Genomic DNA, 72,089 nt, shown 5'->3' with positions numbered 1-72,089 from the left:
AGACAGTAGACGACCGTCACGATGGAAACGCGGCCGATGTTAGTCGATTACTTTTATGAACAAGCGACACACTGCCATGATAATACACAATGGTGCCGTCATTTACTTTTTTCACCTGTGTATCGTATTTCATAAAGCTAGCTTTTTTACAGTACCTTAGTGTAAGATGTAACCCAGTGAAACGGGGCCAATGTCGTATGTCAAAATTATAATGCCAGCAAAAGCGATGTTCAAGAGCACCGACAGATATAGGGAAGATCCAATGCAATCATTGGTTGACCCGAGTGTGCATTTTAGAACAAAGCTCACTGTGTGGTTAGAATTGGAAATCAAGAGACATCCCTATCTCCAATTACAGAAAGAAAAACCAACAACATAAAGACTGAGACCGAAAATAAAATCACTCAGAAGAAGTTAGTCTACAGCATAAAAGGACTGAAGGATTGACCTACATTGAACTCAATTGATCGCCAACAGTGGTAATATTCAATGGAAGGGAAGTATGGAGACCAAATAAGATGACGACATTCTGTACGCAGAAGTGAAAGTAAAGTGAATTTATGAGTGCATAAACAAAAGTCATGCTGTTCATGTGATATTTTTAAATGTAGAATCGTTTTGATCAGTAGGTATTTCCGCTGACAGTCATTTCATCAATTGCAATTGCAAACATGTTTGATGATACAACATTCGTATTTTTGACAAATCTCATTTTAGTAGACTGTTAGTATTGTTAGTACAATTGATATAATTGTTAGTACGTTTTACCAATAACGACCATATACATTTGTTTCCATTCAAAAGAGCTACGTTTAAACGGTTTGCGTTAAATTTATCAACAGAATTGCAAATTCACTTTGGAACTTCAATTTGCACAGAACTGATGGGTGGTTTACTGACGCTTCGGAACGTAATAATGTTTTTAAAGCATTGTTTAGGCCAGACAGAAAAAATAAATTGTTCATCGGAATCGCCGCTTCTTCTTTGCCCGATTTGGTAATTTTTTTTTATGACGGCAAATTCATACTTCTGCATTACAAATACTTTAGTACCTCCGCTGGCCTGGTAACGTTTTCCTCTAGTACTAAATTTTGCATATAGTATAACACTATTTCCAGCAGACAAGTGTTGGGCTCAAAAAACGACCGTATACAAGTAAATTGAACTAAAACATGTAAAACAAACGTTGTAGTGTTCAAGTGAACATTTCTAACAGAAACCAACTGTGGAATACATTGCATTTAACCTTCAAATCCTCATTATTATGGATATTTTCTAAACCTCATCTATTTCGTCGGGTTTTCGAGGGCATGTGGGATTCTGAATGAGACTTCCGACGTGTCTGCACTGAGCTCTGTCAACACGTGGTTCCGACATCTGAATTTTGCAAATCACGACACAAACTGGGTCAATTTTAGGCTGAAATTTCTCCGTTTTTCAAAGTTAGTACACCATGACTATTAATTTGATCGCCAGCATTCGACATGATGGCCAACAGTTAGTTCAAAATACGCTGTTCAGTGTTTGTCCTGATAACACGTTTGGCGATCTGTTTACAAAGATCGTGACAGCAGACCATGGGAGGTGCATCGGATGGAATGAAAATTGTATCGAAAGTTTAAAAATTTATGACGATGAAAAAACAATGTTATTGTTGAGAAACATAGTCACTGTGTTGAATTCAATAACCAGTATCAGTGTATCTTGTCTGAGATATATCTGGGTAGCCTAAAAGGGGAAAAGATTATTTTGCCTTGTCTACATCCTGGCAAAAAAGTCCGAGGGACCGCGGTTGCCTTTGGCCTAAAAAAAAATTAAAAATTCGCTCGCCGCTTTTAGACCGTGGGTCAGTACAGTTGAAACCTCTTTCTTCGGGCAATTTTCGAAAGAACATATTTTTAGAAACTCGTCATATACCAAGTAAAGTTTGTTTGCTATAGGCATTTGGCATCAGAGGTTCCGGCAGTAAAAGTAAAATGTGTTAGTTACATAGTAAAAGCAGTAGGGATGCATCCATTGATATAGTTGAAATGTTATCTCGCGAAAAAACAGTGTATGTGCACTTTGATGATTTGCCTGATGTATTCGATACCAATTGCATAATTGTGATCCGCTTAACTTCACGGTGACGTCACTTCATTGACATGTGCAAAAATGTAATTTTCAGTTGTAGAACTGAGAATACGCGTTACCGGTAGGAAAGTGTGGTAAACATTAAATATTATTCATTATTGTGACTGTAGCGCGTTAGTTATTACTTTGATTGTTTTAAGTTGGTTCAAAAATAAAACAACCCACAAATTTTAATTGTTATGACGTTTAACATGTGAACTATCAACGTGGTTTGAAAGACAAACCAAACTAGTCTTGAAACTCATAGTATATAGTTGTATGTTAAAATATATTGGGTGTAAGGAGATTAATATAAATGTAAGCATGGTATCTCTTTTGGTGTATGGGGCAAGAAGACGAAACATAAAGTATCCAGCACATTTATCAAAGGACAAATTAATGCATGTTTTAAAATAACAACCAGATATGAACTGAATATGCTCACGTGTTTTACAACAGATTCATTAATAGTAGTATGCTTCACAGAATGTTGGATATCTAGTAAACAGACTAGAAAATTTTAGCGTTTACTCAACACAACAACTTGACCTGCTAATGTGACCTCTGAATGGAAGGAATGACTTGTACAGATTTTGAGTTTGACAAAACTACAAACTTAGTTATCAAGCATTGAAATGTACTGCTGATGACTCGACATGTATTGACATTATCAGACACTACTGGACGCATGAAATAATACAGTATGACATGAATTACTGCATACTTTTGACTGTTATGAAGTTGTGTAAAACAATTGTACCTTTGACCTGTCTCATTTTAAAACAACGAGCAAGGAGATGTTACGCAACATTTGCTGACCTCAGGATAATCACTAACCAAAACACAAGAACAAAGACAGACATTGTATATTCTGACAGCAGTTCAATTGAGCACTGACGCGGAGTGGCAGACAGACTACTGATAGTTAAGACTAGCCGTGTATACGGTCTACTGCCAGAGTAACTATCTCTGACGAAGATTTATTGTATTATGTTTTTCAATATTCCTGTCAATAAACCCAATTCATACCAATATAATCGACATCCGTGTGAGGCGTGTAATAAGAACAATCAGATATCTGTTATATCATTATATGTAGCAGGTTTCATGAACTTTCGCACAGTACTCTCAGAGTTAATCACTAATTACAAAATTTTATTTAATATGTAAATGAGCTAATAATTAACTTGACACAGTGTCTCAGTACAATTGAATATTTATCAGATCAAGATCTGTATCAAGTTTCATCAAATGTAAGGCTGTAATTTTGGAGTAATATCACTAATTACAAGTTCATTACATATGCAAATGAACCCTTAATTAAGGTTCCAAGACAAGAAATTGACCATTTAAACTAACAATTCTGTAGTGTTTAATAAGCTGAGAACCCCTGTAAATTGTTTATTTTCGGAAAGCTTAGATATAGGGGAACATTTGGTTACCATAGTGTCACCACTGTTTACATAACTATCACGTGACAGGTAATTAGCATAACCTTTCAAAAATCGGTTTTCCCTATGTTTTGTTTCAATGCTTTAAGATATGCGGCTGAAATTTATGTGAGTGCAAGCTGTCTTATGGGTCTTCAAAAGAGTGTCAGATTTTTTTAAACCTTCTTAAACAGTTTTTATGCCGGAAAAACTTCCAGGGCAGTGAATTTTACCACAGTTGATTTCTTTAAAATTGTTTTCCAAAAAAACTAAGCAAGATATAAAAAATCTGAGACACACTTTGGAAGAGCATTGTGACAGCTTGCATTCCAGCAAGTTTGAGTAAGATATTTTGAGGTATTGAGACAAAACATAGGGAAAACCGATTTTTGAAAGGTTATGCAAATTACCTTGTCACGTGATAGTTATGTAAACAATGGTGACACTGTGGTTATCAAAATGTTCCTGTATATCTAGGCTTTCAGAAAATGTATACTTTATGGGGGTTTTGAGCTTATTTACTGTTAGAGAATTGTTAGATTAAAAAGGTCAAATTTCTTGTCTTGGAACCTTAACTCCACATAACTGAATGCTCTACACCACAATTAGATATCTGTCAGATCAGTATCTGCAGCAGATTTCATCATATTTGGTGCAGTTATTTCGGAGTTATATGACTAATTACAAAACTTCATAAAATATGCAAATGAGCATCTTGTTAACTTGACACTGCCGAATGCTTATCAGTACAATTAGACATTTATCAGATCAATATCTGTACCACATTTCACTGACTTGGGTGCCGTTATTTCAGATTTATGTACCTAATTACAAAGTTCATTGAAAATGCAAATGAACCCTTAATTTAATTCACACCACCTAAATTCTTTACAACACAGTCAGATGTCTGTCGGATCAGTATATGCATCAGTTTTCACAACCTTTGATGCAGTTATTTCGGAGTTATATGACTCATTATAAAACTTCATAAAATATGCAAATGAGCAATTTGTTAACTTGACACTGCCAGATGCTTCTCTGTACAATTAGATATTTATCAGATCAATATCTGTACCAGATTTCACTGACTTGGGTGCCGTAATTTCAGAGTTATATACCTAATTACAAAGTTCATTAAACATGCAAATAAACCCTTAATTAACTTTACACTACAAAATGCTTTACACCACAGTGAGCGTTTTTGAGTTATCGTGTAAACAGACAGACAGACACACACACACACACTAACACACACATACACACACGGACAGACAGACAGACATCGCTATGACATTAGCCAACGTGTGAACCCTTGAGCTAAAAATGAGTGAAAATATTGGAAATGCCATGAAGCAATTATAGAGGGATATAACTTTTGAATGTAGTTCCCAGTGTCTTCTTCAAAAGGTAATTTCCATCTCTTTTCAATGGCATGATGCAACTGATATACGTTTTGCTGGCATTTAAAAGACAAACCATTTCGTCAACTGTGCCCTGGTAAACATGTCCATGGAAATATAAAATTATTCTTTACTTGTCAAATCCAAAAGTAGGTGCCTCTTTATCAACTAGCAAAAACAAATATAGTCTATAAACTTTATTACACAGGACATTGAGCAGTAATTAAATGGTGAAGGGACGGATATTTGCACTAATCGATAAGCAGCGAGTTGTGAAAAGCGGGGTGACCTTATCACTGTCTGATATCACCCTTTAGTCTCATAATTTTGACATAAAACAATAGCACAACAAAATGTAGAGTTGCACTCGGTTTATGGTTTGTCAGTGTCTAAACTTTATTACACAGGACATTGAGCAGTAATTAAATGGTGAAGGGACGGATATTTGCACTAATCGATAAGCAGCGAGTTGTGAAAAGCGGGGTGAACTTATCACTGTCTGATATCACAATGTAGCCTTATACTTTTGACTTAAAACAATTTATAGCACAACAAAATGTAGAGTTGCATTCGGCTCATTGTATAGCTGTCCCTATCTTTTTGACCTGGAGAACAGCCGACACAGGAGACTCTATGCGAAAGACATTCTCCACATAAAAAAATTGTGCTAGCTATTCTAATAAAAGCGATAGCACTGTTAAAGCAGGTAAAACTACGTAATCATGAAAGCACTGTCGGAACTAGGTCACTTGCCGCTATTGAATGAAAGCGATTGTAGTTCGGTATCAGATAATCGAAAGTTTGCACGTGGTTATCATAAATTTCGAAAGATGTCATCTTTAAATCTTGATGTGAGAAGATTATTAATCTATGCCATAACACAATTGTTCATTACGATATCGCACAAACAAAACAACAACAACAACATCAACAACAACAAAACAAAATAAAACCAGTCCGATCCATTCCTTTATCCCTACCCACTTATGATTAAATTTGTTTAGTACTTTTAATTATGTCTTTTTTTAAACTGCTTGTTCAAGCACGCCTGAATACCTTCGCTGTGAAAACGTCACTGGAGTACCCGGATCTTGGGTGTCTATTTAAGTGTAAGGTATTGCTCTATAAATTCAGAGCTGCGTGGAAGAGTACTAGTGTCGGGAGAATGGCGTTACACCGAAATTCACCTCTAATTCTTCAAATTTTGATGTTATGCGTTGGGTACTTTTGTCTTGAAGCCACAGAAACTTTTTTCTTTATTGAACCATATCGTGTGAAACAGGTATTTTCTTATGAAGACCGTTTCTCAGTAAACTCAACGCTCTCATGCGGTGTCGAACATTTGCAGGGAGGTAGTGTGGCGTGGTATAAAAACGGGAGTCAAATTAGTAACAACGACAGTGTGTACGCCGTGGATAGGGGACGATACACGGTGGATGTCTTTTCAAACATGACGGCAACGTGGGCGACATTCAATCTGAAAATAAGAACGTCTGTAGCCAGTGCCGACACGGACTCTGGTAACTACCATTGCAGGGTGATGACAACGCCTCCCCTAGTATCCCGCGAAGCTCGTCTTGATGTCATCGTCACCCCACAATCCGGTTATTTACGATGTTCAATTGGTTTGGATCTAGACGGTGACGACTTTGACGTAAGTGAGGGAATAGAAATCAGATTATCGTGCCGTTCAGATCTCACAGGTGTTCCTGAGATGACAACATATTGGACTGGACAAGGACCACAAGGTGACACTATCGACACCGTGACGACTACAAGTACTGATATCAGAGATGGTTCGCGTATCCTCTTATTCTCATGGCACCAACAAATCAACAAAACAAGGCAACATTTACATGTACCGGGTTTCATCCCGGGTATAACACAAATAGAACATGTCAGTTAGGTCCATTCAACGTACAGTATAGACCAATCGTCCAGCTTTCCGCATCATCTTTAACAGTAACGATGGAAACCAAAGTGGTGACTTTTACGTGTATTGCTGATGCAAATCCTCCAGCGACACGCTACATGTGGGAAAATACAGCGGGAGAGAAGTTTAATCTGCAGAGTGACAATGTCATCGTTGGTCCTCACGGAATATGGATACAAATGAAAAACTTTGGGATTCAGGATAATGGCGTATACTACGTCACTTGTTATGCCGAAAATGAGGTTGGACGGTCGTTGGTAAATGCTACAAGTACTTTGACTGTCAACATTCAATCCTTAACAACTATAAAAACTGGGAGTGAACATCTTAGTACAGCGACAAGCACACTAACTTTAACTAGTGGCAAAGGTAACGAACACACACCGAGTGATTGGCAGCATGATATGACCTCAGTAACGCTGTTCAGTGTCAGTACTTCATATAACAACGGACTCACCAAAGAAGCTGAAACTAGTCAGACAAAGACGATTGTCATCATTTGTAGCGCAGTCGGTGGTTTCATTTTCGCTGCAATTGTTTTAGTTTTGATAACAGTGTGTGTCTATAAATCACGCAACAAATCGCCACGGAAAGAATCGGCAGGTATACCCATGCAGCTTTAATGCCTACGGATGAGTGGTCGGATTAAACCAAAGACAACTTTGAAGGACATTGAAGGACGGCATTTCTAAATACAGAAAGGATCACAAATGTTACTATATCACTTGTTACGCCGAAAATGACGTGGGACGGTCGTTGGTAAATGCTGCAAGTACCTTGACAGTCAGCATTCAAGCCTGGACGATTGTGACTGATTATCATAGTATAGCGACAAACGCATTAACAGTAAGTAATAGCAAAGTGAATGAACACATACCAAGTGACAGGCAACGTGATGTGACCTCAGTAACGCAGCATGGTACCAGTATTCATATAGCTATGGAATCAACAAAATAGCTAAGACTAATCAGACAAAACAGGTGTCATAATTGGTGGTGCAATCGGTGGCTGTGGTTTTAATTTTGCCCTTATTGTTGTAGTTGTGATAACCATTTGTGCCTGTAAATCACGCAAGAACTCGCAAAGGAAAAAATCGGAAGATACACCCTTACATGCAGCTTTAACGCCTTACGAGGAGGTGTCGGACCAAAACCAAAGACAACTTTGAAGATCTATGAAGGACGGTATTTCTGAATACAGAAAGGATGAACACTATATTTCCAGTGTAGAACTGAGTGAAAGACAGCGTAGTCTTTTCAAAATATTGTGGAAGACGTTGATAGCAGTACAGAATATGCTAGGACAGTATTTTCAATGCATAATTGGGCGAAAGACAAGGCTATCAGTACAAAATGTGAAGGACAGTATTTGCACCGCGAAACAGGGAGAAGGATAATGTTGTTAGTTCAGAATATAGTGAAGGAAAGTAGTTTCATTACAGTGTCGCTTGAATAAGCATTTTCACTACAGAATAGGGTGAAGGACATCATTTTCCCGGCATAGGGGATGCCTATTCCTATGTGAAAAAACTGTCCTTCACCTAATTCTATGGTGACATTACTGTCCTTCACCATTAAAGTATGCTTTTTAATGACATAGTAGACCACAATGGAAATATGGCCAATGTCGGTCGATTCCATTACATTATAGACGCGACTAATTGCCACGATATGTTTACAATTATGCCATCATTTACCTACTTACGTATCATATTTCTTAAAGCTGGCTATACAACAGTACCTTAGTGTAACACGTAACACAGTGAAACATGACCAATGCCGTATGTCAAAATTGCAGTGTAAGCAAGTGTATTGTTCAAGAGCACTGATAGAAATAGAGAAGATACAATGCAACCCTTGGTTGAGCCGAGTGTGTATATTTGAAAAAAGCTCATGGGAAATCAGAAACTCCCTATCTCCAATTACAGGAAGACAACAAACAACATAAAGGCTGAGACCAGAAATGAAATTACTCAGGAGTAAGTCCACAATATAAAAGGAAAGGGGGATTGACACACAACGAACTCAATTTATCGGCAGCAATTGCGAGACTAAAGTCAGAGAAGAGTAAAGAGACCTAAACAATGACAACATTCTGTATGCAGTCTGATAAAGTGAAATCACAGTGAATTTATGAGTGTATAAACGAAAGTCGTGCTGTTCAATGTGATATTTTTAAATGTTGAATTGTTTTACCCCATACGTATTTTCAGCTGACAGTTACTTCATCAATTCAGATCTCTTCGCTGTCTCTGCGCCGACTTCTCTTATATCATCACACAACGACCATCCGATATAGAGTAAATGAAACTTTACAAACATGTAAGATGAAACGAAAACATTAGGTATAAAATATAAGCAAATAATTTTACATTGTATTTTTGAAAAAGGCCCACTTGTATTGAACATGAAGGAATGGTATACAGTTGCACATTGTATTATTGCCATTACCTCTTACCAATATCGACCACAAACATTTGTTTTAGGCCTAATTAAAAATACACAACACTTAAGGTAGTATGCGCCTCGAAAGTAAAAGACAAACTTTGATCAAACTTTCCTTATGTAATCTTTCAACCATTCTCTTTCAAAATCAGGAATAAAATTGGGGGTCACCGTGCACATTTTGGTATTAGAGAAAGAACCAAAGATATATTTGATATTCAAAATGGCCGCCATCCCTGTGTTAACTCTACGGAGAAGAAAATGAAATTTAGATTTTCGAAAAACTAAGTGGCTGAAAAGTTTTCTTACACCAAGAGCTCTTAAACGAACCCCCACAAGTGGTACAGCAGAAAAGAATTGTAAAAGTTTGAGAGTCCAAATATTGTCCCTGAGGCGCGTTCTACCTTAACACAAAACATTCAGTTTACCAGCAGAATGGCAAATTACGACAATTTGTTTTATAGCGATTTGAAAATGATTTTTGGAACTTAAATTGCACAGAACCTATAGGTGGTTCACATTTGCTTAGTTTGCCATATAATTGGACTGTGTCATCCCTTTTTCGACAAGATAGCTTTAATAGTTTTGTTTTCATTGTGCCATTACGATTGCATACAATTTACATAGAATATCAAACTATTTTGAAATTCTTCCTAACAAGATGTTCATGCGAAACAAAATATCAAAGACTGGTGCGTTTTGAGTACTTTGAGGTATTTTTATTGTGACATTGTATGCTGAAGAGTAGTGACACTTGAAACAACTACAGTCTTACATCATATCACGGCAATTTGTATAAAGTGTACTTATATCTAGACGTATATTTAGCATGGATTGAACGACCGCAAAATGTCACTCGTTGTGTCTGTAGTTAGAAGACCGATCTAATAATATGGGTCGAGAACATTATAAGTAACTGGAATGGGAGCCATTGTTGTGTAGCCTTACTGTTTTTTTACATGGAGATTTGGGCAAGTCACGAAGCATATAAGTAAAACACAATCAAGATAGCCCACGAACTTGCTCCTGTAAGGAGTACAGCTGTGTTATCCAGGTGTTTCTTTGGTTCACATGTACATCTGCCTTATACTAAAAAAACTGTAAAAAAACTTTATATACATGCTAAAGCCTCCATGAAGACCAGAGTATTGTGTGGTACAAGTGATACATTCCTTTCCACATTTACGTTTTTTATCATGCAACTTTTGATGTCTCAGGCAAGCATAGAAAATGCACAAGACATTAAGTCTTGAGAAGAAAGTTGTCTACAGCTAAAATGTAAAAGAGACTTCAAAATCGAATTAATGATAGTTTCGCGTATCAGATATTTTCTAAACAGATTCCTTTTTCCACTTGCGAAATTAACTTTATCATTGATATTTTCTTATTTGTTTTATTGTATTGATCTTTCTAACAGTTTATAGACCGTGACAAAAATTCTACCCTCAGGCAATTTTGGAAACGCTGTATTATTAAAAACTCGTCATTTACCTAGTAAAGTACATTTTGTTTGCCGTCTAGGCACTTGGACGTGTAAAATTTATTGTTATTGAAGAAATGTCTTAGTTATACAGGAAATTGCAGCAGGACTGTACCCGTTGACCTATGAATAAATTGATATCGTCGAGTGCCTTGTATGTGCACCACAGGGCACAGAAGTCAGTCCCCTGGGGTTGGGGAGGGGTGGGGAGGGATGGTTTTTTGTGCAACGGTTTACTTTATTTGATTTTATTAATTTTGACTGTGATATTTCAAATAAAGAGTTCAACTCCAAACTGTCTGACTGCTTTCTTTATTACTACAAGTCCATATCTCCCCTCAAACTTGTGTATTCCACTGTAATTGCTCCGCAAACATTGCCAACTTGCTAATTCGCTGTCCGTATCAGCGGATTAATTGATCGAGTCAACACCACAGCCGTCTCACACGCAGTAATTACCGTTATTAATTAAAAGCTAGGATAATGGTAGTCCGTGATTTACTAGAAACAATCTTCGAGGGACTGTGGAAATACATAGCAGATCAGAAACTAATTATGATTTGATACTTCAGAAGGGGCGTTTTGTTAAACTTTGCTTTGGCGAGGAATGGATTTATGATCAGAGAGACATTAACTGATATTATAGATATTTATTGAATCGGTGATGGATTTGGAGTTTATGATGATTAGGTACAGGAAGTGACTATGAATCTGAGTTGATACGTGCATCGATTGTTTTGGCCACTTGAATATTTGCCAATGGCATGAATCGCTAATCTTTGTGACATCGTTCGAATACATTATAAATCAAGATCAACACGCGAGCAAAATCACTACCTATAAACAGATGGTGATATGATACACACAAACGCAAAACAAAAAGCAATCGTAATGTACAGAATTTGCTCTTTATGTTGGATTTTGGAAACTTTGTATATTCATTGTGTGGCCAGGATGTGTTTTTGCGATAATTTTTTTGTTTCTGCTTTGTCTTCGTTGGTTACGCAATCATGCGCATTCGTGATTGTTATGTAGGTCATTTTTTTCCCCCATACATTGCCTGAGATTAATTAGTCTAGAACATTCTCAAGGTCACTGTCCTTCACGACCTCACTATCTCATTCAATCAGTCATGTTTTGAACCTTCTAGAAAGAATTAAAACTATGTGTATACACAGGATATTAGGAAGGATCTGACGAGATGACAATCTGTCTTCATTGTCAAGTAATTACTGTAAAAAGCAGCTATCTTTGTTTACATGTAATGTTTCTCAACAAGATGTTTCGACTTACATCTTGAATGGCAAAGCTGTCTTCGTCTGTTTGACCTCGAGATCTACCAAGACAGGAGATTGTGAAAATATGCGGAGACGAACAAACTGCTCGTGATTCTAATTTAAGTGAAAGCATCATAAAACAGGTGAAACTGTCATGATGAACGAGCTGCAGGTACCATGTTGTTATCAAACGAAAGCAACCGTAGTTTTGGGTCATTAAATGATTGAAAGTTTCCATGTGTTGATCATAAGTTTTGAAACATACCACACTGAAATCAATCGTAATTCTGTGACTACGCTGTACTATTATAAGCCATTATCATTGTTCGTGACGAGATCGGAAAAGAAAACTGTTTAACTGCTTATTATATATCTATCTACAGCACTTCCAATTATCTTTCTCCTTTACAACTGGTCAGTTAACACAGTGCAGAGGAAGTGTATGATGATACCTGCTATTTTGCTGTGCTGTCACTCTGAAAACGACACAGATGTACTAAGATCGAGGACACAACTTTAACTGCCCACTTATGTGGCAGGTATTGCCCTATAAAGTGTCACATGTTACGCTGAATGGTATTCGTGTTGAAATTATGGCGATGCATCGAAATTCATATCTAATTCTTCAACTGTTGATATTATGCGTTAAGTGCCTTGGCGTTGAAGCCACAGAGACGTTCTTCTATATTGAACCATATGATGTGAAGCAGGTATTTTCTTATGACAGCAGTTCCTCAGTAACCTTAACGCTTTCATGTGGTGTCGAACATTTTCCGGCAAATAGCAGTGTGGCATGGTATAAAAATGGGAGACAGATTAGTAACTATGCCAGAGTGTACAGCGACGTCGTGGATAGCAGCCGATACAAGTTAGATGTCTTTGCAGAGCCGATGTGGGAACGGGTGGGAGCCAATCTACATATAACAACATCTGTAGTCAGTGCCGATACGGACTCTGGTAATTACCATTGCAGGGTAATGACAACGCCTCCCCTAGTATCTCGCGAAGCTCGTCTCGATGTCTCTGTTACCCCACGATCCGGTAATTTACAATGTTCAATTGGTGATGATCCTGACGATGACGTTTTCGACGTCAGTGAGGGAATACAAATCAGATTATCGTGCCGTTCAGATCTCACAGGTGTTCCTAAGATGACAACATATTGGACTACAGAAGGACCACAAGGTGACACTTTCGATGCCAATACCACTAATACTACTGATATTACAGATGGTTCACGTGTCCTCTCATTCTCATGGACACCAACAAATCAACAAAACAATGCAACATTCGATGTACAGGGTTTCACCCTGGCTACAACACAAATAGAGCATGTCAGTTAGGTCCATTCAACGTGCTGTATAGACCAATCGTCCAGCTTTCTCCATCATCTGCCACAGTGACAATGGAAACCCGAATGGTGAATTTTAGGTGTATTGCTGATGCAAATCCTTCAGTGATAACAAGGTACGTATGGGGAAATACGGCGGGAGAGAAGTTTAATCTGCATGGTGACAGTGTGACCGTTGGTCCTGGCGGAATATGGATACAAATGAGAAACTTTGAGAGGGAGGATAATGGCGTGTACTATGTCACTTGTTATGCCGAAAATGAGGTTGGGCGGTCGTTAGTAAATGGTACGAGTATTTTGACTGTCAGCATTGACGCCTCAATGACTGTGAAAACTGTGAGTAAACATCTTAATACCGCGACAAGCACACTAACTGCAACTAGTGGCAAAGGTTATAAAAAATTACCGATTGATGAACAGAATGATATGATCTCAGCAACGCAGGTTGGTGCCAGTACTTCATATTACGACGGAATCAACAAAACAGCTAAAACTAGACAGATAAAGACTATTGTCATCATTGGTAGTGCAGTTGGTGGTTGCGGTTTTGCTGTTATTATTTTTGTTTTGATAACAGTGTGTTTCTGTAAATCACGCAAGAAATCGCAAAGGAACAAATTCATACGAACTCACTCAGTTTTTAACCCTGAAGAGGAAATTACGGTGAACACACGAATATTTTTCGAGAACTTCGATATAAATAGAGAAGACAGCATGCAATCATTGGATGAACCGAGTGTAGAGGTTACAGTAGGAAAACACGGGCCAACCATATCAGCAATCACAACACACAAAACCAACAACGTAAAGACTGATACCAGGAATGAAATTACTTTTATTAATAAAGACGTAGTTCAAAGATCAGAGACTGGAATGAAACGACCGATGATTCCTCTCAAACCAAAGGAACATATACAGTTGGGTGAGAGGTCTTTTAGTCAGACAAACGCGTCAATATACGACGAACCCATACCAAGGCAAAACAATACCGAGAAAACAGTGACTACTGAGCTAAAAGGACAGTTGCTTGACGAAAAGTTCAACTTAAAAGGGGCTGGTATCAGTGTCGAGTACGCCAGCGTCGATCGGTCAAGGAAAAGGAAACGAGAAACACATTCGCACATGGCAAATGTAAACTATGACGATGAATACCAAGAAGATATGATTAATCAACAGACCTGTGGGGAACAAGAAAGTCTACGTCAAACGGTTCAAGAATTGGCCGGGATGAACATAATTTATCGGGAACAATGGCGAGATTAGAGCCGAACAAAAACATGGAGATCAAACAGAGTGAGGACATTCTGTATGCAGAAGTGAAAGCATAGTTAATTTATGAGTGCATAAACAAAAGTCATGCTCTTCATTTCTTCATTGTGATTTTTTAAATATCGTATTATTTTACTCAGTGGGTATTTGTCCCTGACGGTCATTCATCAATTAAAGTGTCAGATCTGTTTCAGACGAATGCTTAGAAGATATCATTAGAAGACGATCATCAAATGTACAAAAATGAAACGTCACCAACATGTAAGATTACACGTCACCATTCGGCATTAAATATTAATCAAAAGATGTTTGCATAGTATTGTTGAAAAAAGCTCACTTTTAATGGACCATGAAAGGCTTAGTTTAAAGCTGAACCTTACATTATTGCCAGTACTCCCAGCAAAAATCGACCACAGTTGTTTTTAACACTCACAAAACTATAGTCTTTATGTGACAAATTACTTTACATGTTTTATATTGAAGGGAATATGAACTTTCGAACTTGCACAACTGCATAAACCTAGATGGTTCGCTGACTCTTCAGTGAGTAATTCTGTAACTATTTTAAAACCTTGTTTTTTGTCGCCATACGTTTATTATCCCCTTTTCGACATCGCTGCACTACCCCATTTGTGCAGAATTCACATAGTACATTCAGCTATTTTGAAATTACTTCTAAAATACTACAGGATTACTTCACTTCTTTTCAACTTGAAGTGTACTTGCATTCAAACATGTCTTATTTGTGTGGATTAAACGACTTGAAGACCTTGTAGTCTGGCGTGCCAGAATAATAATTATCTTTCCAACATTGAACATGTCTAGATGTTAATTATTATAAGTACTTTAGAAGTATGAAATCTCATTTACTTTCTTTGTTCACAATATTAGTATGTATTGGTGTGGTATGAACACGTGAAAAACATTGTCTATTACTATAGTAGATATGAAAGCAATTTGCTTGTAGCCGTGCATTCGGACAAGTTGTGAAGTATATAAATACATGTATTGATGAAAAAACCCATCAATTTTGCCTACAAACTTGTTCATGTGAGGAGTAGATCTGCGTTATCTAGGCATTTCATTGGTTCACACGCACCTTTGACTTTTCTGAAATGAATAAAAATCTTGAACATATGCTAAAGCCATCATGAAGACTAGACTAATGTATGTATTCTTCATGATGGCTAGATTAATGTATGTTCCGAAAGACATATTCTGTACAACTTTACTTTTTTATGCAATTTGTGGCAAACAACACAGCCTGTCGTAATGAGAAAACTTTTCGTAGGTTAATTTTAAAAAGTCTTTAGAAGACAAATTAATGAAATTGTTTTGTGTATCAGATATTTTCTAAACTCAGAATCATCATGGTATCTTTTGTTGCTAACAACGCTTATTCTGTCATTTGATTCCTAGTTTACTGCATCGTATTTACCCTTCTAAAAGCTTTTAGACCATTGGTCAATACAGATGAAACCTTTAATCATGAGCAATGTTAGAAAAGATGTAGTTTTTAAACCCATCATTAATCGAGTAAAATGCAAGTAGTTTTCCATGTACACATTCGGACGACGACGTGTAGAAGTTCTGCATAGGGGTAACCTGATCTAATCGAGTGCCCCTTATATATGTATACTTACTTTGACGATTTGTGTGGTGTACCAATGAAATGTTAGAAGTACTATTTTGTATGAAATGAAGTTATGATCAGTATAGTAACATTACAATAAAGAAACTTCAACGAAATCTGCCAAAACAGCTGTTTAAGCATATAGGCTATGTTTAGAATATATGTTACCGACAGGAAATCTTCGTAAGACAGCATTCACTAAGGCATTGGGGATCCAAGAAAAAAGTTAATTAATGTTTCTGTTGACACACACAACAAAAAGGGCGGAGCTGTTCAATGTGATCTGGGTTACTGGCAATGGGCGCTAGAAAGCACCTGTATGTCAGTGTGTGTGTTCTTAACAATAAATGCACTTAGAGACTCTTTTTCCATACAATTTAGCCTTTTCGACTTTTTATATAAGACATGTCCCAACACATGTTCTTTATCAGTCATTGACAGTTCCGTTTCGAGTACCCCTAAATGTCCCCAAATCTTTTGAAATTTCTCATTATACCCTTGATATTTTCAAATCATCACTCAATGCCCCCTCCAGTGGAGCTTGTGAAAATAGCCCAAACAGTAAATATTATTCATATATGGTAATTGTAACGTTTTATTTATTAATTTGACTGATATTTGGAATATGCAAAATCAGTTCAGAATCCGATTGATAATGAACGTGTAACAGATGTATGTTTTGGGAAACAACCCCGATTACATAAGAAACACATAGCATTCGCTTATTGGAGACAATAGTGAACGTGTTCCAAAGGGTAAAAGGAGTGGCCATAAATGGATATCATTTTGATATGTATTTTCGTATGCTGCTTAATGGGTTTAGAAGTAAGGTTAATGGTGGTTTGACTTAAACAAGCTTCGCGATTACTTTTGAAAGACATAGACGACTGGCATCTGAGCCATGAGATTTTATACAAAAGAAGTTGTTTTTTTCTCTGGTTTTGTTTAGTTTTTTTTTTTAAATATTACCTAATTTTATTTTCGCCTACTTTTAGCAATGCCAGCTTTGTAAGTGTTAATTGTCATGTCTTATTCTGGTGACCTTATCACTGTGTGGTTTCACATTGCCATGTCATAATTTTGCCGTAAAACAATTAATGTTAAAATAGATCAAAATATATCTAAAAATAGAATTTTGAGATATCTTCGGCTTATAGAGTGAGTGGTATATCTGTCTCAACCTTGCTTTACTGGAGCTAGAAGGAGACTGTGTGAAAAACATGCGGTATACGAACAAACTGAGTAATGATTCTAATAAACGTGATAACATAGTTAAAACAGGTGAAACTATGTACTCACGAAGGCGCTGTACGTGCCAGTTACTCTGCCGCTATCAGACGAAAGCCACTGTAGACTGAGGTCGTTAGATAATCGAAAGTCTGCATGTGTTTATCGTAAGTTTTGAAACTTGTTTTAATCGAATCTGAAATGATCTTTGAAATTCTATGACTGGACGGTATCAAGCGACCGTTTATTCTCCATAAACCAAAGTAACATAGGGAGAGGTCCTTTAGTCAGGCAAACACGTCAATATACGACGAACCAATATCAAGGGAAAACAATACCAAGAAAACAGCGACTACTGAGCTAAAAGGCCGGTCGCCAGACGATAAGTTCAACGCTAAAGAGGCTGATATCAGTGCCATGTACGCTAGTGTCGATCTGTCAAAGAAAGCGACGCAGAGAGAAACATTCGAACATGACAAATAGCAACAATGACAATGATTAACAAGAATGGTGAACATACCACTAGGTCATAAGAAAGTCCATAACATGATCGGGTCGAGCTACGGTGAACTTAATTTTAATGGGCAACAATGCCGAGGCTACACTCGAAGAAAAATATGGATGCCAAACAAAATGGCATGACATTGTATATGCAGAAGTGAGAGTGTAGTGAATTATAAGTGCATAAACCGCAGTCGCACTGTTCAATGTGATGTTTTTCATTGAATTGTCTTACTCTGTGGATAGTTGCAACTGTCACCATTTTACTACGTTTATCCAATATAGAAAAATGAAACTTGACAAACATGCTTGCAAGATGAAGCGATTAACATTCGGTATGAAATATTAATCAAAAGATGTTTGCATGGTATTTGAAAAAACTCACTTTTAGGTGACTATGAAAGGCTCAGTATACATTTCACCTTATATTGTTATCAGTACTCCTAACCAACATATACGTAAACTACGTTTTATCATATTATTCAACTTATCATTAAACATAGTCTTTACTTGACAAATTACACACATTATTGTATATTGATGGGAATATGAACTTTTGAACTTACATAACTGTGCAAACCTAGGTGGTTCACTGACACTTCCGCAAGTAATGCAGTGACTATTTTAAAGCATTGTTAAATGTCGCCATATTGTTTTACAGTATATTATTTATTTTTCGATATATATATGATAATTTTAGAAATTATCTTTTTCATTACGTCATCGAAATGGCGTAGAATCCACATAAAATCTAAAATATCAATAAACTTCGTAAACCTCCTAAAAAGCTGTTTTTGCGAATCATGTGTCAGATATTGTGCGTTTTGAGTGATTTGTGGCATTTTTATTGTGTATTGTATGCTTATTAGTAATTGTAATTTCATTCCAACATATATTTATCGAGGACTAAACGACTTGGCAATATCACTCGTTGCGTCTGTAGTTATCAGAACAGCCTTGTAATTTTGACTGCGAGCATGATGATTATCTTGAACGTGTTTACATTTGAAATAATTTAACATTTACTTTAAAACCGATAATATCTCATTTACATTCGTAATGAACAATATCCACAGGTATTTTGAGAACACTTGGCAAGCATAGTCTATTACTAAAGCGGACATAGTAGCCATTGCCGTGTAGCCGTTAATGTTTTGCATGGAGATTTGGGCAAATCATGAAGCGAATAAATAATGAAGTTATTAACAAACACCAGAACACATGGCAAGCTCATCATGTAAAGAGCAGAGGGTAATTTGTTTGCTATTTAGGTACTGGGGCGTGTAGAAGTTTCTGGCTGGAGTAAAATCAGTTATACGGGAGACCCAGGAGGGGGTAACTTGATCTTGTTGCACTCACTGTGATGGTTGTGTGTGTGTGGGTATTGGGTATTAATGGACAGATAATTAAAGTAGCATTGTGATGTCGTCAAAAATGTAATTTTCAATAAAAGCAATGAGAATATATTACCAGCAGGAAAGTATTACAGGCATTAAATATTATTCAGATATGGTAATTGTAACTTTACTTTCACTGTTATTGGAAATCTTTATTGGAAATCTTCAAAATATTAGAAAAATGCAATATGAAAGTGTAACAATTACTAAAGATTGAGGGTGTGGTTTGGAAAACAAACATGATCACTTTTAAACACGCATTATATGGCTGCATGTTGAAATATAATAAATATTGAAGTTTTGTTATGTGTAAAGCAAAGATACTAATTGTCAAATATATTACACTTTTTCCTTGGACGAATTCATAAGCATCCAAAAGTACTAAGAAAGGTGAATACTTAAGAAAAGGTGGTGAAGCAATTGTAGTACGTAAGATACAAAATCTGAACCTGGTGTTTTCTTCAATTTACTATTTTTCCTTTTTAAAAGCATAGAATGGTTAATGTGTACGTTTTGCTGAGCGCTGAAAAATATGAAACATACAAGTGTTAGTGTTAAGAATTATGGGAAGTAATAAAGATCTATACTTTAAAGAAAAACGTGAACTTGGAACTAGAACTGAGTAAATTACATGTCTGGGCTATGAGAGCACGCCGTTTTCTATGTTCATGAATAGAATAAACAGATATATATATATATATATATATATATATATATATATATATATATAACATATATATATTATATATATATATGTGTGTGTGTGTGTGTGTGTGTGTGTGTGTGTGTGTGTAGGTGTGTGTGTGTGGGTGTGTGTTTCAATGATATCACGGGTAATGCTTGTACTTATCAATGTGGTCAACCTTTTTAACATTTCGTATGTGGATACGTGCTATTCAGAGGACTCAAACTTTCGTCATCTGTATAATGGTAACAATACCTACGGATATTTCAACTTTATTACCTACTTTAACGAGCTAAACGTGATTGTCCCTTTGTTAAATGGTAAACAACATATTCTCCAATAAATATGTCATTCAGTTTATGATGTAGTCATGTAAACAGCGAGTTCCTGTTGATATACTTTGGCCGGAAAGAAATATTGAAAGTGACGCAAAGGTCATGCATTTGCTCTTTTGGAAATCGAGCTCCATGTTGTGTAAAGCTCTCTCGGACAGAAATAGCTGCCATGGCATTATTTTATATTTATCAGATGACGATAAAATATGGCTGAGAGGATCTTCCTTTTTAAATTAAAGCAGAATATCAAAGTTCCCGACAGAGTAGAGGACACTTTACTAATAATGTCGAAATAAGCTAAGCCCCTATCCATTCCCTCACAATTGATGACCCCCCCCCCCCGCTTTTAAGATGACATAAATTTCATGGCTTCCATATTGCTGGAGTAAGCATTGATTCTGTTTTGAATGATAATATTGGCCATTGCCGATGCATAGATACAATATTCAGTGAAAAAGAGATTTTTCCACAAGATATCGCTCTTCTTTCAGATCTGGTATACACTGTATACTGTGTCTCGGAAGGTTCAAAAAGTTCTTCACCGCTTGTGCTGCTGTGACAGCATCATCATCCTCTTCCTCGGCAAAAAGCTCTGAGTCTGATATGTCACTGTCACTGCACCAACATTCTACCTGAAGGATACTTTTAAATTACTATATTGTATTTACACATATTTTGTATTTATTTTAAGAGTTATAATACAAAAAGTTTTTGCATTTCTTCCTTATTGCTAATTAAAGGTATACAGCCACCTGTAATCTAAATATGCCCATATATGGTCAAAGGGCGTTCCTTGGTATTCTAAATGCCCATGTGAGAGCGCTTTTTTAAAAAAAGCAGCCACCCACTGTAAATCTGTGATTGGTTAGATTTTCTCTTTCGATGGTCACTGTGGCAAATTTGAACAAGTGACTGTATACCTTTAACATAAAAAAAAACACAAAGTCATTGAAACTTTTCATTTACATTCCAGCCTTTGTGTTTATTTATCCAGTTAAGTTATGTACATCTATTTCCTGAAAACTGGTCGGACATCAACAGTAGTAGTGCTACGAAACAGCACAAGGAGAACCTTTCAATATAAACTAGGTTGTAGTTTAGTGTATTACTTGCATCTCATCGTTGCCTTACTTCAGCCAAAGGCTGATAGGAATATTTATTCGCCTTCAGCGAGCTCACTTTACAAGACGACAAGCCTGTATAGAGTTGCATAGGCAAGAACTTCATGTAACAGATAATACATATACTTTTATCAGGTGAAGCCAATGAAGCTGCTGTTCGTGCAAAAAGGTGTTCGTGCGCATTTTTTTTTAGCGGGCTGGCAAATTTAAAAACCAATCAGTGGACGGGGAGAAAATTAAATACCTACGGTAGGCGGGAAGAAATTTCAGGTTTTACAGAGAAAATTCCTGCCAGTGGGTACCGGAAAAAAGAGAGAGAGAGAGAGAGAGAGAGAGAGAGAGAGAGAGAGAGAGAGAGATGCAGTATGGTGGTCGATAATACTTCAGGGAAGATAGAGCACATAGCTTAGAGGACTGCAATGTCCAAAGGTTGCCTAATGTCCAAAGATGTTTGCAATCGGGAAGACGTTCCTATTCAGACACGAATTTCAGATAGTACTTCGATAAAATGCTCTATTTAAAAAAATACAAATGAGACATTTTTGAATATAGTTTTCTCATAGACTACCATGTATAGTGAATCAATATTATCATCAGCTGATTATCAATTGAATGCTATATCATTTTGTACCCACAGCAACCGAATAGTTGACCCACGACTCAACTATCGTTATCATTGAGATATCGTGATACATGAGTTCTCCATTGTCTCGGCTATTACGCATGGTGGTGTGCACTACTGGCAAACATTCCGTATCCAGGATTTGTTCGTATAGGAATTGTATTCAAAAAATTGCTCAGATTCTTTGCTACGACATCACTTTGAAATGAATGACCTAGATTACTGCCTTGGGGCAGTGATGGTGATCAACACTGCATGTCCTCTCGCAAAGTGTTCTTTGTCTTTTCTGTTTATAAACTGCCAGTCACCCCTCTCCAAGATTTATACGAACTAAGTAATTTTATATATTCTACCTTGACTGTGCATACAAAATCAGAGCGCCAGATTTTACAATTAAACATTTAAGGGGTCACTTTACTCTGACTTGGAAAAGAAAGTGTAGAGCAGTAATTTGTAATACTTTCGTAATTTGTAATACTGCAGTAAATTGTAATAAAATGTTGCGGTAATTTGTAATACTGCAGTAAATTGTAATAAACTTTGGAGTAATTTGTAATAATTGAACTAGCGCAATTTGTAATAAAATTTGGAGTAATTTGTAATAACAATCACTGCAGTGATTTGTAATAAAATTTGGAGTAAATTGTAATTAGGTTTTTTGATGAACCAATCTCTAATTTGAATGGTGGTACTAGTCAGTGAGCAGACGCTGATTACATATCCTTTTATTTCGAGCAAACATGTTTTTTTAATCATGTTTTAGCAAAGTTTTAACATGTAAAAGGAATAGATGGATTTTCATGCAACAGGCGGCCTTCTATCTAGCGATCGTAGGGGGCGCCCTGCTATCCTTCCCTGGAAACCGAGTCATCTACAAGCACTGTTTAAGCGTTTTCAATAAACTTAAATTGACACCATTCTGAAGCAATGACGATCGCGTGATCAACTAATTTAATTACATTCGTAAGTAACTTACTGGGGACAGCCTACCTAAACCTAACCAAGCTTCAGAGTGACTACATCATTAGGGTTTGGTCAATAGCCTAACTGTATTATTTCTTCAAATATACTAAACAAGAGATAAACTTTAGAATACTTATATGTGGGGCTATAGCACACTAAAGTTTCATTCGACGGTCATATTCGATAAAACAGGTGAAGGCAAATAAATGGGTTGTGTCAGTTAATCTTCTAAATTTAATCTGTGAAATATGACTACTAACAACAGATATGGCTGCCACTTTGCTGTTGCTTGCAAAACCAAGTGACATGCATATGCACACTACAGCATCTGACACTTGTATTTGTACTGGGTTTGGATGAAATCAGTCCAAGCATAAGATGTACACATGCACTTTGACAGTAATAGGGCTATTTGACCTAGAAGTTGCAGGTCAGGGTCAAAGGTCAATGTGTCATCAGAAAGTTCCTCATTGATATTGTCGGTACAGACACTTGAATTGGGTCAATATCTGTTAAGCGTCGGGACAGAATGGCTAAAATGTGAATTTACATCAAACATGGCCGCTATTTGTTGTTATTGGGAGGGTTGCAAAACCAAGAAACAAGCACGTGCGCATTATAGCATCTGACATTTTTACCAGGTTTGGTTCCTATCGGTCCATGTACATAAGGCATAGACCAATGCATTTGCGCTTTGATAGTAATTTTGCAATTTGACCTTTAAGATGAAGGTCAGGGTCAATGTGTCATTAGAAAGTTAATCATTGATAACCTGGATACGGTTAAAGACACTTTATTTGGATCTATATCTGCTTCAAAAGTGAATGTCCAGATAGTGCATCTGACATTTTTACCAGGTTTGGTTGAAATTAGCCCATGCATCTTGGAGCTACAGGTGGCCACGGACGAACGAACGGACGGGACCCAACGTAGAAGGCCCCCCCCCCCCCCCCCGGACTTCGTCTGTTAGGGGCTTAAACCTGAAGTGGCTAAAGTTTCAGCAACTCTAACAACATGTTGGCAAACTTTCGGTATGTTCAACAAAAAAACTTGTTAGGAGGCCGGGTGATCTTAGGGGGATATTTGAAAAAAATTGGCTAGTGTCAAGGGGGGTACCTGAAAAAATATTGAGGTTCAAAGGATGTACGTGAAAAATTAATTGACTTCGTGACTCTTCATACATGGGGAAATTAACCTTATAATAGTCTGTCTGCCTTTTACAACAAGTTACAACCAACAAAAAACACACTCGAAATTGCCCACAAGTTAATACATGTAACAAATATTTGCCTGATTTTAAAATCAATGTGAATTTATCGGGACATATTCTTGGTCCAAAAAATACCAGTGGCTTATTAAATATGAATACAAGAGCGATTAAAAGTTAAACATATCCTATACGAGAATTGTTGCAAATATTATCATTATAATAAAAGTATGTATTATTATGAAAATTGGCACAGTTCTATGATGTGTGTGAAAATAAGTTTCAACAAAAATGTTCAATGCATTTAAGATAAAAAGCATATCAATAATGCATTGATGCTGGGCAGAAAAAAATTCTTGGCAGGATCACAATACATTATATGGGTGAAAAAGTGTCACCATTTTAAGACAAATATTTCAAAAGCTTCCATAGCAGGAGGGGCAATCCGCTCTGACATCCCCCTGCCTGTACCTCTCTCAAGTGTCATTTGTCTTTAGTAGTCTCATAACTCTCTTTAGTACTTTCATTACCATCCAACTTTTATTTTGTTGACATGGCGATAACATTGAAATTTTCAGTAAATTGAGTCATTATAATATTAATGGGGTTTCAAAAAAGTGCCATCAAAGGCCATCATTTTCAAGATGAAAATTTCAAAAGCTCTCACTGCAGGAGGGGGACCTCCCCCCACCTGTGCCTCTCTTAAGTTTTATTTGTCTTTAATAACCTGGTCAACTTGATTCTTTTTTCAGGAAACTAAATTATCATTTTCATAACAATCAAAGTTGGATTTTTGTGACACTGTATAATGTTGTAATTTACAGATGGCTAAAAAAGGGTCACCAAAGGAATATAATGTATTTGAGTGTCCTTTCCATCTAGTGGCCATGATAATATCTGTTATTCACAAGTGGTAAGAATTACATAATGTGGTTTAAATAATGTGAAGCCAAGACTGCAATATATCAAATTACTGTAAGATTTATACTACACTGTTGAAAAATAATATGCAAGTTCTTGTTATGCTGATCACATCATTCAGTGATAGTCTAGCAAATTCTTTGTAGGTCAAGTTATAGTTACCAAGGCTGTGTTATTGAATTTCCATAATTTAGTAATTTTTTGTCACACTGAAAAGTCTGAAATAAAGTCAACTACTATTTCTTTAAATAAGAGGAAATTTTTGCAAACAAAAATTTTCAAATCAGTTTGTCGTCAGTTTAGAAGCAAAGACACATTGAAGGTCGAGGCTCGGCAGGAGGGGGGGTACTTGAAAACTTTTGAGATACGGCAGGGGGTACTTGAAAAAAATGCCCCCCCCCCCCAACAAGTTTTTGTGAAAGCAGCCTAAAACCTATTTATTTTAGTTAGGGATGGACCATTAGATCTTGGGAGGGGGTGGTCACAATGAAATTGTGAAATTCTTTTATAATTTTAATTTAAAAAAAAACAATTTTCCAAATGAGAAAAGCTGTGCTAATTTTTTTTTCTGAGTAAATTTTCAGATTTATAATTTTTTTTAGTTCGACGCTGTCTGAGGATACAATATACATCCATATCACTAGCGCAAATAAGATTGCGTGCTGTAACCCCAACATACATATGGCCTAGTGATTTATATTGCTGATAGATTTCGCGAAATGTTGCAGATCATCTTTTGACAAGCTGAGAAGCTGTTTGCAAAATATAGTGAAATTTGCATATTTGTGTTTTTAGGACAATTTTTGCCCTTTTTTGATCAAAACATCTATTTCTCTGTAGCAGCATGTCCAAATTGATTGGATGTGGTGAAATTTCAATATTTGTCTTTTTAGGGCAATTTATGCTATTTAAAAAATCTTAAAAGGCAAAAAGTCTGTTTTCTCTGAAAGGGCTTGTCCAATTTCTTTGAAATTTGGTACATAAGTCCCTTAAGATTTGTTTAAATCATGCTTTTTGTGGTGGAAAATTTTTCATGTAACTTTCATTCAGCATTTGCTACACACAAAACGATGTCATGCAGATTTACTCAGTATTAGCTAAAGAGAAATAAGTGTTCTCCCCAGTGATTTTTTTACAAGAGGGCAAAAAGTGGTGCAAAGGACCACAAGCGACCGCGTAAGCGGTCACGGGGGAGGTCGGGAGGGGTGTCCCCCCTGCTGCCGTTGGAGCTTTTGAAAAACAGAGATTAAAATGGTGTTATTTGGTGGCACTTGGGGAGTATTTTTTCAGACTTTTCTTAAAAGGCAAATATAACTTTCTGTTTCACAACCATGCCATAGTTTCAATGTTATACCTAAAAAATTCAAGATTTTAAAGACTTTTGCAGATTTTTTTACGCATTTGTATTCTTATTTATTTATTTTTTATTTTGCAAACTAGTTTGAAGATTTTTTCCCCTAACTTTCTGCTCTGAATTTTTTTTTCTGTTTTTGACCACCCCTCCCAAGATCTAATGGTCCGTCCCTTACTGTTCATTAATATGAGTCTTCCAGGCTTGTATTATTTCTTGAATTTGAACAGATACAAACGCGAAATGTAGAAAACGTACCTGAAACTTAACCCATACTCTTTTTTGCGTCGGCGACATAGGTTTACTTGGCGATGTTTCGAGTGGAAAATATCCTATACCTTTACCATTTCCAAAGATTTTTCTACAAAATTTCGATACATAGCAGAACTTTTGAAAATGTTCCAATCATTATTATTCTTAAAGAAATGCAAGAATTATAAGCCTGGAAAGGAGTCAGCTACTATCGCTCCAGGTATAAAACATAACCAATGAACTCCTGACAGAGCGCCCCCTACCGTGAATACATAGATAGAAGGCCGTCTGTTACCTGAAATCCATCTATTCCTTTTACATGTTAAAACTGAGCTAAAACGTGATTAAAAGAAAACATGTTTGCTCGAAATAAAGGATATGTAATCAGCGTCTGCTCACTGACTAGTACCACCATTCAAATAAGAGATTGGTTCATCAAAAAACTTCATTACAAATTATTCCAAATTTTATTACAAATCACTGCAGTGATTGTTATACAAATTACTCCAAAGTTTATTACAATTTACTGCAGTATTACAAATTACGAAAGTATTACAAATTACTGCTTCACAATTACCCCTAAATACTTAGGGGCGCACATCGGTACGTAACGTAGAGTTGATAGCAAGGTATTTCTACGTCCAGTCATGAACACAATTCCCAGTATACCATAGAGGCTGATATGGTTTGCCTCCTCCAGATAGAAAATTTTCAACGCAAAGACATAATATCAATAATTTGCAAGATTTTAACTTCCCTCTGCCTTCTCGCCAAATAGCTGTGATCAAGATTGTCATGATAGGAGCAACAGCCGAACACCTGCTTGCACTTTTTATACACAACGTGTGAAAATGAGTTATTCCTGCGGAGGAATACGACAGCAAATATTGCAATGTGAATATCTTACTATCTTCTTTGCAATGATTTTTCATCCAGGTCTATTTTATCACCGATTCTGGACCATTTCTGACCATTTTTACGAACATATTGGAATCAGTTCACACTCACCGCGGGAACATATTGCAAAGACGTTCACAAAATGTTCTTCACAGGAAAGACTACGTACCGTAATCCCCTATCCAAAGGTGTAGGAAATGTATAGCGGGTTGTTTATCTTGAAAAAATCCCAGGTTCTAGGCTCTAAATACAAAATGCTTTTTCTTCTGAACAACTTTTTGACAACTTTGCAATTACCTTCCCGTAATCACCTGACGGGTGTAACCGTACATGTGCTGCTGCCAGTGGAGAGTCAAAGACTTCAAATCAAAAGTCAGAAAGTGTATAAAAATATTAATATCCGAGCAATGTAAGAAAAGCGTATTTTTAATGGTTCAATTTATCATATTTTATAAAAAATCTCCAGGCCACTCGCAACAGCGTCTGATAATGATCTCCCTTGTTCGAATACTACAACTCAATATGGTAGGGTGAAAAATGGGACCTAGTCTCTATAAATTTTGCCGACTATTCGTTGGCAGTTGTAAAATTTCTTCGGTTTGTCCCAAAACTATTTCAGTAAGTGACGTAAGTTTCCAGACACTTGAGTGCGAACGCAATATCGGGATAGCAAAATCAGTTACAGACAATCGAGGAAGAACAGAAGAGTCTATTAATCAGCGAATTAAATGAATCCTAGGTGCATATGAAAGTCAACAAAGTGAATTTTGTGTCCTGGCTGGAAAAGAAAAGTTGATAAAGATTCCATTCATAGCACAAAAAGTATTCGTATCAATTTCGTATCAATTTATGGCTCACACTATAAGCAGCAACAACAGCTGCGCATGCAACAACAAAATTTCAGGCCGCTTTTTTCTGCGTGCTTTTAGTTTGTCGTGAGAAAGTTTATATGGGTCGTGGGAACCGCTTGTGTTCGCATCGCTTTTTACGAAACTACTGTCTTAAACTATCTTCAAATACATTTTGTGGATTTTTTCAGATAGAGAGACAGGCATTACTGTAATAAAATTGAAATATCCTCATGTTGCCGGTTGTAAAGTCTTGAAATAACACTGGACGCGCATTCACAACTCAAAGCTCTGCGGCCGTCGTCTTCTCTGCATGTTCTCGACCAACACAACCAACAGAAGATGTACCAACCCAACCTGACAACACCGACACACAGTCGACGAGTTCGGTAGTGCCTCACAAGCCTGCAGTTGGTTATGCAACCGACCACAATAATACACCGGCAACAGTAGAAAAAAGCTGCCCATTCTATGAAGAATTTGCAAGAATATACGGCATGCATGAGTCACTCTGTGCGTCCGCCTCTGGTACATTCGAATCGGAAGGGTTTCGAACGAAGAGAAGATAGTAACGATGGCGGAGCGAATGTTTCTTCAGTAAGTAGACAAAACAACGACAACGAATCCGAAGCAAATAGGAACGGAGGAAAGAGATGTCGAAAATGTGCCTCAGATTCCTTCCTGCTTTTGAGGAGTGTAGAAAAGAGAGACGAGAGGGAGACAGAAAAGCAAGAAATGATGGAGAAATGGCATACAGAGAACACTCGCTCCATGAACCACTTTGTTGATATTTTAGAGAAGTTTGCAGAAAAGAATAATGTAGTACATGTCTCAAAAGTGAAAGACTTAAAGTTTTGCTCAACCTTTCCTTAAAGAAACTTTCAAACATACCCATACCAAATACTAGAGAAACAAATCAAATTCTAGAGAAACAAATTAAATTAAACCATTTAATGAATCAAATCAAAACCTTCAAATTGAATAATTTTAATGTCGATATTTAACATTGAAGTGAGCTAAACATAACATTTTGCTGCAGTGTGGTTGAAATATGTTTTGTCTTTTCTTACTATGCCATCACAACCATTGTTCTGGATTTGAAACGTTCAAGTTTATTAATGTTGTAAGAGAGTTCTATTTTGCTTATCGAACTTATTTTACACAATAATATACTGCATTTTGTAAGTTTCTAATAAAGTTGCTAATTCGTTCATTGATAAAATTATGAGTGGTTGCGTTAATATAGTATGTTGTAATGCTATAGGATGAATGAAATATACTTATGTAAATTATGCAAATTAAGGGCCACGTCCGTACTTGACAGCTCCACATTGTCAATTTTCTTGAAGTAGAGATAGTAAGCTTTTAAATAACGTATGATGATGCTGTAAGATTTGGCTTTTTGTATTAAATTTTTTTAAATATTGTTATTGAAAAGGGAAAATATTTTTTCAATATAAATATAACAATATTTCAGTAAAATGAATTTAAATATATTTTTGGATGTCCTTTTTAGTATTCTACATGCAAATACCTTTCATTTGATATATCACTCGATAGTTTAAAAGTATTTTTCGAGTAGTGAATAATAAATATCTAATATTAATCGCATTTATGCAAATTGGGTACCCGTGGGACTTATGCAAATTAGGGGCTACGGCCGTTCTTGACAACTAAATGTTGTCTATTTTCTTCAAGTAGAGATAGTAAGCTTTCAAATGATGTATAATGTGGCTGTATGATGTGGCTGTATGTGTTCAAATTTTGAGATATTGTTATTCAAAAGGGTTAAATTTTTTTTTCAGTATTAATATGAAATATTTCAGTAAAACCATTTTAAATATCTTTTTGGATATCAATTGTGTATTCTACATGCAAATACCTTTCATTTGATATATCACTCGATAGTTTAAAAGTATGTTTAGAGTAGTTAACAATGAATTTCCTAATTTTATATCACATTTATGCAAATTGGGTACCCATGTGAATTATGCAAATTAGGGGGTTATGGCCCTACTTGGCAGCTCCACATCGTCAATTTTCTTGAAGTAGAGATAATAAGCTTTCAAATGATGTATGATGTGGCCGTATGTAAGATGGGTACATTAAGTGTGAAAAATGTGTGTGTGTCTGCCGCTCGCCTAAGATATTTGCCATTGCACGCCAAGTACTGACTGAATTTTATGTCCCGGTCTTTGGTAGTCCGTGTTGGCTACCATTTCATGGATTTTGGTAGCCCCAGGGAAAAGTTGGTAGTCTGTGGACGCGGGACTACCGCTAATTTCGAGCCCTGATTGACATGAGTAAAACATCGCAAGTTTGCAAAATTTAGGATTCAAGTTCTTTGTCTAGTTTGTCCGATACAAAAACATTTTGCAAAAGTTCAAATCTGCTTAAATTTCCAAATGTTTTCTGATATTTTCCTTGACAGGTCAGAATTTATTTTGTGGTTGACGTCAGTTCATTGTTCCCCTCAGTTAGCTCACTTTACAAGAGGACAAGCTTGTATAGAGTTGCCAAGGCAAGATCTTCATGTGACAGATAATACATTCACTTTTATTCAGATACCGGTAATAGTTAACTGACTTCAGAGAATGAAATCATACGGAGAATCGTGTTTTTCCCCCAGAATATTTTTTATACACTGAAACTTTGAAATTGTGATACCTGCCTTGCTATTTCATGTTCATGACCCCTCCTTTGCAGTTTTCAAATTCAAGGTGAACCCCTGGATTTTGCCGGCTCACCCCAACCTTAATAAGTGAACGCTCCTTTGGTATCATCCGGTTCCTCAAAATGGCTGTGGCCACCAGCTAGGTTGCAAAACTGAGGAGGAAAACGCTCTTTTGTAATTGAGAAGACGTCCCTGTTCAGTCACGAGTTTCAGACAGCACTTTTATAAAATGCTATATTTAAAAAAATAACACATAAAAATGAGACATTTTGGAAATAACCTGACCAGCAATCGAGTAGTTGACCCGCGACTCCACGATCGTTATCATTGAGATATCGTGATACACGAGTTCTTCAAAGTCTCGGCTATTGCCCATCATTGTGCACACTGGCAAACATTCCGTATTCAGGAGTAAAAAAAGAGTGAGTTCAAAATTGCTCAGAGTTTTTTGCCCTACACGACATCACTTTGAAATGAATGATCTAGATTGCTACCTCAGAGCAATAGTGGTGATCAATATTGGATGTCCTCTCGCAAAGCGGTTCTTTGTCTTTTCTGTTCATAATCTGCCAGTACCTGAGTAATCCCTCTTCAATATTTATATACTATTTCGTTGTTTAACGAGTAACTTTAGATATTCTACCTTGACCGTTCATACAAAATCAGAGTGCCATATTTGGCAATTAAACATATAAAGGGATCACTTCAACAGGGAAAAGAAAGCTTAAATGACATTACAAACGACTAGAAAAGTCTCACTGTTCCTTGAACGGATTTCATCCGGTATTATCAGTCACTATTCAAACATGTTTCGATGTCGGGCAGACATATCGAAATGAGGAAGCATGCAAGCGGCTAATCTCTGCGTTCATTTCGATTAAGATGAAAGAAAGTGAAATGTAAAACCATACCTTTACCTCCTTCATCGGTGATGGCGCAGCAGATATTTCTGTTATCGAGAATTGCAGTATACATTGCAATATGATTAGAGTCAGATCACTTTGTCATATACTACGCAATTATTGTTCTTATATCTTTTGTGCTGTTTGCACTGAAACAATGAATTTGATCTAAATGTTATCAAACTTGTGTAATTGGTTTGTAAAGTTGTTTCAAAATTTACTACAGGGTCGTTAATTTTAGTTAAGTTGCAGCAAACAACAGACAGATGATAGTGTTGTTTAGGCTTCTGCTGTAATTATTGAGATAAAGCAATAAAGTAGGAACTTATTAGTGTCTGTGTGTGTGTAGGGTAAAGATTTCTTGACTTTGTATCCCTGTACATTTCGACAACTTTCTCACGTACTGCTTCTGGCGTAAATACACCTCTTTTCCTGTGGATCATGATTTTTTTGCCAAAGAACTTCATACAACGCAAAGGCAACAAGAGTCTAATGACAACTAGACTCTGACTTGGCTGTGATACAATGTAACTCAGAGCGGCAGTATATAAGGAATGTAATATGATTCTGTCTGTGTGAAGTGCACTGCAAAGTGTACTCCCTGGTGTGTGTTTATTATGGGTCCATAAAGCTCTCTGATTTTCACCGCAGTTACAACAGGTCAGTGCAACTTCTGAGGCAAGATTTGGAACAACTTTACAAACCAATTACACAAGTGTGAAACATTTAGATCAATTTCACTGTCCATTTCTTATCTGCATTAAAATAACCAAAAACGATTTGGTCTCTTTCCATCAGTTAAAAAGATGCACCTACGTCTGTAACCTATGGAGTTTCGTCGTACAGTAAGTTTCGTTATCAGAGGACGCGGACAATACCTCCGCTGCACGATGTACTCGAACATAAATCCCGGTATTTTGTGAATAACCTTATATTATCAATGCTGTTTACGTGTTATCGTGAAAATACGTATCTGAAATGTTTGAATCCAATTTTGAACCAAATGGCCTAAATACTTTTAGTCTGGAGGACCAACAGTTTTTTTCACGAAGGACCTAGTTTTTCAGTACTCTTCTTACCAGTAAACTTTTCTCCATACTGTCGAAATCTCGATGATACTATCACAGTCCCTTGGTGGGCTATTCAGCTCTGGGACTATTCGCCCCATAGACGAGTGTACAGAAGCGAGAAACACACACTCGTCTATGGGGCGAATAGTCCCAGAGCTGAATAGCCCACCAAGGGACTGTGATACTATAAAGGAAAACGATGTTCAGTTTGCAGACAGCATGATAGATGAAGGCATAATGGAGATAGTAATTGGTAAACTCTTGTCCTGTCTTGACATGGTGTTTACCATCTCTATTGTTTCATAACTACTTTTTTCGAAAATCAATCAGTCTAAAAACATTGTAGGTCAAATTAACTCTGCAAATAGCATCCTTTCAGTGTACAATGTAAACTGCCTCCTGTATGTCTGCAAATCTTCTCGGTAGTTTTTCCAGATGGCAAACCAAGTGAACTGTATTTTAATTACTTAGTATACGATGGGCTTTAAGAAACGTTGTCTCCAAAATTCCCCTTTGGAGATTCACCTATGATGCCATAGAGACCATTGAGAAGTGTTGGGATGATCTTTTTCTAAGAATGGAATAGACACCACCCAACGATGCCGTACTGTTTTGATGCACACTGAACAGCGCCCTCAGTGGTCAAGTGGGCCTCTCTGCAGTGGGTCTGTTCCTAAACTTCCAACGGGGCGGGGTGCTATCATTGATAAAATTGCATGCTATCATAAATGTAAAACAGCAAAATGAAAGTGAAAAGAAGTTTAAATGATCAGAGAAATGCGCAAAGGTTAAATGTTGTGGTTTGATATTTCTTTTATGTTTTAAAGAGACAAATATCCCCTTACTATGTTATTGAAACAGAAGATTAGGCCTACAGGAAGACAGTTTAACTTACCCTTAAAATCAAAGCCGACAACTTTGTATCTTATTCTTTCCATAAAAAAAGAAATATTCATTTGTTTACGGCAAATTTTGATACTTGAATCATATCGTTCTATCGTCTGTCTATAGAGTCCAATATTTAGGAGATTTTGAATACGAGTATTTTATACAGTGATGACGTCAGTCAGACCTTCCGTTCGCAGCATTTATCCATCTACCCATCACTGTATGATCTACATGTCTATGATGCATATATCTATCGGTACAGTTACATAAATTTTAATGCTATTTGAAGGGACAAAGTCGGCCATTTTTTTCATGAATTTAGTTTGATGCAAGATACTACTTACATTGTTTGACATGTTGAAAGATATTGAACAAATGGGTGACCATGCATATAATTGACCCCGGTTTTAGACAAATTAAATAAAACCATGGCGAAAATGAATTAATGGTCATGACCATTAATTCATTTTCGCGATGGTTTTACGTATCGTGTCTAAAACCGGGGTCGAATATATGCAGGTTACCTATTCATTCAGTATCTTTCAACATGTCACACAATATAAGTGGCATCTCGGATCAAACAAAATTCATGAAAAATGGCCGACTTTATCCCTTTAATATAAATATTTATTTACTATGAATACAAAGATTACATTATTTTAGTTGGTATATGCACACAAATTTAAATCAAAAACACTGTAGAAGCAAGTCTTTGAAAGCACGCTGTCTCAAATTTCAGATATATTTTGTGAAATAGGCCTAGGCCTATAGGCCTAATATCCATTTGGTTTTCTTACTCAATAAAAACGCGAATCACGACGTTTTCTTATAACACTAATATGATAAATAATAAATCGACTCAATCCATTAAAACAGTACTCGGTATGATGGACGTGTTTCCGGGACATTATTGCTTAATCGAATTAGTGTCGACATCCATTCCCTTCTATCGTTTGTTGCTGAAACCGCTTCCACTGGTATTGTTTGAATCTTCAAGTAATTCGTCCGTACTGTTCGTACAACGCGGGCATGTTGGACTGCAATCGGAGTTCCAAGGGCTTGAAAACCGTTTGGTTTCAGACAGATACTCGCATACCTGAACGTGAGTTGTTGTAAATTATAGTATAGCCCTGTGTAGTGACATTTCGCTTGCACGTGCCTTGTTATGAGGCTTCAGTGCAGCGTTCCACCCGAAATCTTCACGCCGTGCCCTCATTTCTTTCTTTTCGGTTCTACAGTACATGCTAGTTTCTACGTGTAGCCTTACCCCGATGTCACGCTCTTCGGCCATTAATATAGACTTATAATAATTTCAAAATTGTAATTCAAATAGATCAGCGATTACCTGCGATTCGGTAAATAATTAGCGTGGCTGCGCTGTATTTGATCACGCCCTGTTGCGCCAACGTGCCAGCCTCATTGATAATGTATGTAAACAACAACATAAACGGTGATTGTCGCCCTTAGTAACAAATTTGCATAATAGCGTGCTGCCACCATTCATCGAACCATGGAACACTGGAGCGCCGAGAACCGAACTTTCCTTCCCCGCATACCCACTCTTGTCTTCCCTGTTTCCCCCGAATCCAAGCCTGCTTCACGCTTTTGAGAGGCACTACTGTTAAGCAGACTTATGCCAGCGACGGTAAGTCAAGTTCCTAGCAAAATCTGTCGAGCCATGACTGTTTCGGACGAATTTTTGTAAGTACTTGGTTCGCAGTTGACATGTTTGCCGAAGTTGATCACTGGTGCACTGTTGGGTGCAATGGCGGACATGCATATGCAGTACACAGTCCAGTCGATAACAGCTAATTTGGCGTTCCCAGCGGTTAATTTAGAATAATTTGCTTTGTCTACGAGGATATTTACGCTGCATTTTAACCTAATACAAATTGCCAAAATCCTGTTTATTAAACTTAGCTCGTCAGATGACGTTGGCATTAAATAAACTGAAAAATATCGAAGTTGCCGAGCAACGTTCGTTAGGGTTTAGCGTAATATTCACTGTGGTTTTCAAGTTCACAGGCCATACTCTCGAGTGACTAGAATCATTGAGGTGTATAATTTATCGTGTGTGAAATAGTAAATATTAATGGAAAACTATGCTAATATTTACCTAAAAATATTTTGATTACCCACTCATGCTTATATGATGCATTTTCTTACACAAATTACAGTTCCAACACCAACAAAAGGTGACGTGAATGGGCCTCCAGATTTCCTAATCTGGGATGATCCCCGCCAAAATTCTCTGCAGGCAGATTTGAAATCGTGGACAATGTGGAGGATTACCTACGTAAACGTGCGAATTTTTCTGCAACCAGAAGTGCCAAAGTCGTGCTTGTAAGTTTACAAGACTCTGTGACAGAGCTGGTTGACCCTTCATTTCGGCAAAGAAGGATTGCCTGCCCGCCAGAGTCACCATGAAGCACCCGTCCGAGAACTCCGAGAACTTTGAATTTAATATTGGCAAGGCACCAGAGCTTCGGTGTGTTTACAAAGAAGTTACGACGATTTGTGGACAATGCGAAACTTGCAAACTTGGTGCCAAACTGAACCACACCAAGGAATGGTTCCTTCGTGCTGGGGAGTACACAAAACGGAGGTTTGTTCTGGGACTCGTCAGGCGCTTCAATAGCCTGGACCTGTTGCAGTATGTCATTGGGCTTCTGCAACCGTTGCTGTACAAAGACTTCACCTATGCAAGGTCTCGACCGAACCCAGCCTCCAAAGCCGACCAGGCTGACATGTCCGGCGACAGAGCCCTGCGCACGGGCGCCGTCGACCACGACATCACCGAAACCTGGCAGTGGTTTGCCGACTCGAAATACTGGACCAAGGCGAACTATTTGCTCGGGGTCATGCAGATGTCAAACCCCGAACTGTTGTACGTCATGGGTTCACAGGCAAGAACGATGCTCAAAACACAACAAATATCCTACCAGAAAGAGCACGCGGATGGTACGTATGGAAAATTTGATCATAGCTAGCAGACCAACAAAGTCTAATATAACTTTGTTGGTTTGCAACCAGCTGACACCATAGTAACATTATTTATCACTGCAAGCACAAGTATCACCATGCTTACCACACAAATGACCATTTCACAACTTTCAACATAAATCATTCAAAACCAAGGGCAGCACAAATTTAACTATCACCCTGTCACTATACTACATAAAATGTGCACCCTTGATGGTTGCGAACACTTTCAGAAGCATTTGTAGACCCACACCTGGTAACCTGGCAACAGCTTGTCACAAAATCATGACTAGAATTAATTTAAAAATTGAGTCGTCCCGGCAGTGAATGACCCTGAATATGGCCAGCAAACAATCCAGCATGAAATGAGCACCAAGCACTTTTTTTCATTATTTGTGCGTGAAGTCATCGCTGGTCAGTGTTGAAGCGCATTGTGTATCATTGAATAGGGAAGTCGGAAAACATCCTGTTGAAAAGGAAGACATATGAAGTTGGCAAACACATCGTTGTGGTCGTGTGTTTTGCAGTTAGCCATCCATGCTGTAGACTTTGTTCCATTGTGCATAGATTCAATCTCTATTCAAGATAAAAAGTTGACACAGGAAAATTACAATGGCTTTAACACAAAAGCAGAACAGCATGGCCCTTTGTAAAGGGTCCTTCACTGAAAAATTTAATAACATCCATGAAAACTAACTTTTGCGAATGGGTCACAAACTGTCGGTCCAGCAATTCAAATGAAAAGTAAAAATTACCGTAAAAAGGAAAATAAAGTGATACTTCAAATTTTCAGGTCACCATATCGTAGGAGACATATCTTTGTTCAAATATCCAATCAACAAAAATACAGGGGCATAACCTTATGACAAGTTAAGACAATGGAAACATTGTGTTTATATATAACTCTAAAAGGTGATATGGTCAAATACCTTGCCCAAGTAATCAATCTGTTGGTATCGCTTAACTATTTTATAGATGAAGAAATGATAACAAAATCAAACTTGCCAGACTTGATGATGGTAAAATAACTAGAAATTCTTCAAAAGTATATGGAAATATTGTAATATCACTCTAAAAAGATTTTTCAACATTTTTATTACTTTTATAGTAGCTGTAATTTTATAGGATTTTGGTATGGATGTAAACTTTTCAAGAAAGTGAATCAAAAATCAATGTCTTTGAGCTGTGTATTAAGGCATACAGATTGCAAGACAATCCAGCTACCAGATAAAATTGTTGAATCAGGTCTAATTCCCTCTTTTAATGGAGTTTTAATCACCGCCAAATGACTACCAAATTCCTGCATGTAATAAACTCTATTCTGCCAAAACAATAATACTGAAACCTACTCAGACAGCTTAGTCAGTAAACTCTTCTCCTTTTGTCATTAGACTATTATATCAAAGTTCGTTGCCTCTTTTTGAACATACAAGCTTTAACTTGCTTTGTGACTGCAATAATGACACTGTTTTGTCTGCCAGCACTTTCGCCAAATCCTTATTTTTTCATCGGGAGTGCTCAGCCAAATGTATTAGATCCCTTCCAGAAAGGATGATGCTCTCTACTAAAATCACTCAGTCACCGGTGGTCTAATCCCTTGATAAATAACTTTATCAACCAGAAAAAAAAAGACAAAAGCTCTGATAACACACACCTTTGTCCTAGCTGTCAAAATGGGGATGTTTTACGAGTCATGTCAACAGTGGTTGCAACAACTCTGTTGTTTCTTCCCAGTAACACAGCATAGCTTCAGAGCGTCATTAATGGCGTCGTTAGCTGTCATGGCAACAGCCTAGAGTGGTGCAAGCTGTAAAGTTGTGTAATTTAGCCTTGTGGTCATTCTTATACTTAAATCGTACAATTTAGAGTTTTCGTTCTCTTTATACTAAACCCAAAGTCATTTACACCCGAAGTCATTTCCTGCTGTCAGATATCAGTTTGTATTTGTTATCTAGTGACATCTCCCAGTGTGTACGAGAGATTAACTTTAATTGCTCAAGTCACAGCAAAATTTTTTGGATCAATTTCCCTATACAGACATAGTTACCAGTCAAATATACAAAGGATAAATAAGTTCGATTTAGGTTCTTTGGGATCATAGTAACTAGTGATCGCAGTCATTTCAAGGGTGTCTCCCGGGATTCAAATCCCTGGTTCAGGAATTCAACCTGAAGCTGAATTTGATCTGCTCATCATTGTTATTAGTAAACATGATCTTGGTGATGAATCCACAACCTGATGTACCATACAATAAGTGATATCAACTCTATGGACAATGGTATGCAGATACTTCAAAGGCAGTCATAATTAAATGATGGATTGTGCAAAAATGTGTATCTTGGTAAAAGTATTTTTTAAAGTTCATTTATAAGAGAACAGAACTAAGCCTATGATACAAACTTACAATACTTACAATACAAACTTTCAGTAATCTGTTTCAATTCATTTATTGGATCTGGGCCGCAATACCTTACAGACCTTCTTCAACAGTACTGTCCCTCAAGACAGTTGCGTTCTTCCTTTGATACTCGTGTACTCAAAGTACCTCGTGCTGTCACGAAAAGCTTCGGTGAAAGATCATTTTCCTATACTAGTCCTACGACTTGGAATAGTTTACCTGCAAATCTCCGTCATACTCAATCTTTAGCATCATTTCGTTCTACTCTTAAAACACACCTTTTAAATCTCACACCTGATGAGAGTTCTTTTGTAGCCATGCGCCTAGAGCTCTGCGAGATTAGGCGCACAATAAATATCCTTTATTATTATTATTATTATTATTATGACAAAACCCAGTAATAAATGAATGAAGAAAACAAATAAATAAACTAAAACATACAAATATGTAAATTTGTTTTTAAATCAATCAGAAAATATTTTTTAATAAAATATGGAAAACAAAATAGATTAATCAATGAAAGAATTAAATGTATTTTTGTAATGGAAAAGTATTGAACACTTGGTGCAATACATATATATTAGTCAGTAGGAAGTTAGTTGAAATTAAAAACCTTGAATGGTGTCCAAGTTTTAACAAAATGGAACAATAATGTTGTCAGTGTTTCAGAGGCAAAAGGTCAAAGGCTTTTAAATCATTTTGAATTGGTCTCCAGAGTGAAACCCTGCTTCAGTTGTTGATAAGTGGTAAAGTGTTAGTCTATCGATTGTTCCCATTCCCTGTATATTGATTCAACCAACTCGTTGGAAACTACATGAATTTATTGCTTTCAAGTCATGAAAGTTTTTTTACGCTCTGCATGAAGGCACAGAATCAAGATTTGGAGATGGAATACAATTGTTGTAAGGTTGTCATGGTTTTTTCTATCAGGTTTTCCATGCATGCACGCAATTACAAAGTGCCATAAGATCAGATCATAACTGTAAAAAAAAGTAAAAAAATCACACACTTTCCAATTCAGCTTTTGCTTGTGTTGAATTCGAAAATTTACATGAAATTGTCATTTAGGTAAGTTGATGATACGTGCTTTGATCTCTGTAGCTCTACAATATGTCTGACTTGAAAGTGACTTTTCAAAAAATACAGAAAGTGATTTCCATGAAAGAGCAAAGTGGAATGGTTACTGATTTTGTATCGGTGTCAATTGTTTTGTAATCAATTGCTAAGAGATAAAAAATCTGTGAACACATTTTTGCATATCATTGATATTTTCCTTGAAGGCAAGATCAAAATCAAAATTGTGTTATGACTATAAGATCTAAATTAGAGTCAAAACCACTGATCCTATAATTAAGATGTCAAGAAGAATTTATTGTACAAGCAGATAGTGATATAGAAGTGGCCATGGCTTCTATTATTTTACTACACTGTTCCGCGTATGGAGAACCAACTTTGCCAGGACAGCCGATAGGAATCTTACTCCAAATCAGCTGATAATGGGGATGTAGGCTGTGAATTTCAGAAACAAATTCTTTCAGAGTCAGTATCTACAGGCGTAGAACTTTCCCCTTCGCCAATGAAAAGGTGGAATCACACAATCCCCTGTCAAAGAATTGAAACAGTGAAGGAATGACTGGGCACAGACAATGGGTGTTGTGTTGTCTCTGTGTTGTCCGGCGAGCAACGGGCGTGACTTGTGTTTAAATATCATATGTAAGGTTGACGTCCATGCATCAGTGGACACTGAAGTGGAATGAGTTTGACAGGGACTGAAATTCTTGTTTGTGATCTGTACATGAATACCAACATCGGAGGAAATGGTTTTGTGTTTTCTGTCAGTTTCCTTGGTAACCAAGGGATGATTTCATGGTATCTGAATCAATGTAGGTCACAGAGGTTTCTGAGGAGGACAACAAGATCAAAGGAAAGTAAGCTCACAAAAAATTAGGAAAATGCAGCAATAGTATCTGGTTGACAGGATCACGTAACTATTATTTAAGTTTTGACTATATTTGTGTCAATTTTGTCTTTTTTTTAAATTTAGTTTATATTCCGGCATGTTTTGAAGTATATAGTTCAAGCACTTTACGACATTTGATGTGACTTCTACTGCACTTTCAAACAGAACAGATATGAGAAAAAAATGCCATAATTTCTGGTCTTTACCACAAGAAAACACTAATGAGCTATTTACTGCTTGAACAATGCACAATACCCTAGAGTGATGTGCTTTGTTGATGTACTTTACACTAATCATGATATGAATCAGCATTGTTTATTGTCATTATTTATAGTGTTTTTTGCGTCGGGTTTAAGAAGGTACTTAAGTATTTCTAGTGGTGAAAGAAGTAAAAAACAAAAGTACAGCAAGGTATATTTGCTTTGTCCATTGATCTCTGTAGCTCTAAAATCTGTCTGACTTGAAAGTGACTTTTCAAAAATACAGAAGTGATTTCCACGTAAGAGCGTCTATAGGACCTGATCATTAAATTATCTTATTAGGAAGCTTAGGACTTCAATTTAATTAAGCTGTTTCCTAATTATCATATAGCTGTTAGCCTTTCCACCACTCAAATTTCATTAAATCCCTGTGTTTACTATGGCAGGGTCAAACCACTTTGCAGTAAAATAGGGGTGGAAGAGTGAAAGATGTGGTGACACTGATATCATTACAGCTATGCAAGGTTGAAAGTGAAATTAGAGTACAGACGATATGTGTGTATAGTTGTAAAGGTCAATTCTTGTTTGGGATTGGGATTTGGAAATTACGTAAACTTTGACTCCCTTGCTGAAAGCAATGTTGGGTGAGTGTGGTTCAGTGAAAGGGAAAAAGAGAGACCCCCTCCAAGGCATGTGTTTGTCCAGAGTGTCGCTGCCCATGGCATTGCTGAATGCGTCCAGGGTTTCCATTTGGATTGGCAGAGTCTGTATTGTCTTGGGTTAAAGCTCAAAATCTCTTAAGGCAGTTTTGTTTATTGTCGCTGTTTGGCTTCTTAAGGAGGTGTTTTTTCTTAAATGCTGTAGACTTGGACGTTGCCGAGGAACACACCTTGGAAAATGTTTTTGTGGGTGCAAGGAACTCTCATGTCAACATTTGAGTTAGAATTGTAAAACTTCAAAGTCTCTACTTGAAACTTTGGGCAAATGTAAAGGGAACAAAAAGACAAACTTTAAAAATGCTAGTTGCTCCATCTCAAGCCTCATGTTGTATGGCAAATTTTAAAAATGCAAACATTTTATTTGACCCAACTTTTAATGGCCAAGGAGCTAATTTGGTATGTTGATTTGATATATTGTGAGGTTACAAATGAATTTTAACAAGCGTTATGCTGCCGATCATTTAACATCTGTGCTTTTGCACCGAAAAGAAATACAGCTCATGATAAAACCTGTCTTAATTTAAAATTGTCGAAAAGAAATTGGATAGTGACAGCAACAGTGCATGTGTTTGGCCTATGTTTTGATTTTAGACAGTGTGTGTAGATTGTTTAATACTGCTAAATAATCCTTGTGCAGGTGGACGACTGCGGAGGTCACTTGAATTCATAGGATTAAGTTAATTTCGAAACTAAGCCTGTTTTTGACAGTCAGATTTGTTTTGATACTGACATTCTTAAAGGAGGATTTTTTGCGTGTCTGTTCACTGGCCCAGCTGTGTCATCATCACGTTTGGCTGAAAATCTACGGTACTTTGTATCGACACGAAATGCGTACCCGTGACAGAAGTTGACAGATGATAGATGTCACTTCAGGAAGTTGAAAATCACCCAGAGCCCCTTCATCCGATATTACAATTAAAAGGTTAATTTTTAATGCTGTTGATAAACAAAAAACCTCATCACATGACAAGCAATCAACAGGTGCATTTTTGCCTGAAATTTCTGACAGTTTTTGAAAACAGGATAATGATTTGAATGATTTTTCTGATACTTTTACCGCCAAAAAATAAGAAATAAAAATTATTGGAGTTAATTCTTTATCTAGCTCAGTTGTCAGTTTTAGGGCGGCCTCTTTGTTGCCCAAACATTGTTTCTCTGTCAGTTCAGTATTTTATGATGATGACAAATTAGTAATGGGTGATGCAGGTTTTAATGTTTTCCATGAAAGCCTGTATTTTATTGAGCTTTTATAGCCTACCATGGGTGCATAGTAATCCAAAAAATAATTATTTTCCTCCGGCCAGAATTTAAAGAAACCCAATATTTGAGTTAGAATGCATGCATAACGCTGATAGACTTCTTGTGCAAATACGTCTTTTCAAATAGAGCGCTCACATAATGTTGCAGGGTGAATAGTAAAAAACAAATCAATGAAAAATTGCCCGAGGCAGAAATGTTGCCATGTCGGCAGTGCAAATACATTTGTAAAAGGAGGTCTGTCAAATTTGCTCAGTGACTCGCATAGCTGTGAGCAATTTTTCACACAATGGTCTTTTCAAATACTGTCAGAAATTTCAGTCGAAAAACACACCTGTGGATTTCTTGTCATATAATGCGGTTTTGGTTCCTGCTTTCTGATATTTACTACATATGACTTACGATTTGCTAATCATTACTTACCCGAATACACATTGACTTTGTGAAAAATGCAGAGTTTATTAACATCTGTGTTTTGGATAATCGTGAATGCTGGTAAAATACTGAAAATGTTAATCATGACATGCCTGGCTCAGTACACCGGTACTGTAATAGTGGCATTTTCATCTCATATTGTTCAAAGTGGATTGGTAAGGAATTTCAGACAGAATTCAGAATTATCTGGAAAAGTATCAAGATTCTCTCTTTTCTGTGTTGTGTCACAGTGTAACCTCGCCCTGTGACTATAAAAATCCAACAATCAGATTGAATGGGATTAATGACATTCAAATTTGGGAAAAAATAGGAAAGTAGACATCCTCAGCATGGACCATATTCTTTTATGTTGATGGGTCTGTCTTTATGGACCTAGTTTCATTTTATGTCTGTCTGGAGGAGTGGTTTTACAGGGTACTCAAGCCACAAATCGCTTAAAATTGTACAGTGTAAATTCTGTCCTCTTTCATTGAAGCTTCTTTGTCCATGAAATTTGTATAATAAAGACGGTATATGTATTTCATTAGGAAAAATATTGTCCGACAGCGATGAGCTGAGACTGCTTGTCAATAAAAATTATTTGCTGCTGCATCATTTTGATAAGATGCTGATTGCAGACTAATTAGGAGACCGTTGGCATAGCAACAGTGCACACATGTGCATCTGAAGTGGGTAGAAATACCGACGTATTAAAAATGGTTATATGCATATGCATAATTAGATTAATTACTGAGGGGTTGTTTTTCCTTTATTTTCATTTTATTAACAAAGCTAATGATGGCTCTGATAATTTGTGTACAACTTGCTGATGGAGAAATATTCAATGAATGGAAAGTGATTGTGATCTGAAAATCTGACTGACTGATAGCCTTGTCCCATGTGATTTCTGTGAAATGAGACACTGTGGTACTGACAACGGCAATGCCTGAATATTATCGATTCTGTATTCCAATGACTGGAAAGTCCTTCTGAATGCAGTTGTGCTGTGACCAGGTTGGACAAATGATTGAGGTGAAATTTGTGTACACGCGTAAGTCCAAGGTTTATCCTGTAACGGGCTTGCAATTCTACATTTATTGTCATTAAGGTTGGAAGACACTGGCCTTTGAAATCCTGACGAGCATGCCTTCAAGAATGTGACACTTATAATAGGAATTACCACATGTCTGTGCTCCTGTGAATGTTTACGTGTTGCCTGGCAACTGATTGGTGCGTGAAGAAAAGCCAACCTTGCATCATTGCCATGGCAGGATGCAAACGCAATACAGGTCGTACAAATGCCTATATTTTGTCAATTTGTTACGAGAAATTCGATATGCGTACCTTTTGAGTTTATTATCAAGCATGACTGACTGTCCCAGCAAATAAAGGTGGTTTTCTCTACTTTACAGCTAATTTCCTGATAGTCAGTGTGGGCTGGACAAATGTCTGCCTTTTTTCTTTACACTTAATAGCCAGGTTGTATCTGGCCATTTGATGGTATTACAGAGCTCAATCATTCTTGTTTTCAGCCATTCAGACTCGTGTCCCTACATAGTGCATGATCCAGGGACACAAATATTTGGCATTGAAAATGAGCCATTATCTCCACATTGGCAATGAGGTTCTATACTTAAACACACATCATCAATATAATTTACATACCGGTAAATGAAGGTTAACATGTCGTGCTTTGAGGATTTGACAATTTTTCCTTTACAGTAGTCAGACCAGGGATGTAGAAATTTTGGTAACAGGGCGCAAAAATAAAAGTACAGGCGGTTACAAGAAGAGTATGTGCACATTAAGTTTGTGCAAAATGTCCTGATATTAAAAACTAAATTTTCAAAGCCGGGCAAATTTTAGCTTACAGCCAGTTGTTTTTGCCGGGTGCCAGCTATTTTCTACATACAAAAAATACTGCCATCGTGTACTTTTGCACTGGATGGGCCTTTATTCTGTTTAGAAATTGTAATATTTACAAATTGTCAATGTTTTCATCCCTGTGTTGATAAAATACTGACAATACTGAAACAGTGGTTGATCAATGAATCATCTGGTTTCCTGCATTTCTCAATGAAAGTTGAGTAAATCAGTCTGTAGGATGTCAAATTCATTGTGAGTTAGCTTTGAATTAGCAAAATCTTTCTGAGAAATTTTATTGTGTTGTTTAACTTTCAAACAAGAGGAAATAAAAAATATAAATGTGCAACCTATGGAAAATGTATTAACATGAATATTTACCAGAGGATGCATTGCTTACAATGAAAGCCTGCCAGGTTTCTTTGACCATCTAACTGTGTTCAACTATTACTTTAATTATTAAACTCATTGTGACTTTTTTTTCTCCATCTCGGAGTCGCTTTCATAAAGTCCCATTCTTCAGTTTGCTCATGGGACTTGAAACTGAAGATGAAAACTGCAATTTCAATAGAAAGGCCGTTTTATTTGAATTTAACTAGCAGCACATTAATTTTTAAGGACTTTTTTCATTGTTTGGAAAAAATTGCATATCGTTGGTTTGCTTTCAAACTTTGCATGTAGAGATATTAACCTCAATAAGGTTTGTTCAACTGTGAAATGAAAGTTGCCATACATATATTTCCTTGGAATTTTTCCTCATTTTATTTAAAAAAAGTCCTTTTGCCTGAATACTTTATAATGTCCAATTGTTCTCAGAGCAGGTTGTGTCACATTTTCTGTGGATTATTGTAATCTGGTTTAGTTTTTGTATTATTTTTGTGAAAAATGCCACAACAGGGCTGTATCAGCTGCGGAGTCACATGTTTACTTTGCGATAAAAATGTACAGAGTTTATTAGGTTTCTTTTGACAGAGATTCGGAACTGACAACACTATGCAAAGCTCATGTTGCTAAGGCATGGATGAAATAAAACAAAAGTTGACAATTAAAAGCCCATGACAACCACTTTAATACAGATACGACGACTGTCGAAGGCAGTGTTGAAGAATGTATTCAAGTCATAGAAATGATTTTAGTCACTATAAGCCCTCTACAAAACTGATGAATGGTCAACATAGGGGATATTGTGTGTCGTTGCAGCCTGTTGGATTGTGATTTTATGGGTAACAAATAGTGCAAAACAGATGGAATTGAACAGATCTGGGAAAACAGATTATGAAAATACACGCGTTGTAATTGACGTGTACAGTTTTTGCTAATTTGCACATTTGTTGTAATACTTTTCCATAGTGTTGGACTGGTAAAAAAACCCACATAGGCTATATGTAAGGCCTGCTATTTAAATGGGTGAAATTATACAATAATAGATTAATACAGAGGTGAACCAGTGAACTTTCTGCTTATTCATGATCTGTACACAATTTTATTAAATGAGTTTCCTGTACTGTAGGGATATCAATAATAATGTAGTGTTAAAGAAAAGAGAAACCGCAAATAGTAGTTTTTATTCAGAGTATTCAAGCCATGGTATTTTCAGTGAGATTTTAAAGCTACCTTTCTTTCTAAAATGCACATTCTAACCACAACGACATGTATTATTTACTCAGAATTATTATTTACATTAAGCAGTCAGTTTGGATCTGACAATAGAAATAAAATTTAATTCTCTAATTACTTTCCCTTTATTCCTGATACACATTTAGTATTTTAATTAACGTTTCTTATCAGAGAACTTTGCCCATTCAATGAAACTTGTTTGTTGTTTCCATGGAAACAAATCGGATGGACTGCTTGCAAACACGGCGAAGGAAATGGAATTGATCAGGGCTATTAGCATAGAGGTAATTTTTTTCGCTGTTGGTTTCTATGGAAATGAAGACCTGCTGGGAATGTGATATGAGAAAGCCTTTAGTGCTGTAAATGTGTGTTTTCAACGATTTCATCTATCAGAATTGAGAAGATAATTGGTTCTCATGTTTAGAGGGAGTTAATTGTGTCAGGTGTATGTCATGCTGTGTGTTGTAGGTTTTATTATTTGTATTCTTTCAATATATCAGTCATTATGATCTACTTATACACGTCTTCTGAGTGATGGACGAACATTTCTCACTCTGTGTATTAAGTCATAGACAGTTGAGACTACCGTCTATGATTAACATGTAGGCCAGGATTGACTCAAAAACCCAGAAGAATGCCAAAATTTATTCATAAACTGCAATAATGCTGTGTTTGTCATAATGATGAGAATCTCATAGGTTGTGTTGACACAAAAATCATGCTTATTTGACTCAAATAAATTCTTGACAATCACTGCCCAACTATCAATGTGACTTCTTTTCTCTGATTTTATTCTTGAAGTTGGACACAAAATGTGGTTTTATTTTGGTGGTCTGTAAATATACGGTATCTCGTAAATTATTTTGTTTATCAAAAATTTATTGCATACAATATGACTTTTTCTGTGTTTTTTTTTTTATGCGAATGAAATAGATGTATTTTTTATATCTGCGTCATATGCAGTACAATGTATAAATTTGAAGTCTTCTTGCACCAGTTGTAGTATTTTTATCAGACTAGTCATGCAAATATTTTGTTGTAAATTGTTCATTCCTATATGATAGTTGGACTGATGGACAGCTTTCACCTTCAGTATTGTTCATAGGCGGTTGAACCCTGGTGTGTGCAAAGCTGAACTTTTATTGCCAGAATTTACAGTGACCGAAAATTTAGGAAAGATTGAAATCAAGAATATCAGATATCTAAGACCTTTAAGCATCATATAATGAAATACATGCTCCAATTATGTTGGTCAAATATACAGTGTGATTAAAAAAATATAATGGAATTAAATATTTACGATGACATGCTGCCTGTAAATTAATTTAACTGTGAGTTTAATGAGTATAATTACTTTCACCTTTTGGACACTCATTAATTAATAAAATATATTTTTCTGCAGCAGCAGGTCTGAATGAACATGATAATGAACTAGACAGAAAGAAATGTCTCCTTTGCTAAAAGAGGCTTGTGATTCTCTGAATATTTGCCACACACAGTAGACAGACTGTTATCTGCTAATATTGAACAGTCACCTTAGATACAATGAAAACATTGACACTAGGTGGCAGTGTTTTCATTGCAGTATCTCCCTTATCTGGTATCCATGGCAGGCTGATTAACTTTATTGGCACAGGTTTGTGTACAAACATACACTTGAATAGCACTGGCCCAGATTAATCCTGGCAGTGAACTTTGAACTTGGAGAAAGGTGCTGTACACTGTGAACATTCGCCAGTATCATGCAATATGGTCACCGAGTGCCAATTTAGTGACTGTGTTCTCGGTCCGTGTTGTGTTCTATAACTCAAAGTACAGTGGTATGTGGATGTGCCTTCATGTCACAAGTTGAATGTGAACTTGACTTGCAATGTCTATGACCCATTCCCTTGTCTGTATGTCAATATGGCATGCATTTCAGATAGGAACTAAGCTTTTTAAATCATTTAATTGGGCCTTGTTTAATCAATTAGGTGTGATTACAACATCTAGCATACAGCAATAGCTAAGTCAATCTTGGGTATTTGTGGAGGCCTAGCATTTGTAGAGATACATTTAATATGAGATCATATACATTACTATGTTGAAAAAGCAATGTTTGTGTCTGACTATGATTTAGAATATTACGACATGTCTTCAAAAATTTGTGATTCTTTGTAGAGTATCCTACATGTAGTATGCTAATTTGTAGTAAAAGTCACTGAAATTTGTCAGAAACTTAACATTAATTACATGTTGGGAAAATTGTTATTCAGTCAGCATTTCATAAAATGCATTCTCCATACTTTTGTAAATATATCAATCAAAATACTTAATCTAAATAATTCATCTAGATATAAGATTTGTCCCAGTATCATCATCCAGAACATTTCTGACTATGAGGGCGCTATTTCTGTTGAAGGTGTTTTTTTCCAAAGTTGAGTACCGGTAGTATTTAAAGGGTACAGTGAATTTAGTCTTCCATTCCAAGCCAGCATACATTTATTTATATGCTGAATACATGCTAGAGTTCTTACAGTTTAATTCAAAATTTTTTTTGACAACCTTGACCTGGCAAAATGTGCCCTACTTTGTAAAGCTTAGGATATTGTGTGTGATATCAATGAGACTGGCGCTTTCTGTTGTTGTGAGCCCTAGACAGTGAAGGCCAACGTATACATTGACAATGACTGAGCTTTGCTGGGCCTGCCACACAGCATTGTCAACTGTATGTATTCTCATACTGGTATTGTTCATAGCTTATATTCATGTCATTGCCACTGACACCCATTTGTCTTGAAAATAAAGCTCAGCGTCTCTCCTTTTTTTTGCTTCTTTTGACCTGAGTTGAACTTGATATGCAGGGTGAACTTTGTCTGTAGACTCACTGCAGCTGCTTTTCACTGATTTTGAATTTAGAAATCAATTTACAACTTCTGCACCATTCTATATTTTGATATTTCAATGAGAAGTACTGGTATAGAAAGAACAGGCTGTCTTTTCAGTGGTTTTGATACTGATAATTGTTTGGGGAATTGAAATATTGTTTCTTAAAAAAAAATAAACTTTTACTGAAGTGCAAAGGTAGCGGTTTCTTCCAATACACAAATGAAATAGTGCATGTCGTATTTATAGGAACTGTTTTTGGAAAATGCAATCTGATACGTAACAAGCTATACAGGCGCTTAACAGGCTCCAACAAGTGAATTATGTCTTTTGTACAATATTTACAGCTGGCATTGACGGTTTGAAAAGAGCCATTTGTATAAACGATTTACTTTCAGTAATGAATTTCAGGGACAGTTATGATTCTCTCATGGGGATGGGGGTGGGGAGCAAGTAGAGATTGGGTCAAGTGTTTACTCTATTTCATAACACCCTAAAATCAGTGGGTCAAGTGTTTGCTCTATTTCATACCAACCTAAAATCAGTCCATCCTGTGTCATATACCATTTTAAAAGTCAGTTAGATAATGGTAGATTGAATGGGTTTAAAACCTCATAGAAGCAGGCCATAGCTGATTTTCATGTTGTTTTTCCAACGACAAAATGGTTTAGCCCATTCTGAATAGAAGCAGTTGTCATGGCAATGCAGACTTGCTCAAATAGTAGAATAGTAACAGGGGACCCGTGGATATTAGTTTACTAACATCGTCCAGCTCATGATATTGTTTTTCAATGGTGAAATTAGACCTTCATACAGGACAATGATGGTAAAAGGGTGAAGAAACCCAAAAGACCCCAGAATAATTAACCTTTGAGCACCAAAGTAAACTTTTGTCATCTTTAGAAAATATACTCCAGTCAATTTTTTTCAGATTTTTGTCAAAATTTTGATAACAAACTGTAGCCAATGAAATGTAATGTCCATTTTGTCCAAAATTATAAGAAAATTACAGAAAAATTCATGAAAGTTGGTAAAAATGTTGCACTAAAATTTTGGTTCAAGAAAAATTACAGCACTCAAAGGGTTAACGACAGAAATGAAACTCACGATACAAGTGCATATAATTCCTTGGGCTTCTTTGTTTTGTGTACTATTACACAGTATGATTTCAGAGTAGTAGCAGCTGGCTCTGAAGCTATTCTGACAATTTAGATTGTCTTAATTGAAAAAGTCTATGATGGAAATTCTCCATGACAATAGGTATGTTTCCTACACCTTGACTCAGTGAACATGAATTGGGTCCTTTTGTCTTGAGCTAAGTTTTTAGCAAGTTGATCTCCCGCACCAGTTTAAACAAACTCTTAAATCTTGGATTTTAAACCACGACTAGTTGTCTTTTTCTGATTATACCCTCCGTCCTCGTTTAATTTAGTTTTTTTGTTTATTTAATTCTCAGCTACCACCCACCAGGAGCTAGACACTCATTAGCTTTGCATTAGCTATTTTCTAGCTCCTATTCACATTCATTCCCCTTCATAAAAGAGAATATATTCCTCATAATTCTCGTGTGTCTTTTTTGTAACAGCATTTCTTTATTGACTAATTTAATTATATGTAAGTTTTTGTTTCTATTTATTTGTACACTGAGATATTTACTGTTGTATATACTTTTGTAATACACAGTGAGAGTTTATAATGTGGGGTCTTTATACCTCATAAGAATACCAGTCTCTGTATCTTGCAATCATAGATTGTGATGTAATTACAGTCTTGTAATTATGGAAATGAATGAATGAATGAATAAACTAAACTAAACCGCTGAGGTTGAAGTTTGTTCATATCAGTGGATGGCAGCACACTTCCTGTGTATGAGAGACTTTAATGTTCACAAGAAATCTTTGTCTCAGATTTTAGAGTAATATTCATTGGTATTGACATTCCATTTTCTATTGCCTTTGTCTTAGATGATCTATGCAGTGAAGACACCAAATCCCTGGCCAGTTCCGTCTACTCCTTTGATTCTGAGGAACACCCCGAATGCAATCTCTTGAAAGTGGCACGATCTCAGTACTCCACCCCAGTCACCGACCCCTTCACCGGTGACGACCTAGCCAGCGATCATGAACTAGTGGAAGACGACGACGACACCAAGTCTGTCACCTCCACTGATGGCCAGTCCCAACGGTCCTCCATCGACCCCACGCGCCTTGTCATCCCCACCACGCCAATGGCCGTGGCCGGGGTCATGCGGTACAGGGACTTCATCCGGGACCTGCCGGTGCACCTGGCCAAGTACATCCTGAGTTTCCTGGACCAGCCCAACCTCTACAACATGCTGTGTGTCAGCAAGCATTGGAGGATGATCGTGGAGGAGGTGCACCAGGACAGGAACATCAACCAGGCTATCTGGGAGGAGGTCATGCTGATGCAGGTTGGTATGATATAATGACGTAGTAACACAGGCGTCTAAATACCCTGCTCTGATCACCAACAAAAGCCACTCCAAAGCCTCCAGTCCTTGTGGGTACACACCCCTTCCCTGGCACCCACCTTGTAACAGTACCTCCCTCCCTCCCATACCCAGGCAAATACAATAACACCTGTATAATTAACCTGCACATGAAAATACCTGCCAGACCTAGTATCAAAACTAGCAAGCATACTTCCTTTAAATTAATCTTCAGATTTAACATAACTTCGTATGAAATATATTTATAGTGATATATATGTACATGTATTTTAACTTTTGAGAAAGATAATTCTCTGAGATACATTGTATAATGGAAAGGAATGTAGCACTGTGAAATTATTATTCACACTCATTTGAATACACAGGACATATATAGATTTTATCAGAGCTAAACCATGACACAAAGATGGAAAGGTGTGAATCAAGAGTTTACTATAAGTGTTAATAATATGGGGCCTATTGACTCATCTTTGCTTTTGTGTTTGCACTGTCAGTTCTTAATACTATGAAAATTGGTATTGTCAGCCCTACTGGTGCTAGTAACTTACCAATGATAACTGCCAGTCCACCCCTCTAGTTGAATGGTGTAGACTCATTTTATTATGCATTAAGAACACAATGGACAGTAAAAGTGTGAAAGAGGGTGCTATAGACAGTTCCTAACTGCCAATTAATTCCTTCAGTCTCTGAATGTTATCGCATGTCCATGTTTGAGTAATTTTTCCAGTAATACAATGTAGCTCACACCCTGTCGAATGTCTTCAGTTGAAAAAAATGCACTCAAACTCATATTATTGAGCATTGGGAAGTCATGTTTTGTTCTTGTTTACATTGAAATATGTCCCATCAGGTGTTTGGGAGGAACAGATCGGTCAGTTAACGTTGCAGGTGATGCTAAGATTGACAGGTTTGAGTATTAAAAGATAATCTCCTAAAACACACCCTTCTGTTGAGAATATCACAGTTGTGTTTGAAATTGTTAGCACAGGCATCACAAGTGTAAATACAGGGAAGGAAAATTCACGAGTAGTTGTATCATGGCGAGGTTGATACCTGATTAAAGGGTATTCAAATTTTTGAAGTGTTATTTAAACAGCCAATGCAGGTTTGAGGGAACTTAACAGTGCCAACATAGAATATTTGTCATAGTGTCTATATACAGGGGTGTGTGCGGTGACATTTTCCAGGATGTCTGTAATGCCAGCCTCAAAAGTATCAACCTTTCCACAATGATTCCGGAGTTGAATCTCAGAAACTCAAACTTGGTCCGTAGAAGTGGTTTTGAGAAACCGCACAAGAAAGTCGTCTTCAAGGATGTGAAGGAAGACTGTGAGGACGATTTGTTTAGCAAAGATGCCCTTCTGGAATTGATACTTGTAAGTTTGGCACCCTCCCCCAAGGACTGCCGTGGCTTCATCTGCCTGTAGTGTACGTGGCTGTGATCTGAGTAGAGTGTGTAAGATGCACAAGATTGCTCAACAGTTGAAACGTCTCACCTGACCATCGCCAACCCCATCTCACCCATCCATGGCTCAATATCTGGTGTAATGGTCATAGCAAGCATGTAATGGTGTGTGTTATATATATGCTTTCATTTGGTGCTCAATGGCTGCATGGCGACTTTATCGCAATGTGTAATTTTCTTTTGAATTCTTGTGATGGTGTTTGGGTAAAACCTTATAGGCACTTGTTGCAGCAAGCAAAATTTTGGCACATTGCTATCATTACGGTAACACATTTTTTGACTTTCAAAGCCGAAAACATTTCAAAATCACAGTATGCTTGCTTGTCAACGCTGTCACTATACACTTTGTTATTATATTGGTCCGACCAATTTTAGCTGATCAAAGGGTAATGACAAGTACCTGACAAGTTTTCACAGATTCAAGCGAAAAAGGCATGAGCAGTAACATAATATTTACTATTCACTTGAAATGTATCCGATATATCCTTATGATTGTTAATCCACAGACACATATGTGTGTTTGTGTTTGATTGAATGTGATATATCATCTGTATTTTCAGTGATGCGTACTCTGATATGGCCCCTCAGCCTTGCTCGGTATTGTGTTAACTTGGCAGGGGGTGACATCAAAATTCACATTGTCTGAAAACTTTGCTGCATTTCAGTTCCATGAAATGTGACAGTGTATGGCAGATTTCACAATGACATTGCCAATTCACCATGTAATAAAAAATAAACAGCTCATCATTTAGCTGCTTCATTAGAAAATGCTTGGAGTTTAATGGATGTGCTTTATGTGGTGCATGCAGAATATAAATCCGCCCTGTTCAGCAGTGTTATATAAACCATTTCCTATAACCAATCTCTTTTCCATAATTTTTGTTCTATCAAACTTCGTAGCTAATTCATAATGTTCGTGTTGTAAGTAACATATTACCTCTCCTAACTGAGCTTTCTCTTTTAATGCTTCACTGTTGTTTCAAAAACACACCAAACAAGAATTTATGTTGATAAGAGCAAATTTTTCACAGTATTTCATTCAACAGGTGGTTTTTGCCAGCGGGCCAATGCAAAGCTGTGAAGCTTGCATCGTATGCAAATTATCATTATTTATGCAAATATGATGAAGTTTCAGAGCCTCGTTGGCCCAGAAAGCAAATATACCACTGAATTATTTTAAATTAAAACAGTAAAGCTTTACAGTCTGTCATCTTTTGTAATTCCAACTTAGAATCTTTGCATCAATCATCTCACTGCTCTCATTCTCTCCATCACAGTTTATTCCACGTTTTCCACGATTTCCTTCCACAACGTTTTTGTCTGTTGAGTCGATCTTTGTTCCTACTACTTCGTTATATCTTGTCAATCCTAAACATTAGCATGGATATGCACCTGAGTACTGGTTATGTATCTCTCACTAACCAAACTCTCCGCCAGATAGACTGATGATATATACAGACACATGCTCACACACACACCGTGCACACACAATTACACACAGACAGACAGACAGACATACACACACGCACACACTTATACCAGTGTATATATATATTCATGTTCATGTTGTGGTAAATCCTGAAAGACTTTAGCCAACTGACTAAATGACAGATACAAATGCACATACAAAGGACTCCATACATACAGACTGACAGACAGACATCGGACAGACAATCCACCAAACACAGACAGCCAGACATAAAATACAAAGGTAAATCATAGTACATGTACATGTATGTTATTTTATGACCTGTACGGTGATTGCACCTACAACTCTTCAACAGATAATTGAGAATGTTTTTTGGTCTTGTATCTTGTATTTGCACACACTTTACACATACACTAACATCCCTTGGTAAATGTTTTCACAGCATGTATATATTTATCACATACTTACTGGTATGTATTACCACTAATATTTACCTGTGACTTTACATCCCTTGATAATATCATGGCTGACCGATTTGATCCAATGGGAATCTATCGCATGCATCCCTGATACACAGGTTTAGGAAAATGATAAAGAAAATGTGGACTTTGTATGTGTGCATGAGATGGTAGTTTGTAATTGACTAACTTGTATAATATATATCAGTTACGAAAAGTGATATTGGTGCAGGTCTTTAATCAGTGAAATAACCACATTCTTGATCTAACAAAAACAAGGTATTATCGTGTAAACTTTGATATTAATTGTGTGGTGCCCAGAACTACTAGTACTTATAAATGGTTGTATGAATAAGCAGTCATTATCAAGGTTGTATCGTTGTTTGGATGTACATGTATTCATTGACGTTAATGATGAAAAAGTGTCTGGATAGCATGGTTGGTGATAGGAACATCATGAACGTCAAGATCCTTGAAAAACTGTGACTTGTTTTGTTCGAATCTACCCATCTGATTGGCTGAAACCAGGGCTGATATTGTACCAGAAGACCTCAGCCCTGAATAGTGAATAATTAACAAATATCACTGAAATTCTAAACATCTGGTTTGATGTGGCTTGAGGAAAATGTTGTCCACTTAACATTGTAAACTCTTGCGACTTTTGAAATTCTTAAAGAGTCCAACATACCTATCACTTGGAAAGTTGAAACTTTAAAGAGTGTTGGTGTGGTAGGATTATGCTGTCCGGATGAATTACAAGTACAAGCTGCCCCAGTTTTCCGGTGAAAAATCTCATGAAACACGTTTAATTCCAACGCTCAAATGCGATTTGTGCTATTCAGTGGAAACTAGATTGGATCCATCACAGGATTGTAAATCAAAAAGTTCAATTCATATGGCCAACCACAGTTGCCTGGTGTCTATAGTATGCCTTTAACCTACAGGGATTGGATTTCCTTTAGGGTATGAAGAAAAGCTAATATTTTGATTAAATTGTAAACCACCGCTGCCTGTTGCATGGCAACACGTCATGTGACCTTACATGACCTGTATGAGTTATAGAGTATAACACCGTCCCATTTTAGTTGCCATGGCGGAAAGCTTGAACTGTAGAATTTACGGAGGGCCAAGCGTGAATATTTATGCTTGAAGTGACTTCCTGGCCAGAAAAAAAAAAATTGAAAGGTTAGGTCGTAGTGGCACCATGTCGAAGCATGGCTCTGGTAGTATTCACTCAAGGCTGTCCCTTCACTTGATGGCAACAGCTGTGCTGAATGCCAAGGTAGGGTGAAATCAGTATCTGTCTGATGGTTTGAAGTTGGAGTTCAAGTACAACTGATATTGGTACGGGACGTGTGGAAACTAGGTTTAGTGGGTTAAGTCATCTGACTTGTGACGTCTTAGACTAGTATCAGGAGTTGGCTATACCTTCGTATATGTTTGTGTGTATATACCGGTACATGCCAACCAGTCATAATGTGGTTTCTATGAACAAAGTCACTGTCAAGTGTAAAAGTATAGTCCTCCACTCCTAAACTAACCATAACCTGTGATAAATCTCTAACTTTACTGTATGTGTGTTTGTGCCACATCGTTAGTGTTAGTGGCATCGATTATCCATATTGTGCTGAAATGGGCTATGCTGTATGTTATAGGTATGATCAAATATGCTGTGGTATACTTTGCCAGTGTCCAGACATAGATTATCCAAATTTCTAACATTGCTCAAGCTTGAACTCTCATTATGAGGAGTGTTTGATATTGAGTGAGTAGTTTATGATAGGTCTCAAAATTTGGCAGCACCGGACAAACTTTTATTCTGAAGTTAACATTCATGACTTTGTTGAGTTGTCAAGTCATTTCTTCAATGTGTGGAAACAATGCGTGCAAATCTCTGTGTTGTACACAACCTATAGGGTGCATCAGCTCAGGGTTGCAATCCAGTATACGCCAAGAAAATAGAAGTGGCTGTACCGGTGCTGGTTGATGAAGACTCATGGGAAATTGCAACAAAGGAGGATGAAGAGAATGAGGAGGTGCATTTCAAGAGTGAGATCACCCTGGAAAAGTCATACCGGGGCATCGAGACGAAGGAGATCACTATTGAAGAGAGGAATGTGTACTGTGGGACGTACAATGTCATGGTGCTGTCTGATCAGTAAGTCTGAACTTGACTGTTAATGATTTTATCTGGGTCGGTCTGTTGACGGTGAAACTTACTCCAAATTTACATATTCCAAGCAACAGCCGACACTTTCTTGTTGAGTGAACTAGATGAGAAAACTGTTCATATAATGTGTATATTTCTGTTGAAATTTATTACACCAAGACTGAATTTCACGAAAGCAACAAATGAAATCAAACAAGGAATGCCTGGTGAAAATTGCAACTGCGGTATATCTAACATGTTTCATTGTGCAATTTTGAAACAATTTTAAAGGGATTCAGATGATATACTGCCATTTGCTGGTCTTGAAGACTTATTTGTAATTAATATTTTTGCCGCATACAGTTTCATGTTTTGATATATGCTTTTATTCATAAAAATGAATATACTATCAAACAGTAATTTCCCTCCTGTATTAATTTATCCTTTTCACAACCAATGCTATCTGTGTTGTTTGACTGTTGAAGAATCCTTTTATCAACCAGAAGAGAATGACATACATCCCCTTATCAAAATTACATAAAAACGTCGGATGTTCCTTATATTCTCCATAAGGCTAGTTTGCAAACTTATAGTAACACAGATAATGTAATGTGTGTGAAAAGGATAGACTCAGTACCAAGTCATCTGTTGAAATCACACACTCACACACACACACACACACACACACATACATATACATACATACATATCCATGCAAAAACAGTCCTACATCAATACTTACACAACAACCATGACATGGACAGACCCTATCAATAGGTTCTAAATCATACTTAATCATGGTTTCTCATACATTATTTTTAACAGGCCTCCATTCCTAATCCTCCCCTCAACACCTGCATGTCCATTAACCAACATGTTTACCCCACCCTGAACGTAAAAGCAGCAAACAACCCTGAGCTCCCCAAAACAAAGCTGCTGGCATGGACATTTCACCCAGCGTAAAAATATTTCCCTAATCCATGGTAATCTCATCCATTTTTACCCCGTTTTGTGCTTGCTTCTTCACCATCTAGCCGGCAGTACTATAACGGACTAGGCTTTATGAGGCGGTAAGGCACAGCTAGGCTGTCTGCTCAAGAAAAAAAGACGTGATCTACTCCTGCACAACTAAAAAAGCAGCATACTAACCCACAGCACGATCTTTGACATTGCTAAAATCTCTTTCATTTATTTATTTTATATGTTGTACTCTATTTGAACCACTAACCCACCAGCATTGTAACACAACACATTGCCAAAGTGTACTGCACTGAGTTCTAGTAGTTGTAGATGCATCATGGTTTTCGCTTGGTTAACACTCTGTCAGTCGATACTATCACAATTTCATTCAAGATTGTGTAATCTTTAAAATTGGAAGTACTATAATTTTTCTGAATAATGAACATTGTTCAAGTTTTCTATTTATGATTGAAAAATTTGAAAAATTTTGAAATTTTATCAAAGTTACAATAAAACGAGAGCAAAGAGAGCCATCACATAAGTTCTTTTGATAGAATGATAAATTTAGCATATGGTAAAATATTGCTGAGTGTATATTTCTCTACAAATTGTTTTCAAAATAAAACAAATATCAAATTAGGATTTCATGTATTTTCATCCCTGCCAAAAGGTTGAAAATTCTGGTGAGAAAATTTACAAGTTTGAAAATCAAGCTCAGTAAACTTTGTCGAAAAAAGACCATCATCTCAGAGTAGTGTTCTTCGGCCAAGGTCTATGCAGTCAAAATTAGAAAAAGCAGAAGATCAACCCAGATTGACAGCACAAGCAATTAATGTCACAGTGCCACACTCTTCTGATCCAATGTTTTTTTATTGCAATTTTGTTGTTTGTGTATAGATTTTTTCAGTTTTGATGTACAACCTGATTATCCCAAAGGGACCAAACAATATACTACTTTGAAAATCAAGTATTACATGTGCTTGCATATGGTGCCATATCCCAGAGAAACAGGAGAGAACCTCAATTTTGGCTATTCATACTATTCCTTACAAGACACGGCAGATTTCTACTGGTTTATGTTACTCGAATCATTAAAAAATGCTTTTACTGTTCAGGACTATACCATTACCTCAAAACAGTTGGTATCTACTTGATTGTGAACTTCTTTCTTGGCAGAATGTTGACACTTCTGATCTTACTGTAGTGTGTGTATCACTAATTTTGAAATATTCTTTCTTCTTCTTTCTTGAATATTTTGTCTTTTTTTCAGCTTGTGTGATGTGTTTTGTTGGTGCGTTGTTTGACTTGGGGATTTGATACGGGCCAGAGTTGAAATTGGGGAATGTGGATGTGCTGTGCTTCAAGTTTAACCCCTTCACCACTATGGTTTGGCCCAAACCCATTGTTATCAATAGTGATGAAGGACATGTTTACAGGGGATAGGGGTGAACAGGTTAACATTTATGGTCAGAAAGTCATTGAAAATATGTTTCAATGGATTGAGGTTGGACTTCATGGGGAAAACTGGACAATTGTTGCCTTGGTGGGAGGTACCTCACATGGGCTCTTGAGGGGCTTGGGTATTGACCGGGTAGATATGGGTTAAAGTGTTGGTGTCTGTCACAATGAAGATTGGTTCTTGAAATTAGGTACTTGATAGTGATACCAATTGTAGCTTGCATTGGGTTGAGTGGCAATTTGATTTTCATCGTATTTTTTGTGAGGTGGATAGGTGCGAATCAGAGTTTAGGACAGGAAGTGGTAGAATCAAGTGGTATATAGTTCTCAGCGAACTTAGGTTATGTGGGTAATATATTTTTTTCTATCAAATGATGTGATATGCGGTCATGTGCGTATTCAAATTTCCAGGTGACGGGCAACATCCAGGTACTGCTTGTACTGTGCAGACGATGACGACATGATGAGGCTTATATGTAGTTTGAAATGTCAAGAAACTGTAGATGTGGCAAATCTTTCAAATCAGTTGAAGGCTCATCTGGTTTGAAGATGTAGGGATGTAACCCACTGCGCAGTGCTATATTTGATCGATATTGTGCGGTCATATTGAGGAATATGAAATATTTCAGTCACAGAGAGGAAATTAAACACTTTGGCGCTAGGACATATCATGTTGTAATTATCTGAAGAAAAAGATAGGTTAACTGGGTTTAGGTACAGTCTAGTACCTTGTCAGGAGTTCAAGGTTAGATATTCGGTACAGACAAAGGCATATCCAAGGTTTGTGGGTGTACATTTCTCAACTTGATCTTTGTAGTATATGCATCAACTTCTATTTGTCGTTACCCCTCTCCTTGTCACCTGTCTATTAAACTCAATTCTAAATCTTGCCTCATTTTGTCTTCTCTTTTTCCACTTACAGGGATGATTATGGCCGGGTAGTACACTACAACTATGGCCGACTGGTTGCGCTGGGATCAGCAGATCGTAAAGTACGTCTGGTTGATGTCATCACTAGCAAAGAAGTAGGACCAGTGATCACTGGGCATGCCGGCTCAGTACGATGCGTCTTCATCGATGAAGAGAGGAACTTTGTCCTCAGTGGGAGTTATGACACCAGTATAAGGTGTGTATAGCCGTCTAAATGCTTCATTTCATGAATTAATGTATTCATTTATGCAAAGTGTATTAATGATCATTGGTTGATTATGCAAATGAGCTGAAAATGACATATGATCAATGAATATGATTCATTGGTTTGAAAAGAGTGATATGTAGCATTCAAAACTACTGGCATATATTACAATTATTTGAAACTTTTGGCTCTTTTTAAGTTTCAGAGTTGATAGAAACTTGCAATTGTTGCATAAGAGTATCTTTTGGCAAATCATTTCTCACACCATTTAGATAAAGACCGAGGAACACAACAAAATAATATCCATGAGTGCTTATGTATTAGTGACTAGGAAGAAATAACTGTGCCAATATCCTTCCTAGTTATTTGGCATGTATTGCCCAGTCAGTACCCATCTTTAACATATGTGATTAAAATGTATTATTAACATTTGTCTTCCAGATGCTGGGATTTAGATTCCGGTCACTGCTTGAAGATATTCCGTGGACATCGAAACACGGTGATGTGTCTAGACATGTCAGGTGATCGGATAGTATCTGGTGGCAAAGACAATGCTGTCAAAGGTAATTCATACATCTGTACCTGGTTCAGCTGAGCCCTTTCACCACAATGGTTTGACCCCAACCCAATGCTCTCAATGGTGATTGTGGACCTGTTTAAAGGGAATATGGGGTTGAATAGGTTAAAGTTAAAATTTTGCAGCAGGGGTTTGTGTTTCTTTCCTGTCCATGGTTCTCCAGTGAGTCCCCCTCATCCTATCTCTTCAGCTGTTAGGGTGACTGCTTTGCAATCTAACTCTTCTCTTCTATCCCTCATCCTTCTTCAGTTGTCTGACTAGAAATATCTCAGTAAGTTTCTTGTGATCAAGATATTTCATATCTTGTGCTGATGTACATAAAGGACAAGAAATGTCCTCACTTAGTTGCTTATTTTCAAGAACTTGTAATGATTCATGAATCTCACACATCATGAGCTACATGAAGCTCCAACAACCATCATTGCTCTGAAGATATTTGTGTCCAAATTATCTTTAACCCATTCACTACCATGCTTTGGCCCACACAGGGAATTAGGAGCGAAAAGGTAATGTTTGTGATGAGATGCTGTAGACAGTGCAACGTTCTGCAGCATCCTTACAGTCTGATGATTGTTATGGTACATTATATCAACTTTTACAAATTTGACAAATTTCCTTAGCATTGTCACTTCTATGGATGGCAAACAGCCAAGGATTCATAGTTCTAATGTCACATGGTGTGTTTTTCTTTCAGTGTGGAATTTCCTGAGTGGCAAGTGCCAGCGAACTTTCAAACACAAGAATCAGATCCTGGCTGTTGTGATCAGAGGCAACAGGGTGGTCAGCGGCTGTGAGGGTGGCAAGGTCAAGGTCTGGGATATTCTGTCAGCAACACTGATCAAGGTATGAAAATTAAATTGATTAAAAATGTCAAATATTTCTACAACTCTGTGAAGTTGGAGTTTACAATAATATATGCAGCTCTGTCACTTCAAAATTTCTTTGGTTTGATCTCACATTTTTCAAATGACATTGGACTTCCTCCTAATGATTTCAAATAATGTACTCCAGACCAATTTGACATGCCACAGACTCAAACCAATTTACAATGTACTTCTTTCATGGTGTATATCCCCAACTCACAGAAAATGCAAGAAATTCATAGATTGTCTAAAAATATCCTGAACCTTCCAGCTGGCAGGCACTTTTGTTTAGGAAGTTATAAATGATTTACTTTCAGAAAAATAGGAGCAAATAAATATACAGAAAGGAAACTCAGGTAGGGGTTGTTGAATGTGAAGGTGCCGTTAGTCATAATGTGAAATGTTAGAGTACAATGTTACGTTAATCTTGATTCTGTTTCACATTATAGGAGGAAAGAATCTTTGTAGTCACAATTGCCATACAGAAGAGCTTCTCTGAATTTAAACAATTTATGTTTGATCAATTTCAGAAACTTGATGGCCACCATGGTCCAGTGACCAGTGTCAAGATGGATGAATGGCACATTGTTACTGGTAGCAAGGATTGCTACGCTCTGACATGGAGTAACGTTGGTGAACACAAGAGATGTCTCAGTGCCCTACGACATCCAAAGTAAGTCAATAGAAATTGCATGGTTTTGACAATTTTATAGGGCGTGAAATGTACTAAATTTGATTAACCTGTATGCATTCATACAAAATTTCCTGTCTGTTTTAATTTCTGTTCTTTAAAGTGAAGAGCTTAAATACAACTTCTGCAACAACTGTTGATATTAATCATTGTCCTTGTGATATTCATGACACTTGGGAGTGCCTAGACTCGAGATATTTAAACATTTCTGTAAACTGTAAAACACAGTAATTATACAGATAAAAAATAGGCAAAGACTCATCTGTGAAAATACACTGGTCTCCAAGTAGTTCATTTTTCTAAGCTTCAACTCAAATTATCAATTTGAATGGACTAGACAGACAATTGCAAATGTGTGTGTCCCATGACAGTTCATCTTAGCACAAATGTAAAGCAGTTGCTACTATCATGATATGGCGGTATTTGCCAACTTCCGCAAGAAAGTTTACTGATTTACAAAACACGTTAGGTTCATCTCTTGAGGTATTGTCAACAAAATGGAAACACAGCTAACTTTCCTTATTGATCTACACTTTTCCAGGGAAGTATTGTGTATAGAGCTGTCCTACCTGAGACTGATCACTGGATGTGAGGATGGTAAACTAAGAATCTGGCATGCATTGAAAGGAGAGTGTCTTAGAGTCATGAGAGGAAACAGCCGATCTGATCCAGTAGATAGCATTCTCTGTTGTGGCAATAGGTCAGTTTTTACCCCATTTCTCTGTATAGAAGTCCTCCCCTGTAATATGTTGATTAATCAGAAAATAACACATCGCACCATGGCATTATAATTTTCAATCAGTTGATGAAAGCCTGTAAATACCTTTAGATTTATCTTTGTGATTCTCAATTGCGATTTTTTTTGACAGATCTACTTGTTTGACTCTTTATTTCACCGACTCAAACTGCTTTTATTTTATTGATCCATTATCAAAATACCTGGTACTGCCAACAACATAGTTGTTTGTTACTGATTGAAATCAACTAGTCAAGTGAAGTGAGTTTCTTGAGTGGTGTGCCACTGTTTAAATGATGTTACTTCAAATTTTTTCACGAAGTTTTAACTTGGTATTATTTGTTCTCTTCTTGCCGCAGGATGTTACTGAACACAGTGAATACCTTGTTGGTGTTCAACTTTGAGCCAGTAGACTGGGACTATACACTTGACAGTGAGAAGATTGAAATACTCACCTACAATAACAACTACTCAGACGCCCCACTGCGCCATCACAATTATTCTTATGTGAGAGCAAATAGGATGGACCGGGCAGGGGCTGCCAATCCCAAAATCATCCACCACGCCGATAATGATATGGCGCCGAGTGCGTCTGTATACCTCAAGTACGCGCAGATGCCTCACAGCACGAGAAGTCTCAGCGCTAAAATGATGAAGCGTGCTGCGTTCGTACAGAAAATGATGAAAGACGTCGAGTTGACGAACAGCTTGAAAGGGAGCGTTTATCATAACGTTCAAGGATCGCGGCCAACCACCGTGGACACTACCTTTACCACCGTCCCAACGCGCCCCACTACTGCAATGTCTAAATCCGTCCGCTTGCAATCACGACCCGGAACCACCGAAACAAGAGTTACAACACTGACGGGAAGGCCGAAATCGAACACAGAGAGTGTCGCATCCAGGCCTGTGACGTCTTTCTCAACACAGAGTGCCAAACACAGAAGGAAAATGGTGGCTCTTCCTGAAAGGGGACACAGCGCGCCAGCCAAAATACAGGGTATTTATCGGGGTACGCCGACAGACTTTGACAGAGAGGAGGTAGTGTCTATGTCAGAAGCACGTGCCTTGCACAGATCATATATAAGAACAAAAGATAGAGCAGTACCCAGAGACAGACTGTTACTTGTTCACAATGCAATTGAAAGCTCAAAGAACACGACTGATGAAGTGGTCAGAAATACAACAGCAAATAGTCACGATATCGAGTACACGGTGGGGAAGCCGGCAGAGAAGAAATCAGAACATTATGCTGGAGAGGAGAAGACCGTAAGCATACTACAACAAAGACCAGACACTGCATATAGCGAGGCTAGTTCTTTTCGCTCATATGCGTCACAGAAGGTAACTACCTCAGAGACCGTCGTCACACCATTGGAAACGGTACCTGTCGATGCGACGCCGTATCTCAGCATGTTTTCGAAAACCGTCCACTCCACCATTCCAAAGCCAGGACTTCTTCGGCCGCAAACGGCAAAGTCGCGGGTGGTGAAACAGTCTACCATCTCGAACACTGGTGAGGAGACAAAGTCTGCTGTGCGCGACACCTCAGGAATGAGACGTTCCAAGAGCGTTGGCGCCATGCCAAGCACCCCGCAGGTATTCGGAGTGAAATCCAGCATCAAAAGAGCGAACGGATTAACAACGACAAACACGGAACCGATAGTCACGGTGCCCATGTTCATGTACGGACCTAGCAGAATCGAACCGGGTTTGACCGAGGAGCGCCCACTTTCCCGTCCACCGACTGCATCATCGCGAGCGACAACAGTATCCATCAAGGACCCGCTCCGGGTAGGTCCGTCCAGTTTCCAACTGCGCACTCGCCAACAAACGGAAGAATACCTGGAACATATCAAAAAAATTCAGGAAAAGTATCTGAAGGAGAGGGCAGCTAGAGGCAAGAAGGAACAGCAGCACGCATGGAAGCTGAAAGCCAAGGGACTTACCCATGCAGACTTTAGTAAGAGACCCACACCACTCGCACCTGAAATTGGAGAATATTAAAAAAAGCCAAAGTTTTGTGCAAATAAATTTTATAATTATAGATATTTTTGTTAAACATTTCAAACAAATTATGCAAAGATCATTGATTGCAACTTTCTAGATAAAGCAATAAAACAAGAATTACATCGTTTTCCTTAAAAGACAAACAAAAGCAGCTTATTTTCATAACATATTGTATCAAGTAATTTGATTTTTGTACAGTCAAACAAGTCTATTTTCCAACTTTTTTTGTAACATTTTATGATGAAGTCACAGTGCAACAATGAATTCAAAAGAAGAATGTTTTGTAATTGCTGCCAAATCAGTGTAAGTGAATGGTACACACAGTGCTTGCAAAAAAAAAAAAATTTCACAAAGATGTCAAATTTTGTTTGACTCAAAGGCAAGAGGAATAAGTGAGCTGTATCCCAAATTGAACGTAAAATGCAAAATGAAACATATTGTTTGACAGGATAATCTGAAAAGCTTTGTATGGGTAGTTCAGTTCTTGTGAGTGTCTGAAATCTTGTATATAAGTTGTATGATATCACAAGTGAAATTATGACCAGCAAGTCTGTTTGATCTTTAAATTTGTTTTAGAATTCATTTAATGGAACTAAATGACAGGAAAGATGTATGATATATTTAGCAGTATCTATAGCCTGCAATAAAATGAAATGGGATTGGAGTACAAAACATATTTGTATTCTTCTAAATTTTTGGTGTATTCTAATTTTTTTTATCCATAGTGACAAGGGAGATATATTTGTAAATAGTGCACATATGTAAATTAAGATGTCCATATTTGGAGTTGATAGTTTTTTGTAAATTGTATTTATGTAGATTGCGTACTGCTTGTATGGTATAACATGTTCACAAGATGTTTTATTTTTATTGCCAGACATTTACACCAAATTCCCAAATGCACCTTGAAACCACTTGGCAGAATTTATTTACATGTCAGTGTGTCTGTGTGTCCGTGTGTCGAACCAAAGCTACTGTAGATAACAGAATTTTTTTTTGCTACATAACCAAATCTTTGCTGTGTTGTTTTTTTATTGAATGAAATGAATTTGATATAAAACTGCTGAATTTTGAAGCAGTTACAAAGTTATCAATTGACACCTTCTGTTCATAAAATTTTTTTCTCACCATATATTTTCTCATCGTGCAAAGTACTGTATCCAATTTGCTGTAACCACTTTGACTTTTCGACCCAGAGCATATGGGATCTGTCCACATTCAGTGGCCAAGTGCAGTCTTACAGTTGTTAACACAGCTCATATCAGAAAGCAATTCACTTTCACAGACAAACAGAATAAAACATGGTTTATTTCACAGATACATATCGTGTCTTTATGTTCCTTATTTCTGGTTTGCTACACACTGATGATCAGATGACATTTTTGTCGCACCATCCCTCTGATAAAGTTCATCTTGGTCAAACTAGGCAACCATGGTGATAGGAACACTATAAACTCAAGCTCAAGCTTCTTTCTTAAGGAGGAATAGATTTAAAGCAGTTTTAAATATCCATTTCTGACATCAACAACATTAGTCTTTGTTTTCATCAATGCATTTTGTATATATTCCTATCCTACAAGTCAAATACATCTGTCAAGATAAGGGATTATGTCATCAGCTCATCTGTTTCCTTTTGAGTTTGAGAGGAGCAACTATACCAGCGACATACTTTAGGCAACATCACATTCCAAATATACAATGAAGTAATTTTCCTCTGTAAGAGCTGTTCATTACATCAACTATCTGAATATTTGGCAAAAACCAAGAAGAAAAAGATTATGTACCGGTATATGTATTTCCATTCTATGTCCCTCAGTCATTTTCCACATTTCTAAATGTGTGGATTTATTACTTTTTGCCTTGGAGCTACATAAGCAAAAATAAATTCAAGATTCCTTACTAAAGCGCTCCTTTTTTCAGAGCAATTTTAGGGAGACCTTTTTCAGCCAAATTTGATAAAGTATTCCTGAATATTACTCCCACTGCACGATATGCTAAGACAGGATGACTGTATCTTGTCCACAGGAATTAACGAAAATAGATGCAGAGTAAACTTTTTCAAAAATAAATTACCCTACTGGTACATCAATAGAACAGTGTCTATTTGTGTATACCGTCACTCATATTATCATGCGCCCTCTTGAGTAACAATGTATGTATGCTTTTGTTTTTCAAAATTGCACAAGAAAGTTTGTTGAACTATAATATTACTATATTACTGATTGCAGTTTGATTGTTAATTGGTGCATTTTCAAAAGCATTAAAAACTTACAAAGAAGAAAACAGGGATGACTAAAATCCTGAATTGTGAAAGTCAGAGGGAAAATTTTAATGTTTCAGAGCATATGTATAGTAACTATCATCAGTAAGCAACCAGTTCACTATGATTTGGTTTCAACTGTTTGAACTAGTCTAAACAGAACATGATTTGAACTAATTAAGGATAATTGGATAGTGAAGTAATGTCTGTTTAATCTACAAATGTGAGCTCATCTACTTCTCTTTCAGTTATACACTTTTTTTTATGAGTAGTAATGTTGCAACATTCAGCTGTAGGGCACCTAACACTTTTTAGAAATTTGAACAATATGGAGATCCAATTCTCCCAAATTAGTTCTAATCGTGTTAAAGGAAAAATGAGGAAAATCAATTTATGCCACCATGATTACTTTAATCATGTAATCATGCGGAGTGATCAGAAGAGAGTGATAAAAATTTCAGGAAAATGTTGTTTCTGCTTTCTGAAGCAGAGAATAGTGCCTGAAAAAGATCACACAAGTTATCTGAAGTCTCTGGTATAGCTTTCAGACAGAATGTCCAAGTCTTTTCAGAATAATTAACCACACTTGACCTGATGACATCATAGGCTCTACATCACATGATCAACTGACATCACATGATTTATCACATGGTTACAGTATGATATGATGTCACTGAGAACATGAGCCAGTGAAATCCAACATACCATGCAATCATGAGTAAAATGATGTGTGTGTGAGAACTTTTTAGCGTTTTTTTTAGGGGAAAAATTAGCCATTATACATTAGATGCTAGGGTAACAGGAAGGAATGTTCCTTTCGATGTGATTGTAAAAAACACAGCAAGGAAAAATGTAATGTGTCGTTGCACCAATAAATCACTTTTTTTGTCAATCACAGCATCAAATGGAGTTCCTTCACTCCATTGTGGCTCCTGTAGACACTGCGTTGATAAATATTTCTCTGGTAAAGGTCCACTGGATCACTGGATTTCTATGACTGGTATTCAGTTAAGTTTTGATCGTTCTCAGGAATATAACATTGCCAATGTCATCATCTGGACTTAGGAACTTTGATATTGCAATTGTTGCTTCTGTATAAGGCTGTAGCAAAACACCTTAAGGTGCCTATGCAATTTCTATACATGATATAGTTGTGTTCTGTGTGTACATGAAATGTGTGCAAGAAATTTATTTTACTCAAAAAGTAACAAGGAGTTTGTGTCTAAATTACACAGAATTGTTTCACAGATCCTAACAAATTACTGGAGCTGATGGTTAGATACAATAATATTAGTATAGTATGCAGTTAAAACTTAGTACCAATCTCTGAAGGCTGAAAGGATAGCACTTTGTCGTTGCCAAGCATACATACTCAAATGAATATTCACCAAGAACGGCTATCATCACAAACAGTTTGACATTTGTGTACATAGGTGCTATTAAAACTTATTTGGATTTGATATGGGATTAAATATTTGATGTCTTGAAATGGCATCAACAGTAGGGGTTGGGGTGGGCATTTTTGGGGGAATCCTTTCTGTTCGAAAAAAAAATTCTTCCTTTATTGACTTGTAAACTAAAATGTTGAGCCCTATTGTGAGAAAGTGAAGTGTAGTAAATAAATAAATAAAGTGGTATTTGTTGTCTTATAGACAAGTTTATTGCAATATAAAGGCAAATAAATCATTTAATCTCTATTTCAAAAGTACATTGGAACTTCCCAGTCAGCTTTCCATGAAATCTGAAGAAAAGACATTCAAACATTCTACAATTGCAAACACCCTTGCAAAGCTTGCCATATAAAATCATCTGCATTCGCTAGCCTGCAATCGTGCTTGAAGTGAAGCATTGACAAACAGTACGAATGTTGACAAGAAATTATATTTTGATGCACTGAGAGATAGATGTTGAACTTTACTAACACTTTATTTTTAGTGGTCTACAACCGTTGAAAGAAAGGCGTGCTATGATGGGGAACACTTAAATTATTTGAACAACTGTTGAAGGTATTTACCGTCCAATGAAAACATCGAAATAAATGGCTGATATCGTATGGCTAATGAAATTAAATTGTTGAGACCAGATGTAAACAAAACAGAAATTATATTCACCAATTTCCCATAAAAACACTGTAATACATCTTACATATTTATTTTAACACAAAGGTTGAAAAAATACAAAAAATAAAGAGCATTTCTACTGTATACAATTCTTTTGGTACAAACATCTTCATAATGCAGCGTCTGATCTGAAAAAGCACTATAATCACAGTGATAGTATACTGGACCAAGGGTACCTATCACTTTGTAAGTTAGTGGCATTTGACGTTGTCACAAGCTACTAGATTTTAGGAAGCACTACCCATTATTTCTGCATAAAATGGCATTTTTTGAAACCTTTCACATGTGACTTGAAACGTCTTACTTGCCTGCTTGCTTACAAACCAGTAAGAATGAATTTGTACAGAATAAACCATCAATATACTCTGTCCCACCGTGATTAATATCACATGCCCATAATTTACCCCAATGCTCATGATCAACAAAGTTGAGTAGTTATGGCTGTTCGGCAATGTTTACAATTTACATTATCCCAAATGTGTTATTGGGTAAAAGATACACGCAGTTTTGTTAGAAATCTGCATTTTAATCCATTTTAGTAGAATTTCAAGAAAGGTCAGTAGCTTAAACTTCTAATTTTCTTGACTCAGTGTTTCTTTCATGCGCAGCTCATTGATATGATGAACTGCCTTCGGTCTGATTAAGATTTTACTGCACACAGTGAGTTGTGATGTTCTGCGAACTGATAAAATCCATGATCCAATCCATTTCTATGTTCATTGGTCGGTCTAAAGATACATATTTTACATGTTAACAGAGTCTGTGGTTGATAAAAATAGCAAAACTTTCATACTGAATGAAATACATCCAAACCTACAGCTACAACAATTGCACAGATACATG

General features: G+C 36.9%; 1 protein-coding gene across 2 annotated transcripts; it reads left to right on the top strand.

The window, feature by feature from the left end:
* Positions 1–35,682: 35,682 nt before the first annotated feature.
* Positions 35,683–68,186, top strand: LOC139151703 (F-box and WD repeat domain containing protein 10B-like). 2 transcript variants are annotated; one of them, XM_070724663.1, is made up of 11 exons: positions 35,701–35,835; positions 36,368–37,151; positions 52,430–52,896; positions 58,204–58,445; positions 59,471–59,506; positions 61,777–61,980; positions 62,431–62,552; positions 63,261–63,409; positions 63,960–64,102; positions 64,662–64,820; positions 65,216–68,186. In XM_070724663.1, the coding sequence occupies exons 2-11, from the start codon at positions 36,614–36,616 to the stop codon at positions 66,861–66,863; spliced, it is 3,708 nt and encodes a 1,235-aa protein (XP_070580764.1). In that variant the 5' UTR covers positions 35,701–35,835; positions 36,368–36,613; the 3' UTR covers positions 66,864–68,186. The 2 variants fall into 2 exon arrangements, with proteins under 2 accessions (XP_070580765.1, XP_070580764.1); XM_070724664.1 differs by lacking the exon at positions 59,471–59,506 and having other exon boundaries at positions 35,683–35,835.
* The last annotated feature ends 3,903 nt before the right edge of the window (positions 68,187–72,089 follow it).

Source organism: Ptychodera flava, chromosome 15, assembly GCF_041260155.1.
Source record: "Ptychodera flava strain L36383 chromosome 15, AS_Pfla_20210202, whole genome shotgun sequence".
Lineage (NCBI taxonomy): Eukaryota > Metazoa > Hemichordata > Enteropneusta > Ptychoderidae > Ptychodera > Ptychodera flava.
Note: the sequence above shows the minus strand (reverse complement) of the source record. Positions and strands in the feature narration are given on the sequence as shown.

Excerpts from the sequence above, each read along its gene's own strand:
- LOC139151703 (XM_070724663.1), top strand. The coding sequence starts at position 36,614 with ATGAAGCACCCGTCCGAGAACTCCGAGAACTTTGAATTTAATATTGGC. Across the intron at positions 52,897-58,203 it reads AGGAGGTCATGCTGATGCAG|GGTGCATCAGCTCAGGGTTG; the intron begins GTTGGTATGATA and ends CACAACCTATAG. Across the intron at positions 62,553-63,260 it reads CAAAGACAATGCTGTCAAAG|TGTGGAATTTCCTGAGTGGC; the intron begins GTAATTCATACA and ends TTTTTCTTTCAG.